The sequence below is a fragment of the Pongo pygmaeus genome, chromosome 5, assembly GCF_028885625.2.
Source record: "Pongo pygmaeus isolate AG05252 chromosome 5, NHGRI_mPonPyg2-v2.0_pri, whole genome shotgun sequence".
NCBI classification, from domain to species: Eukaryota; Metazoa; Chordata; class Mammalia; order Primates; family Hominidae; genus Pongo; species Pongo pygmaeus.
Genome location: NC_072378.2, coordinates 134,627,323 through 134,699,411, shown reverse-complemented (window position 1 = coordinate 134,699,411; position 72,089 = coordinate 134,627,323). Strand labels below are relative to the sequence as shown.

The following is a 72,089-nucleotide window of genomic DNA, read 5'->3' as shown; positions in this document are numbered from 1 at the left end:
AGCACTTCATATGGCTGGAGTAAAAGGAAGACAGAGCAGAGGGGAGATGCCACACACTCTTAAACAACCAGATCTCTTGAGAACTCTATCATAAGAACAGCATCAAAAGGAGAAATCTGCTCCCATTATTCAGTCACCTCCCACCAAGCCCCACTTTCGACACTGGGGATTACAATTTGACATGAGATTTGGGTGGGGACACAGATCCAAACCATATCAAACATTCCCCACTTGCAGCAGCCATTTGAACATAGACACCATATTTATAGACATCTCAACCTCCTCTGTTTGGAGGTTGACATGATCAACCTCACCAAGTTACTGGATATATTGCCAGGATGACACACACTATGGACCACGGTTCTGAGAGCTGTTGCCTGTCATTCAGTGTGATTATTGGCTAGGCGTAGATAAGGATTGTTATAAGTTGAATTGTACCCCCCTCATCAAAAATATGTGTTGAAGTCCTAACCCCTCATTCCTTAGAATATGGCCGTATTTGGAAATAGAGTCTTTGTAGATTTAAACAAGTTAAGATGAGGTCAATTGAGTGGATTCTAATCCAATATGACTGGTGTCCTTATAAAAAGGGGAAATTGGGATGCAAACACAGACCAGCAGATAAGCAGAATGCCATGGGAAGGAAAAGGCAGACATCAGGGGATGCATCGGCAACTACCAGAAGTCAGGAGAGGCTCGGAACAGATTCTCCCTCACAGCCTCTGAAGGAACCAACCCAGCTGACACCTAGATCTCAGATTTCTAGCCTCCAGAACTGTGAATCAATACATTTTTCTTGTTTAAACCACCCAATCTGTGATACTTTTTTGTTGTTGTTACAGTAGCCCTAGCAAACAAATATGGGGATGTTGGCAGGAACTCGAAGAAAATCACCTTTGAGGATATCACATATGAGGCTAAAAGCAGCAGTGAGGAAAATAATCAATTAGAGAAAATCTAACTTTACCAATTTCCTTCCAACTGATGAACCAGCATTCTGAAGATCACCTTTAGAATGAAAAATGTTAAAAATATATTTTAAAGCGAGTTTTAGAGACCATATGCAATAAGTGCGTTTTGTTTGTTTGTTTGTTTTACCTCTTTAGCATTTAAATGTGGCTTATTTCTGTTTTAGCTGAACAGGTGAATATGCAATGTTTTCTTATAAGGATAAAAGACTAAGTCCTGTGAAGTACAGATGTGTAATGGGTGAGTAGATCTGAGTAAGACATTCTGCATTCTTCCAGCTCAGCAATGCCACTATTTCTTTCCCATGGTATACGCATTAGCATTAGCCCGAAGCAAGGTGCTAGACATTTTTAAAATAGATAATTCTTCACCAAAAAGCTTCAGATGATAGTAGAATTGAATTTCCAGATTTTCCTACCTCTACACCTAGAAATCAGGTAAAACAGAACAATTCTAATGGCTGGTGCTTCAGAACTGGAGGCCTTGAGGTCTTTAGTTACTACCAATTATTACAGAGGAATCAGAGTCCCTTTAGAATGGCCCAGATAGTTCAGGTTCTTTCTTCATTTTTTTGGCTAAAACTGTATTTGCTGTTTAGTCTCCATCTCCCTCCTATGTCCCATGTGCCCCAGCTGTTAAATACTGGAACTTCATTCAAAGTCATCCAGCTCATGAAACAGCTCTAATTCCACAGGATGCCCTAAGATAACCAGATTTTGACTGTGGAGAGCCAGTAGTGGAGCCCGGAGCAGGCTACTACAGGCGCTAATGCTGTCCTAGCAGCCATCACAAAGAGGATGTGTCCTGGGAAAGTCAGAGCCTCTGGTCCCGAGAGCCAAGACTGCATTACACACAAAGAGAGAGACACTCCTGCGAACCCCTTCATCCCCAAATGTTACATAAACTGGGTCAGAATTTACTGAGCCTCTGTTGAGTTTTCTACAACAGTGAAGAAAATTTCAGTAATTGATAATTTCAATTATTATTTGCCTTTATGTCTTTTTTCTTTTCTTTCTTTCTTTCTTTTTTTTTTTTTTTTTTGAAGACAGGGTCTTGCTCTGTTGCCCAGGCTAGAGTGCAGTGGTCCAGTCACAGCTGACTGTAACCTCAGGCAATCCTCCCACCTCAGCCTCCTGAGCAGCTAGGGCTACAGGTGCATGCTAGCATGCCTGGCCAATATTTTAAATTTTATTTTTTTTAAAGACAGGATCTCACTATGTTGCCCAGGCTGGTCTTAAACTCCTGACCTAAGCAATTCTCCCTTCCAAAGTGCTGGAACTATAGGCATGAGCCACTGTGCCAAAACTGTGTCTATTTTGAGTGAATATAAAATTATATTTCATGGCTGGTCTCGGTGGTTCATGCCTGTAATCCCAGCACTTTGGGAAGCTGAGACAGGTGGATCACTTGGGGTCAGGAGTTTGAGACCAGCCTGGCCAACATGGAAACCCCATCTCTAGTAAAACAGAAAATTAGCTGGATGTAGTGGTGTGCACCTGTAATCCCAGCTACTCAGGAGGCTGAGGCACAAGAATTGCTTGAACCTGGGAGACAGAGGTTGCAGTGAGCTGAGTTCGCACCACTGTACTACAGCCTGGGCAACAGAGCGAGACCCCCTCTCAAAAAAAAATTATATTTTATTTATGTGTGTGTATGCACATACTTTATCTTTAAAAATAAAAATAAGCTCAACATTTTGCTTTTGATTGTCATGTGATTGTTACCAACAGATATTTACTAAGCCATGTACTCAGCACAAGGCTAGGTGTGGTGGAAGATACAAAAGAAAACTAAAGAACAATTTCTGCCCCAGAAGGGTATTCACACTAATTGAATAGACAAAACAAATTCTCTTGTCACACTCAAAGTCAAATTATTGCCAGAAGCTATGACAAGAACTGTATAGAAGTATTTAGCTACAGGTAGAATGGAAGCCAAAAGAAAGAAGTTGGCTTGACTTCAACTGACAGTACAAGTTCTACCAAGGACAAAAGAGAAAATTATAAAGATAGGCTGAGGGAATATTACATTGTGCAGAATACAGAAATGAAGACATGGAAATGGGACTGGGCACCATCTGTGCTGGGAGGATTAATCTATCAGATCTGAGAAGGCTCCAGATCTGGATGGAGGCAAGAGGGAACAGATGTCTCACAGATGTTTGTCTCTTTCTTTTATTCTTCACGTTCTTTGTTGCCTTCAACAAATATTGATTGAAGGCTTGTTAAGTGCCTGGCACTTTTCTAGGTACTGGGGATAGGAGACAACATCCTCTCTCTTACAACCTACGTTCTGGCCAGGTAGATAAGCAATGACAAATATATAATGTTAGACAGTGGTAAATGCTATGAAGAAGTTAATTAGGGTAAGGTGATGGAGATAGGGTCTGCTCTTTTATAAACAGGATAGTGAGAAATGGCCCCTCAAAAGAGGAGATGTTCAGTGAGAAGAAAACGAGGAAGCAAGGATTGTCAAGAATCTAAACGAAAAGTATGTTAGTCAGGGGAAATAATACAGAAAAAGAACATAATATAGAAGAGAACTTCTGTGATTAGGGAACAACAGCAAGTCCAGTGTGACTAGAGTTGAGTGAGCCGGACAGGGGAGGTAAGAGATGACGTCAGAGAAACTGACAGGGGCCTGATCATGCAGGAGTTTGGAATTCTTTCTGAGTATGATGTGAAACCATTAGAGGGTTTTATTTGTTTTACAAGTTTATTTTTATTGAGACAGAGTTTTGCTCTTGTTGCCCAGACTGGAGTGCAATGGCGCAATCTCGGCTCACTGCAACCTCCGCCTCCTGGGTTCAAACGATTCTCCTACCTCAGCCTACCAAGTAGCTGGGATTACAAGTACCCACCATCATGCCTGGCTAATTTTTGTATTTTTAGTAGAGACGGGGTTTCACCATGTTGATCAGGCTGGTCTCGAACTACTGACCTCAAGTGATCCACCTGCCTTGGCCTCCCAAAATGCTGGGATTACAGGCGTGAGCCACCGTGACTGGCCTGTTTTACAATTTTAAAAGATTGCTCTAGCTGCTTATCCAAATAATTTATTTCAAGTTACAAGATATCAGTTTGGAGGTTTTTTTCAATATTCTAGGTGAGAGATGATGGATTCTGACACTAGGGTAGTAGAGGTGTAGGTGGTTGACTGAAGTCAAGGTAATTTAAAAAGTCAACAGAAGTTGTTTATAAATTGGATGAGGAGAATGATGAGGAAAAGATAAGAGTCAAGGATAATAACTAAGTTTGCAGTTGAGCAACTAGGTGAATAGTGGTGGCATTTACTGACATGGGAAAGCCTGAAGGAGAAGCAGACCCAAGATAATGGAATTAGGGTTTATTTTGGAAAGAAAGGCTCTAGAAGCTTTCCTGTATTCATGGAAAACTCCACCCAAGATGCATCTAAAAGGACCAGCACTAGCAAACAGACAGGCTACCCCAAGAGACTGGAGCCACGTCCTAAAACTTTCAAGTCCTCTCATTAGCTCCTCCAAGCTTTTTATTTTTTGCTGCTTCTAAATTGCTAAAAGTGGATAATTATTTGCAAAAGTTAAAGTGCATCCCAAGAATAAGAATTACTACTCCATACACCAAACTCTTCAAACTACTAATCCATTGGACCATAAACTACATTACCTAAGCATGAGGCTTATACTGAGTAATCTATAAAGCAGTAGAGTCTATTCTTTACAGACTCTCATATGCATTTATCTTATTTAATCATCACAAGAATCCAGTGTGAATAGACAGATGGAGAAACTGAGGCCAGGGAGTTAAGTCACTTCTCAAATTCACATAGACCCACAGATAGATATCCTGTGGAGCTAATGAAAGTCAAACATCAGGGCTGTCTTCTTGCATGGGCTTCTTCTAAGATCTTGGAAAGAGAAGAGGCCCATCAATGTGTTCATATCGTCATAAAGTTTTTATAAAATCTGAAAGAGTGAGACATTCTATTCTCAATTTATGATTAAATCACAATTGGTAAATATTACTTTTCTTTCCACTCCGATTTCCCCCTCATCAGATTTCTCTTCATATTGATGGCATTGAGCATTTTAAGGAGCCAGCCAATAAAGTGTTAATTTGAAGGTAAGGTAGTTTTATAAGATCCATTTAAGTGGCCCAAAGTCACTTATATGTATAGTTACAAAATTGTAAGCCTTTCTTGTATAGGGCTGGCTTTGAAGAATGTGCTTCCCAACACTCTATACACTCTGACCCTTTCTGTGCCAACTCCTCTGGCTTCTACACAAGATTGTAGGGCTACAGGTAGTCCTATAGCATCTGGCACCAGAAGTGTAAGGATATGGGTAGTGGCAAAGAAACAAGGTTTTACTGACTTCTCATTCCATGCCATTTCCTGTAAAAAAAAAATTACCAAATCGTTATCTTTTGAAGAGGCATTAAGGAGTATGCAGCCAAAAATGTCGGGAAAGAGTATTATAGAAGTGTGTCACTGGGCGCAGTGGCTCATACCTATAATTCCAGCACTTTGGGAGGCTGAGGTGGGTGGCTCACTTGAGGTCAGGAGTTCAAAACCAGCCTGGCCAACATGGTGAAACTCTGTCTCTACTAAAAATACAAAAACTAGCAGGGTGTGGTGGCACATACCTGTAATCCCAGCTACTCGGGAAGCTGAGGCGATAGGATCACTTGAACCCGGGAGGCAGAGGTTGCAGTGAGCCGAGACAGCACTACTGCACTCCAGCCTGGGTGACAAGAGTGAAACTCCGTCTCAAAAATAAATAATAAATAATAATCATAAATATAAATATAAAAAACCAATTAAAAATAAAAAAAGAAGTATGTCAGGCAGTTGCCTAATAAAAGTGTTGCGTTGTTTTTACGGATTTTGTGATACACATGCCGTTTGCCAACTTTAAAAACATTGTATTTCTTTTCTCATTTTAAATAGATATTCCATTTCAAATCTAATTTTGTATTTCTAATTTACATTCTTTTTCTTAAACAAGACCTTCCCCAAGTGGTATAAGCCTTCACAATACTTGCAAAGAAACGAAGTGTTCTACCCCCTGCTTGGACAAACCTTGCAGCCTTTCAGATCTACCCAGTCTGTTTCTACCATGTTAGAACCAGAAATTACAGTGAAGAATCTGAGTGGTAATTTCCACTAAGAGTAGGCCTTTTCTTTTTCTTAATGATTTATCCATGTTGAACATTTTGATGCCATAAAAAGATTGAGAAATTCTCCCTTCCCTACCCACAAACCACCATCCCAGTAGTTTTCCCTTTCACAAACGCGTCTTCATTTCCTGATTCTGGCCTGGACTTGAAGCAAAGGTACCTGAGTCCAGCCAGAAACACTGTTATTACAATAGTTTTGGCCTAATAGGGGCAGGAAATACCAACAGCCTTATGTGAGCTCTTCCCCAATGGAGAGCCAACCTAAATGCATACACTTAGGGCCCTTGCATAATTCAGGCGATGCTCAGATAAGAGCTGGACATTTGGAAACACTTTTCCTCCTAAGCGTCTGAGGTCACTGGGTAGATAAGGAATTCTCATGATGAAATTATGAAATAAGAGACTGTAGTAACATTTTTTTAAATATGAGTCCCTGAAGAACAACAAAACAAATAGTATTTCTCCTAGGAATATTGTTCCAAATACTGACTTTGTGAAACATATAGAAAAAAATTAAGTTATTCAGCAAAAACGGAAAAGATTCAGGTCGCCTTACTTAAGAAAAAGCATCAGATTTATGGCCGGGTGCAGTGGCTCACGCCTGTAATCCCAGCACTTTGGGAGGCCGAGGCGGGCAGATCATGAGGTCAGGAGATCGAGACCATCCTGGCTAACACGGTGAAACCCCGTCTCTACTAAAAATACAAAAAATTACCCGGGTGTGGTGGCGGGTGGCTGTAGTCCCAGCTACTTGGGAGGCTGAGGCAAGAGAATGGCGTGAACCCGGGAGGCGGAGCTTGCAGTGAGCGGAGATCGCGCCACTGCACTCCAGCTTGGGAGACAGAGCAAGACTCCGTCTCAAAAAAAAAAAAAAAGAAAAAAGGAAAAGCATCAGATTTATTATCCAGTCCTTACATAATTATGTTTACTTCAGTCCCTGTCTCCCAAGTAAAACAAAATAGAGTTCCTTTTTCTGGTTATTATTATAAAGAAGAAATCAAAAAAGGGGGAGAGAGAGAGAGAAATTACCCACGCAAACTACCTGATCCCCCCTCAAAGACCATGAGCCAATTCATAAAGTACATACAACATCCCGCAATGCTATGCACCTTTCTTTCAGTTAACCATGTTAATGACAAACTGAAGTCCCCGGTATCTGTGTTATAAAGTCGGAAACTTAATCCTGCTTTTCAACATTACCTTAAATACCCAACGATGCAGGTGTTTATGATAAGCTCCCTCTTACTTCCACCTTAGGCAATTTTGAAATCTTGATTGTTGTTTGCACTATTTGACATAGTTGTTTTGTAGTTCTGTTTACTGTACTAGTAAATATCATTCTGGTGAAACAAACATTTCAGAATTTGAATTGGCCTTGTTGTGACCTGCCTAATGAATCACGCTGGGTTCCCAGCATTGACACATGGCTATTTCCCTCATTAATTGGGGAACCCTGTTTACACAAATTCAAGTACATGCCTGGGCTGGGCTGTTGGAACTGCTTCAGGGAAGAGCACTAAGGCAAGACTTGTAGGTAGTTTAGACTCCCTTCTAGAAGTCTAAATGGTAATGGCAAGAAGGAGTATGGTATGGGATTTTCAAAACCACTCCCTCCACAGGAAGCCAGCGCCTTTTCTCCTTGTATGATTAGTTCTGAGTATAGTTTCATGACTTCTACTGGCTTAACTCCCAAATATTTTGGAGTTGATGTATCTACCATTGGGGATGGTCACAGAGCAGACAGTGGGATTGGCCAGAGGGATGCCTGGTGACCGGAGGTGGCCCAGCTATTGTCCCTCTCCTGCAAAGTTCCTTGTGCAGAGTAAGAACCCAGTTCCATGTCTGTGAATAGATGATTGATTGAATAAATGAAGGAACACACTAAAGAATGAGCAGAAATAGAATAAGGACTTAAACTTTGTGGGCAATGAGGCCCTGCCAATTCCAGAGGCTCACTTAGACAAGAGCCTGCTAATCCTAATGGCATCTTGGTGTGTGATCAGGCCCCAACAAACAAGCCAGGTCAGAAGTAAAGAAGCGCATTTCTCTTCTTGATTATATTATGGTTAAATCAATACAACTATCATTGACCATCAGTTCTACTGAACATTATATGATTCATTTCATAATTTATGGCCCCTGGCTGCTGTTCCTCCACCTTCCCGCTACCTACCTTTCATCCTTTTGACGATTCATTCCAATCTCCTCCCAAGTTAAAAGGGTTAGGGAGGGCTTTTTAAACCAGTTTTTATCTTCATTAGAAACTCTTATGAAAATGAGACCAGGAAATGGAGGGGGTAGGGTATCAGGGGAAATTCAGCCAGATATCGGGCAAAATTCACCCCCGATATTTCACGTAGTTTCTTTTCTATTTTCCCTAAGCATCGGCCGGTTTGAGAAATAAAGGGACAGAGTACAAAAAAGAGAAATTTTAAAGCTGGGCATCTGGGGGAGATATCACATGTCAGTAGGTTCCGTGATGCCCCCTGAGCCGTAAAACCAGCAAGTTTTTATTAGTGATTTTCAAAGGGGAGGGAGTGTACGAATAGGGTGTGGGCCACAGAGATCAAGTGCTTCACAAGGTAATAGAATATCACAAGGCAAATGGAGGCAGGGCGAGATCACAAGACCACAGGACTGGGGCGAAATTAAAATTGCTAATGAAGTTTCAGGCGCCATTGTCATTGATAACATCTTATCAGGAGACAGGGTTTGAGAGCAACCAGTCTGACCAAAATTTATTAGGTGGGAATTTCCTCGTCCTAATAAGCTTGGGAGTGCTATGGGAGACTGGGGCTTATTTCATCCCTACAGTCTCGACCATAGAAGGCGGCCACACTCAAGGGGGGCCATTTTAAAGGCCCACCCTCAGGGGCGCATTCTCTTTCTCAGGGATGTTCCTTGCTGAGAAAAAGAATTCAGCGATATTTCTCCCATTTGCTTTCGAAAGAAGAGAAATACGGCTCTGTTCCGCCTGGCTCACCGGCAGTCAGAGTTTAAGGTTATCTCTCTTATTCCCTGAACATTGCTGTTATTCTGTTCTTTTTCCAAGGTGCCCAGATTTCATGTTGTTCAAACACACATGCTCTACAATTTGTGCAGTTAACGCAACTATCACAGGGTCCTGAGGTGACATACATCCTCCTCAGCTGACAGGACTAAGAGATTAAAGTAAAGACAGGCATAGGAAATCACAAGGGTTGATTGGGGAAGTGGTAAGTGTCCATGAAATCTTCACAATTTATGTTTAGAGATTGCAGTAAAGACAGGCATAAGAAATTATAAAAGTATTAATTTGGGGAACTAATAAATGTCCATGAAATCTTCACAATCCACGTTCTTCTGCCATGGCTTCTAGCCAGTCCCTCCGTCTGGGGTCCCTGACTTCCTGCAACAGTAGGGAAAGGCAGTGGTAAAGAAAAGAGGTTGTAAAGCAATTTTGATGTAGCCGTGAATTGTGGGTTGTCATAGGGCAACTTCTCTCTAGATGCCAAGTTAATTTAAAATAGAAGAAGTGGCCAGGTATGATGGCTCACGCCTGAACTCCCAGCAATTTGGGAGGCAGAAGAATACTTGAGCTCAGGTGTTCAAGACCAGCTTAGGTAACATGGCAAAACTTGTCTCTGCAAAAAATACAAAAATTAGCCAGCTGTAGTGTCATGCACCTGTAGTCCTAGCTACTCTGGGAGGCTGAGGTAGAAGGATTGCTTGAGCCCAGGAGGCAGAGATTCCATTGAGCCATGATTGCACCACTGTGCTCCTGCCTGGGTGATAGAGCAAGACCCTGTCTCAAAAAAAAAAAAAAGAAAGAAAAAGAAAATAGAAGAAGTAAGGAATATACAATTCATTTACCTTCTTTAATAAACCTAGAGTGTATCCATCAGTCAGGCTCAACTTGGTTATAATCTCAATCCTACTAAACCTGTTGGTGGGATGAGGTGAGGGGATGATGGGAGGAAAATGGAACTCACTTTATTACAATGAATAACAAAACCACACCAAAGAGGTGGGGAAGAAAAGAATTAACCTGAATTAAGAAATAGAATTTTGTCTGTATACTAAATGGTTAAAGACAAAAGAACTGTACATAAACATTATACTTGGCCGGGCATGGTGGCTTATGCCTGTAATCCCAGCACTCTGGGAAGCTCAGGTGGGCAGATCACTTGAGGTCAGGAGCCTGACCAACATGAGGAAACTCCATCTCTACTAAAAAATACAAAATTAGCTGGGTGTGGTGGTGGGTGCCTGTAATCCCAGCTACTTGGGAGGCTGAGGCAGGAGAATCACTTGAACCTGGGAGGCAGTGGTTACAGTGAGCTGAGATCGAGCCATTGCACTCCAGCCTGGATGACAAGAATGAAACTCCATCTCAAAAATTAAATAAATGAATAAATAAATATTATACTCAAGTAAATGTGTGTCTTTCATGGGTATGAGTTAGCAGTTCTGAAACTATTTTATGTGTATACTAGGATTGAACAAAAGTAAACCTATTGTAGATAAAGAAGACCAGGTTTCTCACTGTGAGACAAAGGAGTTACAAATTAGGAAAGAGGAGAGGAGGCTAGAATGAACCCTGTAGATCAGAAACAGGTATCAGGATCAGGATGAACTGGTGGACTTTAGTGTGTGTGAGTATGCACAGATGGACTACTGTAGCAGTGATGACCTACGGCCCAACTCCCTTACTCCACATCTTTTTTGGAGGACTCATCAAGAATCCTCAGACAGAGAAGAAAAACCTATTTTGTCAATGTTTTTAAAGGAAGTAGATACCAGGCTCACACTGAGAAATGCTATTCCAGGTGGGGCCGGCGAGGCACAGGGACTGGAACAGAACTGCACAAAGGAAGAGGGAAGCTGGAAAATACCAATCACAGATAGGAACGACTCTGTTCCCAAGATGTCTTCATCCAGCAATCATGATCTAGGCATTGCAAGCTGCATTTACTGCATTTCAACTCTCACAAACTGTCATAAATTTAGAGACTACAGCTTAATTTTAGGACATACTCTTGGTCTGTCAAACTTGTGTAAAGAGAAAAGGTCTCCTATTTAAAATTTGTGGGAGAAGAGCAAACCTCAACGTTTAGGTCACATTTAAGCCATTTTTGAATTAATGAATGATCAAGATGAAAAGCACAGCTATTCAGAAGCAGATCTCAAAGATTCCTCACACAGAAACTCACAAGCAAGCAAGTTACTTTCTCCAGGGAACTTTCCCATCTATTAGCCACTTGAACATCTTAAATGAGAGATTAGTCAAACAAAGAGCCTCAATACCACATGGAGTGACTCACTCCTGGTTCCACGGAGTCTCTGAGGGGCTGACAAGCAATCCACTCCTCTGTTCCAAAGAAGAACTTATTTATGTGTGAGTTCAAGAAGAGAAGATAACTTCACATCAAACTGAGACTTGAATTAGAGAATGGGCAGATACCCAAAGACCTATGTTGATGGAGAGTGTGATGGCAGCTACTCCCTGCAACTGGAGCACCATTATTTCTCTGACCTAGGATTTTCTCATTTCTGACTTACCACTGTGAGAAGTTCCTACTTTACAAAGTCTCCCTGTCCTGTAACTTCTCAATCTGACTTACAGCTCCAAAAGACCACAGGGGTTTAAATCAGACTTCAATGTGTTTCTTCCCTTTGCCTGATTGTGGTTAAGCTGTCTGAGAGGTTGACAACAGAAATATAATGGGAATTCAAAAGATATAACCACATCTAAATTGCAGGGTCAAAGACTTAGCCAGGAGCTAAAGTGATTGTGCACAGCCCTGTTTTAGATCTCAAAGCTACAGACCTAGGGAGAGCATCACTACTTACAAAGTTTACCCTACAGTACAGCTGGGAGTTCAGATTTTTGAAATGTATTGATGAATTAATTTCAATGAAATATATGGAAATTTATTGAGTATAGAATAATTGCTAAACTTAAAATCTAGGATTCATTCACCCAAAAATATTGACTGATTATAATGTATCAGACTCTGTCTAGTTGCTAGGGAAAGAGAGACAAATCAAAAGGTGAGCCTTGTTTCCAACAAGCTTATGAATTGGAAGAGGACATATAAATAAAATGAACCAATTATCTGATACAACACAACATGTGAGAAGGACGCAGAGCAGCTTAAAGGGAGAGCTTTTAACCCTGGGGATGTCAGGAGTGGTAAAGAGAGGGCCCTGCAGACACTGACATCTGAGCTGGTTCTCAGGGAGAAATAGCAGTCACCAGGCAGCCTTTGGGGGAGGGAGAGTGGAGGGAGGGGAAGCCACAAGGCTTTCTTGGAAGCAAAGAAAACAGCAGGTGCAAAAGAGGCATGAAATAGTATCTTGTCCTATAAACTTGCAGTCAGTGTTACTGACGAGTTGGATGGGAAAGCAACAACAGGCAGCAAAGAGATGCCTGGGATAATGGGAGTAGGTGCAGCTGGAGGGCTAGGAGCTGGCCAGGGCCCTCTGTGTCACACCAACTGTCATGCTCAACCTTGATTCAGCAGGCAGTGGGAGGCCAGGAAGAGGCTTTCAGAAGAGCTATGATCAGACTTGCGTTTTGGAGGGATGTCTCTGGGTGAAAAACAAAACAAAAGAAACTATGCTGATGGCGTGTAGCTTTTATAGTCTGGTTAGAAATGTCTCTCACCAGTATTTTTTTAGTCCTCTAAGTCATATTTAAGAGCATTAGCCTGTCTTCTGATCCTTCACGCCCTATGCCAATTGCTATATGATGTCTTTTATTCCCCCAAACACAACCAGCGGCACTGACATGGAGTGGAAGGGGGAGGTTTTAGGCTGCCACCAGCTCCAACCCCTTTTTACTTGCTTCTTCAGCTACCCCAAGTAATCATTTCTTCTAAATAAAGCTATTGTGCTTGCTCTTCAGGGGCAGCTTCAAGACAAAGTTCTGAGCCCCCTTTCTAGCCATGAGCAGCTCTAAGTCCCTTCGGCAGAGTATACAAATCTGGGAGCATCCACTGACTATCAGCAAACAACTCTTAGACTTACAGATAATTGTTAGGTTCTTCAAGAAAGCAGAGGTTTCATAATGTTCTTGTGTAAGGCCCTAAAGGAAACTTCTCATCAGAACCCCACTAGTCTACAATGATTGGGAGAGGCCTCTGCAGGTAGAGCCTATGAACAAAGCCTCCATTCTTCAACAATTAGGACCATTACTCCTGAAATTGGTAACAAATGGTTTGGCCATTGGCTACATCCTCAGCTGAATTCCACAAGAGTCATTTCAGGTATGAGCTGCCACATAATCATATTCTATCTGAAAAGCCAAAAGTATAAAACACAGTGTGGATGATTATCTGAAAAACTAGAATGAATTTCCTGTAGTGCTTTCAAAACATAAAACTAAGAGCTATTCATAAATGCCTTTCTTTGTTATATACCTTTATTTATTTATTTATTTATTTATTTATTTATTTATTTTTGAGACAGAGTCTCACTCTGTCACCCAGGCTGGAGTGCAGTGGCGAGGTCTCTGCTCACTGCAACCTCTGCCCCCTGGGTTCAGGTGATTCTCCTGCCTCAGCCTCCCAAGTAGCTAGGATTACAGACGTGAGCCCCTACACTTGGCTAATTTTTGTATTTTTAGTAGAGTTGGGGTTTTACCATGTTGGCCAGGCTGGTCTCGAACTCCTGACCTCAAGTGATCCACCCGCCTCAGCCCCCCAAAGTGCAAGGATTACAGGCATGAGCCACCATGCCCAGCCTGTTATATACCTTTAAAATAATTTTGGTTAGCTATAATATCACTTCTATTTATTTTTTGAGACTGTAAATACCTTATGTCTGTTTACCTTTTCTTTCCTTCTTTCTTATTTATTTTTTCACTTTTATTTTCTGCTTAGCTGTTACCAAATGGTAGCTTATTAATAAAAAGTTAAAATGACTTTCTTTTTTGAAAAAATTAGTAACAATTAGGCAAAGTAAACATGTCCCCTCCCTTTCTCTCATTTCACTCATAGGGTTGCAGACTTAGCAAATAAAAACACAGGCCCAGTTAAATTTTAATTTCAGACAAACGACAAATAATATTTTGGCATAAAATATATATCCCATGCAATGTTTAGGACATACTTACATTTTTTAAAATTTTTGTTATTTACCTGAAATTCAAATTTAACTGGATATTCTATATTTTATTTGGTAACTCATTGAAAAGGACCTTAGCCTTATTATTATTTTCATTTTTTATTCTTAATGACTCTATGTATAAAATGGAAAAGGACCTTTGTTTTATTTCACAATATTTTGGTTAGAATATCTGGCCGGAAAAAAAAATTTCTACTCAGCTTTATAGAATAAAGTATGGAAATTTTTTATTAAAAATAATGACAGTGGAATGTTTGGTGGCCATTGCAAAAGATGTTTTGTGGTAAGTATATCTTAAAATAGAAAAATGCACATTAAGTAAACAGAGGAGAATGCACATATATAATATGTGCTATTATTGTGTATAATAGTATATAGACTATATATGTAGTACTATTACTACTATATATACTATAATTGTATACTATATTATGCTATATAGTAATACTATTATTATTCCTAGTATAAAGATGAAAATATTAAAGCCCCAAGCAGATTTTTGTGCCTGCTAAATATTATATATTCATACATATAAACAGTATGTTACCAAAAAGCAACACAAAGAAAAAAGACTAGAAGAAAATATAAGCTGTAACACTTATTATTTTGTATAGGCATATAATGATTTTCAAAATCTTCTTCTTATGTTTTCTATATTTTCCATAAGGCATCCATTGCTTTTCAAATATAACAATGATACAATTTAAATGAAAAAATTGTCTAATTGGAAAACTCATTTCCCATATTTTAATGCCATTGGTGCCTGCCCACATCACACATTATGAAGATAGTTTCCTGGGGTTGCTGGAGTGCAGTGACTTGATTTCAGCCACTGCAACCTCTGTCTCCTGGGTTCAAGAGATTCTCCTGCCTCAGCCTCCCAAGTAGCTGGGATTACAGGTGATTGCCACCAGGCCGGGCTAATTTTTGTATTTTTAATAGAGACTGGGTTTCACCTTGTTGCCCAGGCTGGTCTCGAACTCCTGACCTCAAGTGATCCACTCGGCCTCCCAAAGTGCTGGGATTACAGGCGTGAGCCACTGCACCCAGCCTCATTCCGAGTTTTGACCCCGCCAGATCTTCACTGGGCAGATATAGGCCTCTATCTTTTACTTTTTTTTTTTGACAGGGTCTCACTCTGTTGCTTAGGCTAGAGTGCAGTGGGCATGATCGCAGCTCACTGCAGCTTCAATTTTCTGGACTCGAGTGATCCTCCCACCTCAGCCTCCCAAGTAGATAGGACCACAGGCATGTGCCACTATGCCCAGGTAACTTTTTGATCTTTAGTAGAGATAAGGTCTCACTATGTTGCCCAGGCTGGTCTCAAACTCCTAGGCCCAAGTGATCCTCCTGCCTCGGCCTCTCAAAGTGCTGGGATTACAGGAATGATCCACTTTTCCCGGTCTGGGCCTCTATCTTTTAAATTGAGGCTCTCTCTTTGTAATCAATCAGCTAATTCAATTCCACGCTCTTAGTGGTCACTACACATTCCAAAGTTCTCTCAAACAAGACCTGCTGCAGGAGATGAAATAGAAAACCTATCAGCCTAAAAAGAAAAACAACAACAACAACAATGGAGTTCTTGTGGCTTTTTGTAGACATTCCATTAGATAGAGCAATGCTGGCTTTAGGGCCAGCAAGGAAAAGTACAAGCAATTTATTCATGCCTCTAGCTCATCTCCTCAGCGTGTTCTGAAGAATCAGTCAGCCTTCAGAGACTCATAGACTCATCCACGGTGAGGTCATTATGTTGATGTTGGCGCACAGGGAGCCGATTTTGTCAGCATGTATCGGAGAAAGGGCCTCAGAAGGGCATGGGGCAGGCTCCAAGCTAACCATGAGCGGAGACGGTTTCAGTGGCTCTTATGTCATCACTAATAAGAGAGTTATTTTTACAGGAGACTGTCACTAGCAAAACGTAAGCTGCCTTTTACTTTAAAGGAAAGGTGCCAGCTTCTAAGCTCATTCTTTAATTACCTTGTACGTAACAGAAGAGGTTGTTAGTGTAGTGAACACGACAGAACGGGGATGTGGAAGCCAAGTGTTCTCTATTCCAGCTATGGAAAGTTCAATGGGAGGTGTGGTCTGAAGCCAACCAGAGGATGCAGGAGATTGGAGAAGAGCTCTCCTTCCATTCAGGCTCACGGCAAAGCACGTTGCCTTCTTTCTTTTGCAAAATAACCACCGGATACTTCTCAGAGAGATGCTACGGAGATGCTTCAGCCTTGAACACCAGTGAGTCACGGTTTGTACAACTCAAGGGTGCTGCCAGCCCGCCTCTGCTCTCCCTCACGGTTTTTGTTTTCTTGGTATGATAATTAGTTGTTGGCTCCATGAATGTGTCTCCCGAGGAAGAAAAATTGGGCACCTGTTATTTCTGGAATGAGTGTTCTATGCGTTCTATGGAGGTGAGCTATTCACTCAGAGTCCAAGAGGCGGCTGGCATATGGTCACCTAACGCAGAGCTCCACTGCGCTCACACTACGTGTTCACCAGACCAAGAGGAGGGAATGTGATTTTCACCTCCCACCTCCTGTCTTCTGTTGAGTTAAACAGAGCACAAGCTCTCTGGGTGGGTTGGGGGAGACGGGGGAAGGACTTTTAGAGTTAGCAAAACCTTAAAAAAAAATACCAACCCCTGGGCCTTACTCCAAGCCATGAGGCCAGCTGGGGCACTGGTGTTCTTTCTAAGTTCCCTAAGTACTTTCAATGAACAGCCAAGGTTGAGAAGCACTGAACTTGTCCATCAAGATCCTTCCAGATGAAACAGAGCCCGGAGAGGCTGACAAATTGCCCCAGGGCCCCATGGCTTGTTAGCTAGTGTGCGTTTATCTGTGTGTCTGTCTTCTCACAGACTATGAAATCCTTGAGCACCTGAACCATGATGTTGATATTTAAATTCACAGTGCCTCCAGCTATAAATGTTTGCTGAGGGCAAAAAGCTAGGAAGGAAAGGAGAACCAACATCTCTTTTTCTCTTGCTCCATAAAATCTCCCCGAGGACAATTATTGCTAACATAAACTTACTGTGAACTTTTTAACCCCAAAACTAGTCATTAAATATCAGATTCCCAAAACATATGACCCATTCATTTCTGGAAAAAGTGCATGAGTCAGAAAGCCCCCCAAATCCCAGGCCCAAAGACTTTACCCTAATTAATCCAGCTGTTTTAAGCTAAGCGCTTGACCTTGTTCACTACCTCATGCCTCACTAAGCTCTCATTTTGAGGAGTCTCATTTATTTCCCTAGTTAAACTTGACACTTTCAAATTAATAGGCTGCTCAAAATGGCATGTCTTCCTTCGGTATCAAGACTCTGGAGTGAAGGAAAGAATTATGGGAAGTGCATGCTGTGACTAAGGAGACATAGGCCTAGAACCTGAGGTATTGCCGGGGCCTCAGCACAGAGTTCTAGAATGTTATGTGACTTTTCTGGTTCTATCCACCACCAAGTAAGCATCTTTCACCTGCTAGTCAGATGGAATTCAAGTCAAATCCAGCCAATGTTGGGTGGTATAGGGGATCAGAATCAGGGCCATAGAACTGTGTGCAGCAGATAACTCAGTGCCCGGCCCATGTCCCCTCGCCCTGGCCGCTCAGTGCATGCGGACCACCATTCCAAATGCCCAGCTCCACATCTGCATTCCTTCACCTGAGAGCTGTCTCTGGACCCAGTGTGCCCACCCAGGCAGCAGACTGGAAGTGCCAGAGAATGAATATCCCCACCCGACCCCTACCATGGCCTTCAACCCAGAACTAAACAGGAACTGGGTCTCCTGTGCCCTTTACTTGCTGGCATTTCGTTAAGCTAATTCCCCAAATAATTGAATCCTTGTGTAATGATCTGCTCTGGGGAAACCCAAGGAAGACACAGTGGCCCGTCAATATATAGACATTTGATTTTTGATATTTTGTTTATTTTTGAGACAGAGTCTCACTCTGTTGCCCCAAGCTGGAATGCAGTGGTGCAATTACAGCTCACTGCAGCCTTAACCTCCCAGCCTCAGGTGATCCTCCCACCTCAGCCTCCTGAGCAGCTGGCACTACACCTGTGTGCCACTACACCCGGCTAATTTTTTTATTTTTTGTAGACACAGGACCACCCTAGGTTGCAAGAGCTGTTCTCAAACTCCTGGCCTCAAGCCATCCTCCTGCCTCAGCCTCCCAAAGTGTTGGGATTACAGACATTACAGAGATGAACCACAATGCCCAGCCTAATAGTTGATTTTAGAAAAGCCGGTTAACCTCTCTGACAGTGGCTGTCCTAGAGTATAAAATAAGGAAAGAATTTTGAAGTCCCACGTCGTCATAACAGCACGCAAAGGGCTGCATCACGTGGCTGCCAATGCCCTCCCTCACTGACTTGCCTTTCTCCCTGGCCTCGCCTCCAAGTGTGCCTCTCCCCTACCCTCCTCTCCAGCCACAGGAGTTCCTTTGAATTCTTGGAACATGCCCCATTCCCACTTGCCTTTAGGACTCACTCACGCTGTCCGTCTGCCTGGAACACGCTTCCTCCTTCTGCTTGCTTGGCTCAGTCTTACATATCCTCCAGCTCTCAGCTTAAATATCAGTTCCTGTAGGGAAGCCTTTTCTGACACCCAGTCTAGGATTGCACTTATTATATGCTCCCAAATATAGTGCTCCCCTCATGGTGCTTGGTATGCCTAGTGCAATTCCCGTTTACTTTCCTGAGTCCACCTGATTCCCCAAGAATTGTCACCACTGGTCTTTATATTCCTGGAAGGCATGAACCCAATTTACTGTCTTGCTCTCTGCTGCATCTCTGATACCCAGCCCAATGCCTTGCCATAATTGTTGAAACAAAATGCATGCTTATCTATTGAAAAAAAAATTTTTTTTCTGAGATGGAGTTTCGCTCTTGTTGCCCAGGCTGGAGTGCAATGGTGCCATCTCGGTTCACCACAACCTTCACTTCCCAGGTTCAAGGGATTCTCCTGCCTCAGCCTCCTGAGTAGCTGGGATTACAGGCATGTGCCACCACGCCCAGCTAATTTTGTATTTTTAGTAGAGACGGGATTTCACCATGTTGGTCAGGCTGGTCTTGAACTCCCAACCTCAGGTGATCCTCCTGCCTTGGCCTCCCAAAGTGCTGAGATTACAGGCGTGAGCCACCTCGCCCAGCCTATTGAAAATTTGAGTTGGAGAATAAGAGGATTTTGGAATAAAAATTAAAACAAAGCTTCCCATCATAGGCTCCGCCTTATGTAGCTTGTACATGTGGCAAAATACGGAGTTGTCTTCTATCAGTTCTTCTGCTTGAAGCCCAGGGAAAAGAGTGTATGTAAAAGATATGCTTCCCTGTGGCTGAGAGCAGCTTTATCTTTTTATCCTAGTCTGGGCTATCATTTTTATTCTTATTTTTATTTTTATTTTTATTATATTAGAGATGGAGTTTCACTACGTTAATGTTGTCCAGGTTGGCCTCGAACCCCTGGCTCAAGTAATCCTCCTGCCTCAGCCTCCTGAGTAGCTGGGACTACAGGGATGTGCCACCACACCCAGCTTATCATTTCTAACATGAAAATTTAAAAGTTAGACAGCACTGCATTAAAGTAATCTAACCCAGTAACACAAAAATGTGAAGTTGGGCTGGGCACAGTGGCTTATGCCTGCAATCCCAGCACTTTGGAAGGCTGAGGCGAACAGATAGCTTGAGCCTGGCAGTTCAAGACCAGCCTGAGCAACATGGCAAAACCCTGTCTCTACCAAAAAAAAAATACAAAAATTAGCCGGGTGTGGTGATGCACACCTGTGGTCCTAACTACTCCAGAGGCCAAAGTGGGAGTATCACTTGAGCACTGGAGACAGAGGCTGTAGTGAGCCAGATTGCACCACTGCACTCCAGCCTGGGTGACAGAATGAGAACTTGTCTCAAAAATTGAAAAAGAAACAAAAAAAGTGGAGTTGGAATTTGGAGAAGAAAGGTTAGTAGTTGGCCAAGCACAGTGGCTAATGCCTGTAATCCCAGCACTTTAGGAAGCTGAGGCAGGAGGATCACCTGAGGCCAAGAGTTTGAGACAAGCCTGGGCAACATAGCGAGACCCTATCTCTACAAAAAATTTTAAAAATTAGCCAGGTGTGGTGGTGTGCACCTGCAGTCCTAGCTGCTCAGGAGCCCAGCAGGTCAAGACTGCAGTGGGCCATAATTTCACCACGGCACTCCAGCCTGAGTGACAGTGCCCAAGACCCCATCCCTCAGAAAAGAAATAAAAATTTAAAATTAAAATTAAATGTAAAGGCTGGGTGCTGTGGCTCACGTCTATAATCCCAGCACTTTGGGAGGCCGAGGTGGGTGGATCATTTAAGGTCAGGAGTTCAAGACCAGCCTAGCCAACATGGTGAAACCCTGTCTCTACTAAAAACACAAAAAAATGAGCCAGGCATGGTGGCATGTGCCTGTAATCCCAGCTACTTGGGAGGCTGAGGCAGGAGAATCGCTTGAACCCAGAAGGTGGAGGTTGCAGTGAGCAGAGATCGCACCACTGCACTCCAGCCTGCATAACAGAGTGAGACCCTGTCTCAAAATAAATAAATAAACATTCTTAAAAGGGAAAAAATATGTTTTTAAACTTTTTAATGAACAGTTACTAGCACACATTGTATGTAAGCAATGTTTGCAAGCATAAGCTACCATTTGTCAGCTGTTAAGGTCAATGCAACCTTCCTAGGTGTTGGCCTTTCTGACATTCCCTCCTTTACACTTAAGGGCCGAATGGGCTTTATCTCAATAATCCCTAGATCCTCTGGGGATAGGGCTATGTTCATTTTTAAATTTTTTTATGTTTATTTTTATAATTTTTTAAATTTTGAGATGGGAATCTTGCTACATTGCTCAGGCTGGTCTCGAACTCCTGGCCTGAAGTGATCTGTCCTCCTTGGCCTGCTAAAGTTCTGGGATTACAGGCGTGAGCCACCATGCCCAGCCAATAGATGAGGCTATATTCAAGGTCACTCTCTCAGTCTTTTCCAACCACCAATAGACCCAAAGTCCACATTTCTTAGCATGGCATGGATGCCTTCTGGGGCCTAATTTTGCCTACCTTTTTCTCCCAGCTTGCCTTCCTCCATAGTCCGCCTCAGACTTTCCTTGTGTATTTATTTGCAGGCATAATGTCATTTCACGTCTCTGTGACGTTGTCCTTCCTATTCACCCAACCACAGAACTCTTCCCCACCCTTCCGTCAATTTTGCTTGCCAACTCCCATTCATCCTCTGAGACTCAACCCAAGCCCCAGGGCAGGCTTCTCTGAACTTCCAGATTTGGAAGCTCCTCTCTGGTTCCCACTGCCTCTGCTTTTTCATCAGCACAACATTCAAGTGTTGAAAACATTCATTTGCTATGACTCACCTACTCCATCCTGAACCACTCTCTAAGCTTTTAGAGGACAGGATCCATGTCTTCGTCTCACTAATGCCAAGCACAGTGCCTGTTACTATTCAATAAATGTTTGCTCAAATATACTTATTTTGGTGTAATCTAGCCCTTGCTTGACTACCAGCAGACACACTTTCAATAAGTAACTGATGATTAATTTACTAAGAGATAATAATAAAAAAGTTTTTGCCGAATGCTCTTTAAGTGCGTTCAATAAATTTGCACAGATTGGAAAAAGGAAATGTCTTGCCTTAAAAAATTTTCTCTATGATGTGCACTGGTCTTTCATTTTGAATGCCGTTTTCGCAGACAGCAAGCCTGATATGGAACAACTGGGCAAAGGGCACGCTTTCCAGGCATTGCACTACAAATCCTAACTTCTTTCTCACGTATGCGAATGTGTGGCAAGTATGTATGTGGATAATTCCTAAGAAGTCTGTATTCTATTTTAATCAAACTGAATAGGAGTAGTCCTTTGTTAAAATGAATGAAATCTGCAGTTAGGCACTGGAATTCATTTCCAAGGGAGGGGTTCTCCAAGAAGGCTTGCTCCAGCTCCACCCTGGCGCCTGCCCTAAGAGCGCCTGCCCAAGGCCAATGTGTCCACACCCCGGCCAGGAAAGGGTTGGGTCCCCTTCAAGGTTCAGCTGCAGCCCCTGGGGACAGGAGGCTACGACACCATTGGGCTAGTCCCAGGCTCTCTGCACAGCTTGAGGTTGGGTTTCTGGATCTCTGACGTTTTCAAACCTGGCACACTCTCCACATCCCCTGTAAACCGTAATACTACTATTTAGTGAGCTGTGATCCGACAATTGCTGCACATCTGCATAATACCTACCCTCCTTGCACAGGTGGAGTAACTGAAACAATTTTTGAAATGATTTCCCCAAAGGTGGTGCATAGCCATCCTGGGGTAACACCTGGAGGAGCTGATTCCAGACCTGCACAGGTGATGAGCGATGTATTAAAGCTGTGCTAATCATTATAGCTTTTAAGTTTTTCACATATATCACCTCGTTTTGTCCCCACCAAACCCCTATTAAGAAAAAGGCGTCCTCCTCTTACTGATGAGCAAATTGAGACAGAGAGACAAAGTGAAGGCTGGAGAGGGGCATGGCCAGTAACCATGTAGTGGGGTGGGGACAGAAACCCATGTCTTGTCTTGATTCAGAACTCTGTCTACCCCTTCTCTCTCTCTCTCACACACACACACACACACACACACACACACACACCCTCTCTCTCTCTCTCTCACTCTCTCTCGCTCTCTCACGCACTTGTGCAGACACACACATAGAAATGCTTCGCTCCTGGGGAAAAAGGGAAGGGACAGGTAGGAAGAGAATCTGTGAAGAACCAGAAGTGTGATTTACATAAGACAAGTTTTTCATAAATATGCCAGGCACCATAAGAAATAAATTATAAAATCAGGCCGGATGCAGCAGCTCATGCCTGTAATCCCAGCACTTTGAGAGGCCAAGGTGTGCAGATCAATTGAGGCCAGGAGTTTGAGACCAGCCTGGCCAACATGGTGAAACCCTGTCTCTGCTAAAAATACAAAAATCAGGCCGGGCTTGGTGGCTCATGCCTGTAATCCCAGCTACTCAGCAGGCTGAGGTAGAATTGCTTGAACCTGGGAGGCAGAGTTTGCAGTGAGCTGAAATGGTGCCACTGCACTCCAGCCTGTGGGACAGAGTGAGACTCTCTCAGAAAAGAAAAGAAAGAAATTATAAAATCACTCATTGATATTTGCACTACCAACTGAAGAGTCTGATAAGCCCCTAAATTGGCTCACCGTAAAGATGGCTGAGTTTTGCCTTCGTTTCTGTCCTAGTTTGCTCTAAAGTACAGACTACAAATATAAGACAAATGTGTTTGCAATTTTAAGCCAGGCACAATGGTTTGCACCTATAATCCCAGCTATGTGGGGGTCCAGGAGTTCCAGGCTATGTGAGCTATGATCCTGACACTGCACTCCAGCCTGGGTGACAGAGCAAGACCCTGTCTCTTAATAAATAAAATAAAATAAAATATGTTTGCAATTTTAGCTCCATGAATAAAAGCATTCAAACCGAATTCTCCACTACCATCAGAAATTTGGCCTTAAATGAAGACTTACTGTCTCTTGCTGTGAAGTATGATATAATGTCTTAGATATATGAAGATCTCAAATGTCCACTTAGTTGAAGGCCCAACCGTTATTGTACTGTAGTAATAAGAGTGAGGCTGAGGAAAGAGTTTGAAGATAGCTCTTGCGAAATGAGCTACTGGTCTCATGAGACCTTTGCAGGAAGTGAAGTGCATAAGGAATGACTAAACCCTGCATAGAAAATGTCACCTTCATCCATGAAACAACATGGTTGGTTCCTATCACTCACCCTAATGTGATAGCTGTTTGTCCTGGATTAACATCACATTGATTAATGGTGCCAGTTAAAAGTCAAGGCATGCTGAGTGTTGACCCCATGGAAGATTGCAAAGCTATGTATATTTAATAAGGGGCATTAGAAAGGGTGCAGGACACTGAAAAGAGTTTTCTTGACACTCTTGGTAATTAAGGATTTACATCAGCAGGAGGTCAGTTCATGACAATTTCAGTCTTAATTTGTCAATACGCAATCACAAATTGTAGTCACTGACTGCTTCACCACCAACTTCCCAGGTGCCAGTTGGCACATCCCTTTTCAGTATTAGAGAAACTGCCAATCAGGCTGGAATAACGTGGTACTCTATTTTCAAAGAAGAACATAATACATAGAAAAAAATTAGGCCAATATTTAGCTTAAGCATCTTCTGGCAGAAAATAATCTTAAACATAGAGGGGATGTATATTTACCTTAACCAAAGGCTCATCATGCGTCATTTGCTGTTACAAATCGATCAGCCTTTATGTGCCATAAAGTAGCTCAGGGTCTTTGTCCCTGCCATCACCCTGTGGGAGCTTTTCCCCGGTTATCCACATGGCTCATGCCATGGTCCTCCAGGCCTTCACTCAAAGTCGCTTTTCCAGAGGAGCCTTCTCTCCACCAACTCTAGCACTACCCATGCTGCTTTCTCATTTTCTTTTCTCCCTAACCTACTCTGCTTATTTTGTTTCTTATCTTGCTCTCCTCACTAAACCATAAGCCCCATGAGAGCAGGGATTTTTATCTTTGCTCCCCACTACTAAATTTCTGCTCATAGATGAATTCCTAATACATAGTAGTCATTCAGTAAGTATGTGTTGGACAAATGGAAGGATGGATGGATGGATGGATGGATGATCACTGAAGCCAGGAACACTCTCAATTGGCAGGAATCCAACACTACAGATCCAGCAGCAAATAAAGGACAAGCATATTTCTCAATTCCTCTTTCTCTGCTTGTTGGCAGCTATTAAACCATCCTCTGCACAAGCCAGTCCTACCATTTCAATCCTAAATCCCTGTGTTGGTCATATCACTACATGGTAATTTCTTCACTTATCTAGGACAGCCATATGGTGATGATCCTTTGGGGAAATCCTTAAAGAATAGCATTATCTGATTTGGTAAAAGAGATTAAAGTGGTGACCAAAGATGTGTCTACATGCAATCTTAAGCCTTTACATGTGGTTGAACATAGTATCTGCCCTGCTGGGCCAAACTCTGCAGATGGGCTAACAGTTCAATTATCAGTGGCACTTTTTATGTACTTAAGAACTATTCAAATTGGGACATTCTGGCCAGCTGTGGTGACTCATGCCTGTAATCCCAGCATTTTGGGAGGCTGAGGTGGGTGGATCACTTGAGGTCAGGAGTTCGAGACCAGCCTGGCTAACATGGCAAAACCCCATCTCTACTAAAAATACAAAAATTAGCTGGGTGTGCTGGTGCGTGCCTATAGTCCCAGCTACTCAGGAGGCTGAGGCATGAGAATCACTTGAACCTGGAAGGAAGAGGTTGCAGTGAGCCAAAATTGCACCACCACACTCCAGCCTGGGCTACAGAGCAAGACTTTGTCAAAAAAAAAAAAAAGGCCCATTCTAAATATATTTGATACTAGTTCTTTCTGTATGTACGTACCTAGGGACAGTGTGGCCACCAATGCCCTCACTCAAAGGGGAATTCCCAGTTGGTTGTATTGGGTCTTACTTTGAACAGAGGTTCCTGCAGGACACCACTCGTCCTCATAAGATGTTCATGACCCCCTCACTCTATTGGAGGTGAGGTAGACTATGAACTTGCAGGAGTTTAGCACCCAAACATGGTGAGCAATCACAGGCAATGAGTAGGTGGGGAAAGAATGAGCCATTATTCAAAGGTTGTCAGACAGTGGCTCCTGTAGGCCCTTATTAGACAAAAACCTTTGCCGAATCTGCTTCTGCTCAGCTCCCTGGCTCTGGAGGTGGAGCATCCCTCTTTTGCTCCCCATCCCTCTCCGGCTCTGCCCTCTACAGCCCCAGTGACCCACCAGCCCTCTCCTCTCCCTTCTCCAGACCCAGTTATTTTGTTTGTTTGTTTTTGTTTTTTTTTTTCTCTTTTGAGAAGGAGTTTCACTCTTGTTGCCCAAGCTAGAGTGCAATGGTGTGATCTCGGCTCACCGCAACTTCTGCCTCCTGGGTTCAAGCGATTCTCCTGCCTCAGCCTCCCAAAGTAGCTGGGATTAGAGGCATGTGCCACCACACCTGGCTAATTTTTGTATTTTTGTTAGAGATGGGGTTTCTCCGTGTTGGGCAGGCTGGTCTTGAATTCCTGACCTCAGGTGATCTGCCTGCCTCGGCCTCCCAAAGTGCTAGGATTATAAGCATGAGCCACCGTGCCTGGCCAGGCCCAAATTTATTTAAACTACGAGGTAAATTCTGCTCCATGAACCCTAAATGTTCCCTCTTAGGATGGTGTTTTCTTCTTCTTTTTTTTAAATTATTTTATTAAGGAGCAACCCAATTAGCTGATAGGACAGTGTTTTCTATGAGCCTTTGTTTCTGCTTCACTGTAGCTGCAGGAAGAGGAAATGGCACACCTAGAAAATGCACAAATTAATATTTCAAAATACAGTTCTTCCCCATGCTTAATAAAATCATCCACATCCTTTACTCTGAGACCCATTTCTTCCTTGAGTTCTGCTCACTCTGCTCCAATACATGCTGGTCATTTCCTCCACAGAATCACTTTGTCTACAACATTCATTTGTCTCCATGTACTTGATCACCCCTGGCCTTGCTATAGTTTTTGTTTATTCCTTTTTAATATATTTTTAATTAAGGTTTTGTTTAGTGTTTCTAACTATGTTATCAGCTCCTTCAGAACAAAGAACATCTCTAAAAATACTTTAGAAGCTACTGTGCCTTATACACAGTAAAAATATGCTGATTGACAGAGTCCCATTCTGGAAGAATCTGTGAGGTACACCTGACTAAGGGATGAGAAAAACTAATCAAAATGGAATACATGGTGGTTAATTTTATGTGTCACACGACTGGGCCACAGGGTGCCAGATATTTGATCGAATATTACTCTAAGTGTGTACATGAAGGTGTCTCTGATTGAATAAGGTATATTACCCTCTCCAGCATGGGTGGGCATCATCCAACCAGCTGAAAGCCTGAAAAGTACAAAAAAGGCTGAAGCGCTTGCAAGTAAGAGGGAATTTCCTCCTGCCTGCCTGTTTTCAGAACTGAACTGGGGCCGGGTGCAGTGGCTCACACCCATAATCCCAGCAATTTGGGAGGCCTAGGCAGGTGTATCACTTGAGCCCAGGAGTTCAAGACCAGCCTGACCAACATGGTGAAACCCTATCTCTATATAAAAAGAAAATTTTAAAAAGAACTGAACTGGAACAATCTTTTCCTGAGTCTTGAGCCTGCCGGCATTCAGACTGGAACTCCACCATTAGCTCTCCTAGGTCTGCAGTTTGCCAACTGTATATCTAGAGTCTTGTCAGCCTCCATAATTGGGTGAGCCAATTCCGTATAATAAATCTATATCTATGTCTATGTCCATATCTGTATCTACATTTTTCTCCTATTAGTTCTCTTCTCTGGGGAACCCTGACTTACACAAAAGTTTATATTTAGAAGAACCTTCCTATCCTGAGTATTATCTTTGTTGCTTTTTTTTTTTTTAACATTTATATATTATTCTCTTTTTTTTCTTTCGAGCACACCTTGATATTATTTGGTTTTATTTTGTAATCTTTTTATCATTTTTTAAATTTTTTCTGGGTACATAATAGGTGTATATATTTCTGGGGTACATTAGATGTTTTGATACAGGCATGCAATGTGAAGTAAACCTGAGAATTATCTTTGGAGGACCAGATACAAAATGTAAGGTAGGAATTACACAACCTAAAGAAACAAAGAGGCAAAGTTCGAGAAGAAAGCTGACGTTGATGATGATTTTGTTTTTTTGACGGGGTTTCATTCCTGTCACCCAGGCTGAAGTGCAGTGGCATGATCTCGGCTCATTGCAACCTCCGCCTCCTGGGTTCAAGTGATTCTCCGTCCTCAGCCTCCTGAGTAGCTGCAATTGCAGGCATGCACCACCACACTCAGCTAATTTTTGTATTCTTGGTAGAGATGGGGTTTCACTATAGTAGCCAGGCTGGTCTCCAACTCTTGGACTCCCACCTCGGCCTCCCAAAGTGCTGGGATTAGAGGTGTGAGCCACCGTGTCAAGCCTGATGATGATGATAATAAAGATTTGACAATTCACTATGTTCCAGATATTGTTCTAAATCCTTTACATGTTTGAGCTCATTTAATCCATACAATAAATAGTCTATATGATCTGCATTCATGTTGAGAACGTTCATGTCTAGCATAACTGAATGTACTTACTATGAATAATGTTGAGCAAAATAAAAATTGAAAGATAAACTTTTCGAGTGTAATTTTCCTATTAAAGGCCTTAATACTCACCTGGGGGAAACAGCATATTGCATGATTTTAAAGGCTTTTGCATTTTGTTGTAGTGCTCTAAAGCTCTCCATTACTGAAGAAAAGGATTTCCACTCAATTAAATCATGAAGCAGAAGATTATGCAGTTTGAGTCTCAAATGTAAAAGGTTTGAAGAGACTGCATATAGGTAAGAACTAATTGAAAAATAAGAAGGCCTGTGCTATAATATACGTTGATACAGTGGCAGTCAGGTTATTTCTTTTCCTTTGCTCCTTTGTTCCTTTGTGTGTTTGCCCTGAATGGTACAACTTATTTTCAATACAAATAAATCATGCATCCTCAAATTGGATGTGGCTAACTGGGTGTAGAGGGTTTTGGTCCCTGAGTAGCACACAGTCTAACATCTGCTGTTACACTTTGTTTACTTAGAATATAAATTAAATTCCTGAGCTGGTACACAAGCCAGTGTATAGACAGCAGGCTAAATTTGTTACGGTTGAAAAAAGTAAAACATGGTGTATCTTCAAAAAAGTTATTAAGATGTAAATTTGGGTAGAATAAAGCCTAGTGTATTGATTAGTAAATGTTGTTATTTAATCTGATTTTTTTCAGTAAATTTCAGTTGATGAAGTTTAAGGGCTCAATGGAATAAAAAGAAATTGAATGAAGTAGTATTAAATTCTCAGCATGCTTTGGTTGTTAATTTCCTTTTAGCTCAGGGAAAATATAATAACCTCTAGGTGGTTCATTTTATTCTATATTTGAAAAATAGAGGCCCTGCATGGTGGCTTATGCCTATAATCCCAACACTTTGAGAGGCTGAAGCAGGAGGATCACTTGAAGCCAGCAATTCAAGACCAGCCTGGGCAACAACATAGCAAGATCTCATCTCTATTAAAAATTAAAAAACAAAATTCTCTAACAATTCAAGCATTTTTAAAAAGTTAAAAATAAAAGAAACAAAAAAATTAGCTTTGTGTGGTGGCACACATTTATGGTCCCAGCTACTCCAGAGGCTGAGGAGAGAGGGAAGCAGGAACCCAGGAGTTTGAGGCTGCAGTGAGCTAGGATCGTGCCACTGCCCGTCAGCCTGGGCAATAGAACGAGACTCTTTTTTTTTTGAGATGGAGTTTCGCTCTTTTAGCCTGGGCTGGAGTGCAATGGTGTGATCTTGGCTCACTGCAACCTCTGCCTCTGGGGCTTAAGCGATTCTCGTGCCTCAGCCTCCCGAGTAACTAGGACTACAGGCTTGTGCCACCACACCCGGCTAATTTTTTGTATTTTTAGTACAGACGGGGTTTCACCACATTGTCCAGGCTGGTCTCGAACTCCTGACCTCAGGTGATCCACCCACCTCGGCCTCCCGAAGTGTTGAGATTACAGGCGTGAGCCACCATGCCTGGCCTACCCTGTCTTATAGTAATAGCATTATGGTGAATTATGGTGTTTCATTTTCCAAGTGAGGCTTTGGTGATTAGATCATTTGATAAAGCCATGGAGTTCATTAGGATGAGTGTGCCTCCAAAACCCATCTGAGCCCCCTTGCCTTCACTGAGTATGTACCCCAACATACTCACACTGATCGTCACAAGGTGGGCTGATAAAAGAGCATAAACAGAGCGGCGTGTGGTTGATGCTCATAAAACAGTTGTTGAATGAACTTTGTTCATTTTATTTTTTGAGACAGGCTCTCACTTTGTTGCCCAGGCTGAGTGCAGTGGCGTGATCATAGCTTACTGCAGCCTTGATCTCCTGGACTCAAGCAATCCTGCTTCCTCAGCCTTCCAAGTAGCTAGGACTATAGGCACACACTACCCGACTAATTTTGTTTCTTTGTTTTGTAGAGACAGGATGTTGTCATGTTGCCCAGGCTGGTCTCCAACTCCTAGCCTTAAGTAATGGCCCTGCCTTGGCCTCCCAGAGTGCTGGAATTACAGGGGTAAACCACCACATCCATGAATGTTGGTTAAAATTACAATCTCAAATGTCACATTTTTAGTTGGGTGTGGTGGCACACACCCTTAGTCCCAGCTCCTCGGGAGGCCGAGGCAGGAGAATCACTTGAACTCAGGAAGCGGAGGTTGCATTGAGCTGAAATCATGCCACTGTGCTCCAGCCTAGGCAACAGAGCAAGACCCTGTCTCAAAAAAAAAAAAAATTTAACATTACATTTGGCAGTAGTTAGTGATAACCGTCATTGCTTTTTAGCTAAATTTGGTTCTTTTACGTTATGGAATATATCTGAGTATAAAACAATAGGAATCTGAATGAAACTAAAAATAGTTATTTAACATGTGTAACTGATCTGAATGGTTCCATGGCACTTGAAGTGTGATAAATGCTGTTCAATTACCAGACACACACACACACACACACACACACACACACACACACACAGGCTTCCAGGCCTAGAGGGAACCCACATCCAGGCTTCACTACATAGCAGAGCTGCCCATTTTGCACCACCTGGGACCTAGACTTGAGAAAACCACAGCCTGTTTGAAATTGGCTCCCAAGAGCCTAACAATTTCTTTCTTTCTGCTGTCTTTTTGGTGGGGAACTTAAAGAAAAAGCTGTTAGATATCCCTGGAGGCAATGGAGAGCCTAGAAGAGGACTCAAAAGGCTCCATCTAGCCCACAGATGGCTTTTTTATAGCTTTTAAAGTTTTAAAAATTGGGACATTTTACGCAAATATATGGTTTTGCAACTTCTCTTGAAACGTCAGAGAATCTGGCATCCCTGGACCAATATTCCATTAGGCAATACTTGGTTGGAGCTGTTTTGCAGCCACCCTTTTCAAAGGTCCCTATTTACCTCGGTTTCTTACAGCGCCTAACTGTCTCATTCGTTTCCTTTACTCATCCGGCCCTTAACAAGCGTTTTGTTTTGTTTGTTTTGTTTTGTTTTGTTTTGTTTTTGAAATGGAGTCTCACTCTGTCTCCCAGGCTGGAGTCCAGTTGCGTGATCTCGGCTCACTGCAACCTCCGCCTCCCAGGTTCAAGTGATTCCACTGCCTCGGCCTCCTGAGTAGCTGGGATTACAGGCACCTGACACCACACCCGGCTAATTTTTGTATTTTTAGTAGAGATGGGGTTTTACCATGCTGGTCAGCCTGGACAAGTTTTAAATTGCTGACCCAGCCTAGACATTAGCAGTGAGAATGGGAGTTCCATAACAGTGAGAAAAACCTCAAAAGTGTCAATTAATTTATCAGTGTGATTGTAGCATCCGTTCCTACAATGTCTAGTATATTTGCACTCACAACTGCCCTCTCTTTCAATTTCCCATAGCAAGAAGCAAATAATTGCATATAATTTATTATGGGCTTGGCATTGTTTCAAAATTCATATATTAACTCATTTCAGTCTCCAGAACAACCCTATAAAGTAGGTACTTTTAAAATCTCCATTTTCAGATGAGGAAACTCAGGGTCAAAAGTTAAGTAACTTGACCAAGATCACATTGCTAGTAAGTAGCAGGGCCAGGAATTGATTCTGTGTAGTCTGACTCTAGAGTCTTGGCTTTTAGCCACAACAGTATGCTTCCGTGTTACATATGCATTCAAGGTTAAAAATTCAATTATTGGCCAGGCATGGTAACCCATGCCTGTAATCCCAGTACTTTCGGAGGCCGAAGTGGGAGGATCACTTGAACCCTGGAGTTTGAAACCAGTCTGGGCAACATAGTGAGACCCTGGCTCTACAAAAAAAAAAAAAAAATTAATTTAATTCTTCAAAATATCTCTCCATGTCTATGAAAAGTACTCTGGATACCCAAAGCCGAACTGGTTTTTCCTCCTCAGGGCTCCTAGACACTCTGTGCTTACTGCCACCACAACACTCATCACATAGCCCTGAAATTGCCAGCCAGACTTGCCGTCTAACTCTTAAGCAAGGAGAATATCTTATTCACCAGCATGTGGTATGTAGCACACATCCAGTGTTTACTGAATGACGAAGTAAAGTGTGTGCTATTTCGCTTTTGCATTGCTACCCTCTTGGACCAAATGGTCATCATGTCAAAATTGGACCAATTAACAGGATATTGAATGGTCTCATTGCCTCTGGACTTCCATCTTTCCAAAGCAAATTCTCCACAAATGCAGATAATAATAGCTTGTTCTCAGAGATGTTGTAAAAATGTAATGAAAAAATGCTTATAGAGTGCCTAACCCAGGTGAGTGCCTGGCACTTAAAAGTAATTAGCAATATAGTGCTTACTCTTGTAGGTAATACTGGAATATTTCATTCAATATCTTTTTTATGGAGTCACCCCCAGACCCAACTTAAACTCCTGCCTGCAGCCCTGTACATGTGACTCCTTTCTCATCTTCAACCTGTGTTCCTCCATCTGGCATAAATGAGACAGTGCCAAAAGCCACAGAATAAGTAGGTTTTGGCTCCCCAGGAGGAGAAGTTATACTTAAGGACTTGGGATGCACTGTGAAGGGGGAACATTATTCTACGTTAATGCTTATGAGCATACATCATGGAGTCTACTGCAAAATTTCCAAGAATTTTTCAAAAGATAAAACATAAGACTTAAAGCATTCTTACTTGCGGATGACTGCTCCAGGTTAATACCCTCAGACTCCTCTGGAAACTAGGTCAACTGCCCTATGAAAGTACTGTCTGGCACCCAACAGATGCTCAAAACCCTTACTGCCTGCCAAGCTCTGTGTCACTGGTTTCAATGAGAACTTCCTCTACGCATGTTTTCAAGTAAGAATAAGAACAATAATAATAGCAATAGCCAACCCTTACTGATCTTCTCCAGTGTACCATGCTCCCTGCTAGGCAACTTTTATATATGTTATGTCTTAATTTTCTAACAACTCAGAGACATAGGTACAACTATTATCTCCTCTTTATAGATGGAAAACAGGCTTAGAAGGCTCAAATTACATCCCAATTCACATAGTGTAGCTGTCTTCTGGTGAAGAGAGATTCAGACCCCAGACATCATCACTTTTTGCCATTAGGCCACATTGCCTCTAGTCCTATAACCCACTGTTTCATTATTATTCTTTTTATTAAAAAAAATTTTGTCTCTGCCATGAGGAAAGGATATTTCACTATTATTTTCCTGTTTATTTAAATATACATATTGAATCCTTGAGATAAAGAAGTGAAACCGTCATGTCCTTAATTTAGACTATTTCTCCTTCCTCACCCACACATTGATGGTATACATCTAGTAGACTAAGTAAATACGGCTTAGCATATATACCATTAAAAACAGAAGAAGGGGGGGAGGAGCCAAGATGTCCGAATAGGAACAGCTCCGGTCTACAGCTCCCAGCGCGAGCGACGCAGAAGACGGGTGATTTCTGCATTTCCATCTGAGGTACCGTGTTCATCTCACTAGGGAGTGCCAGACACTGGGCACAGGTCAGTGGGTGAGCGCACCGTGCGCCAGCCGAAGCAGGGGCGAGGCATTGCCTCACTCGGGAAGCGCAAGGGGTCAGGGAGTTCCCCTTCCAGGGGTGACAGACGGCACCTGGAAAATCGGGCCACTACCACCCGAATACTGTGCTTTTCCGACGGGCTTAGGAAATGGTGCCCCAGAAGAGTATAGCCCGCACCTGGCTCAGAGGGTCCTACGCCCACGGAGTCTCGCTGATTGCTAGCACAGCAGTCTGAGATCAAACAGCAAGTCGGCAGCGAGGCTGGGGGAGGGGCGCCCACCATTGCCCAGGCTCGCTTAGGTAAACAAAGCAGCCTGGAAGCTTGAACTGGGTGGAGCCCACCACAGCTCAAGGAGGCCTGCCTGCCTCTGTAGGCTCCACCTCTGGGGGCAGGACACAGACAAACAAAAAGACAGCAGTAACCTCTGCAGACTTAAATGTCCCTGTCTGACAGCTGTGAGGAGAGCAGTGGTTCTCCCAGCACGCAGCTGGAGATCTGAGAACGGGCTGACTGCCTCCTCAAGTGGGTCCCTGACCCCTGACCCCCGAGCAGCCTAACTGGGAGGCACCCCCCAGCAGGGGCAGACTGACACCTCACACGGCCGGCCAGGTACTCCAACAGACCTGCAGCTGAGGGTTCTGTCTGTTAGAAGGAAAACTAACAGAAAGGACATCCACACCAAAAACCCATCTGTACATCACCATCATCAAAGACCAAAAGTAGATAAAACCACAAAGATGGGGAAAAAACAGAGCAGAAAAACTGGAAACTCTAAAAAGCAGAGTACCTCTCCTCCTCCAAAGGAACGCAGTTCCTCACCAGCAACGGAACAAAGCTGGACGGAGAATGACTTTGACGAGCTGAGAGAAGAAGGCTTCAGACGATCAAATTACTCCGAGCTACGGGAGGATATTCAAACCAAAGGCAAAGAAGTTGAAAACTTTGAAAAAAATTTAGAAGAATGTATAACTAGAATAACCAATACAGAGAAGTACTTAAAGGAGCTGATGGAGCTGAAAACCAAGGCTCGAGAACTACGTGAAGAATGCAGAAGCCTCAGGAGCCGATGCGATCAAATGGAAGAAAGGGTATCAGCCCTGGAAGATGAAATGAATGAAATGAAGCGAGAAGGGAAGTTTAGAGAAAAAAGAATAAAAAGAAACGAGCAAAGCCTCCAAGAAATGTGGGACTATGTGAAATGACCAAATCTACGTCTGATTGGTGTACCTGAAAGTGACGGGGAGAATGGAAACAAGTTGGAAAACACTCTGCAGGATATTATCCAGGAGAACTTCCCCAATCTAGCAAGGCAGGCCAACATTCAGATTCAGGAAATACAGAGAACGCCACAAAGATACTCCGCGAGAAGAGCAACTCCAAGACACATAATTGTCAGATTCACCAAAGTTGAAATGAAGGAAAAAATGTTAAGGGCAGCCAGAGAGAAAGGTCGGGTTACCATCAAAGGGAAGCCCATCAGACTAACAGCGGATCTCTCAGCAGAAACCCTACAAGCCAGAAGAGAGTGGGGGCCAATATTCAACATTCTTAAAGAAAAGAATTTTCAACCCAGAATTTCATATCTTGCCAAACTAAGCTTCATAACTGAAGGAGAAATAAAATACTTTACAGACAAGCAAATGCTGACAGATTTTGTCACCACCAGACCTGCCCTAAAAGAGCTCCTGAAGGAAGCGCTAAACATGGAAAGGCACAACCGGTACCAGCCACTGCAAAATCATACCGAAATGTAAAGAACATCGAGACTAGGAAGAGACTGCATCAACTAACGAGCAAAATATCCAGCTAACATCATAATGACAGGATCAAATTCACACATAACAATATTAACTTTAAATGTAAATGGACTAAATGCTCCAATTAAAAGACACAGACTGGCAAACTGGATAAAGACTCAAGACCCATCAGTGTGCTGTATTCAGGAAACCCATCTCACGTGCAGAGACACACATAGGCTCAAAATAAAAGGATGGAGGAAGATCTACCAAGCAAATGGAAAACAAAAAAAGGCAGGGGTTGCAATCCTAGTCTCTGATAAAACAGACTTTAAACCAACAAAGATCAAAAGAGACAAAGAAGGCCATTACATAATGGTAAAGGGATTAATTCAACAAGAAGAGCTAACTATCCTAAATATATATGCACCCAATACAGGAGCACCCAGATTCATAAAGCAAGTCCTGAGTGACCTACAAAGAGACTTAGACTCCCACACATTAATAATGGGAGACTTTAACACCCCACTATCAACATTAGACAGATCAACGAGACAGAAAGTCAACAAGGATACCCAGGAATTGAACTCAGCTCTGCACCAAGCGGACCTAATAGACATCTACAGAACTCTCCACCCCAAATCAACAGAATATACATTTTTTTCAGCACCACACCACACCTATTCCAAAATTGACCATATACTTGGAAGTAAAGCTCTACTCAATAAATGTAAAAGAACAGAAATTGTAACAAACTGTCTCTCAGATCACAGTGCAATCAAGCTAGAACTCAGGATTAAGAATCTCACTCAAAACCGCTCAACTACGTGGAAACTGAACAACCTGCTCCTGAATGACTACTGGGTACATAACGAAATGAAGGCAGAAATAAAGATGTTCTTTGAAACCAACAAGAACCAAGACACAACATACCAGAATCTCTGGGATGCATTCAAAGCAGTGTGTAGAGGGAAATTTATAGCACTAAATGCCCACAAGAGAAAGCAGGAAAGATCCAAAATTGACACCCTAACATCACAATTAAAAGAACTAGAAAAGCAAGAGCAAACACATTCAAAAGCTAGCAGAAGGCAAGAAATAACTAAAATCAGAGCAGAACTGAAGGAAATAGAGACACAAAAAACCCTTCAAAAAATAAATGAATCCAGGAGCTGGTTTTTTGAAAGGATCAACAAAATTGATAGACCACTAGCAAGATTAATAAAGAAAAAAAGAGAGAAGAATCAAATAGATGCAATAAAAAATGATAAAGGGGATATCACCACCGATCCCACAGAAATACAAACTACCATCAGAGAATATTACAAACACCTCTGTGCAAATAAACTAGAAAATCTAGAAGAAATGGATAAATTCCTCAACACATACACCCTCCCAAGACTAAACCAGGAAGAAGTTGAATCTCTGAATAGACCAATAACAGGAGCTGAAATTGTGGCAATAATCAATAGCTTACCAACCAAAAAAAGTCCAGGTCCAGATGGATTCACAGCCGAATTCTACCAGAGGTACAAGGAGGAGCTGGTACCATTCCTTCTGAAACTATTCCAATCAATAGAAAAAGAGGGAATCCTCCCTAACTCATTTTATGAGGCCAGCATCATCCTGATACCAAAGCCTGGCAGAGACACAACAAAAAAAGAGAATTTTAGACCAATATCCTTGATGAACATTGATGTAAAAATCCTCAATAAAATACTGGCAAACAGAATCCAGCAGCACATCAAAAAGCTTATCCACCATGATCAAGTGGGCTTCATCCCTGGGATGCAAGGCTGGTTCAATATACGCAAATCAATAAATGTAATCCAGCATATAAACAGAACGAAAGACAAAAACCACATGATTATCTCAATAGATGCAGAAAAGGCCTTTGACAAAATTCAACAACAACCCTTCATGCTAAAAACTCTCAATAAATTAGGAATTGATGGGACGTATCTCAAAATAATAAGAGCTATTTATGACAAACCCACAGCCAATATCATACTGAATGGGCAAAAACTGGAAGCATTCCCTTTGAAAACTGGCACAAGACAGGGATGCCCTCTCTCACCACTTCTATTCAACATAGTGTTGGAAGTTCTGGCCAGGGCAATTAGGCAGGAGAAGGAAATCAAGGGTATTCAATTAGGAAAAGAGGAAGTCAAATTGTCCCTGTTTGCAGATGACATGATAGTATATCTAGAAAACCCCATTGTCTCAGCCCAAAATCTCCTTAATCTGATAAGCAACTTCGGCAAAGTCTCAGGATACAAAATCGATGTGCAAAAATCACAAGCATTCTTATACATCAATAACAGACAAACAGAGAGCCAAATCATGAGTGAACTCCCATTCACAATTGCTTCAAAGAGAATAAAATACCTAGGAATCCAACTTACAAGGGATGTGAAAGACCTCTTCAAGGAGAACTACAAACCACTGCTCAAGGAAATAAAAGAGGATACAAACCAATGGAAGAACATTCCATGCTCATGGGTAGGAAGAATCAATATCATGAAAATGGCCATCCTTCCCAAGGTAATCTACAGATTCAATGCCATCCCCATCAAGCTACCAATGACTTTCTTCACAGAATTGGAAAAAACTACTTTAAAGTTCATATGGAACCAAAAAAGAGCCCGCATCGCCAAGTCAATCCTAAGCCAAAAGAACAAAGCTGGAGGCATCACACTACCTGACTTCAAACTATACTACAAGGCTACAGTAACCAAAACAGCATGGTACTGGTACCAAAACAGAGATATAGATCAATGGAACAGAACAGAGCCGTCAGAAATAATGCCACATATCTGCAAGTATCTGATCTTTGACAAACCTGAGAAAAACAAGAAATGGGGAAAGGATTCCTTATTTAATAAATGGTGCTGGGAAAACTGGCTAGCCGTATGTAGAAAGCTGAAACTGGATCCCTTCCTTACACCTTATACAAAAATCAATTCAAGATGGATTAAAGACTTAAATGTTAGACCTAAAACCATAAAAACCCTAGAAGAAAACCTAGGCATTACCATTCAGGACATAGGCATGGGCAAGGACTTCATGTCTAAAACACCAAAAGCAATGGCAACAAAAGCCAAAATTGACAAATGGGATCTAATTAAACTCAAGAGCTTCTGCACAGCGAAAGAAACTACCATCAGAGTGAACAGGCAACCTACATAATGGGAGAAAATTTTCGCAACCTACTCATCTGACAAAGGGCTAATATCCAGAATCTACAATGAACTCCAACAAATTTACAAGAAAAAAACAAACAACCCCATCAAAAAGTGGGCGAAGGACATGAACAGACACTTCTCAAAAGAAGACATTTATGCAGCCAAAAAACACATGAAAAAATGCTCACCATCACTGGCTATCAGAGAAATGCAAATCAAAACCACAATGAGATACCATCTCACACCAGTTAGAATGGCAATCATTAAAAAGTCAGGAAACAACAGGTGCTGGAGAGGATGTGGAGAAATAGGAACACTTTTACACTGTTGGTGGGACTGTAAACTAGTTCAACCCTTGTGGAAGTCAGTGTGGCGATTCCTCAGGGATCTAGAACTAGAAATTCCATTCGACCCAGCCATCCCATTACTGGGTATATACCCAAAGGACTATAAATCATGCTGCTATAAAGACACATGCACACGTATGTTTATTGCGGCATTATTCACAATAGCAAAGACTTGGAACCAACCCAAATGTCCAACAATGATAGACTGGATTAAGAAAATGTGGCACATATACACCATGGAATACTATGCAGCCATAAAAAATGATGAGTTCACGTCCTTTGTAGGGACATGGATGAAATTGGAAATCATCATTCTCAGTAAACTATCGCAAGAACAAAAAACCAAACACCGCATATTCTCACTCATAGGTGGAAATTGAACAATGAGAACACATGGACACAGGAAGGGGAACATCACACTCTGGGGACTGTTGTGGGGTGGGCAGAGGGGGGAGGGATAGCATTGGGAGATATACCTAATGCTAGATGACGAGTTGGTGGGTGCAGCACACCAGCATGGCACATGTATACATATGTAACTTACCTGCACATTGCGCACATGTACCATAAAACCTAAAGTATAATAATAATAATAATAATAATAATAATAAAAGAAAAAAAAAGAAAAAAAAAAAAAAAAAAACAGAAGAAGGTTTTAGTTCAGATCCTTCCTTTTTCCTGAAGACTAGATAGTTTGTGCGCTATCTAGAATGCCTTGCAAGAAAACATAAATTTATTTAATTAATTAATTTATTTATTTACTTTTTTAGACAGGGGTTTGCTCTGTTGTCTAGGCTGAAATGCAGTGGCACCATCTCAGCTTACTGCAACCTCTGCCTCTGGGGTTCAAGTGATTCTCCTGCTTCAGCCTCACAAGTAGCTGGGTGCTTGTGAGGCGTGCACAACCACACCTGGCTAATTTTTTGTATTTTTAGTAAAGACAGGGTTTTGCCAGGTTAGCCATGCTGGTCTCGAACTTCTGACCTCGTAATCTGCCTGGCTTGGCCTCCCAAAATGCTGAGATTACAGGCGTGAGTCACCGCGCCTAGCCCAAAACATAAATTTATATTACATTTTAAAAGCCTTTCAATAGTCCATTTCATTATAAAAATGATACACACTGGGTAAAAATAAGAGTATTCCAGCATAAATACACTTTAAGCCCTTTCAGAAAGGCTGAAATATTGGCACTCTGTTCCACTAAAACTGACGAGGAATATTAAGCAGCACTCTCTAGCAAAACCCTCTACTAAATATTAAAAAAGTATTATAAAGTGATAGGTTAGATAAGCAACAAGTATGTTTAAATATAGATAAATAAATAAAAGAATTTTATAAGAACATTTGATCTTCACCCACCCCATTCAATAGCTTCTGTCCAATTGTGAAGTCTGTACCTCAGTGACAGGAGAGTGTGAAAAGTGAAGCGAAATCAAACAGGAAACACAGTCACTTCAATGGGCTTAACTATTTACAATATCTGACTTTTCACAATTCAAACAATTCTGGGTTTCCTACAACTTTCCAAAGTAACCAGCTTCTATTCAGAATGTGCTATTATATATATATATATATATATATATATATATCTCTTTTTTTTTTTTTTGAGGTGGAGTCTTGATTTGTCTCCCAGGCTGGAGTGCAGTGGTGCAATCTCGGCTCACTGCAACCTCCATCTCCCTGGTTCAAGTGATTCTCCTGCCTCGGCCTCCTGAGTAGCTGGGATTACAGGTGCGTGCCACCATGCCCAGCTAATTTTTGTATTTTTAGTAGAGACAGGGTTTCACCATGTTGGCCAGGATGGTCTTGAACTCCTGACCTCGTGATCCACCTGCCTCAGCCTCCCAAAGTGCTGGGATTACAGGCGTGAGCCACCACGCCCAGCCAGAATATGCTGAATATGGAATTATTTTTCTGGTTCCATATGGAAAAATTTAAATTTTTTATTCAATTTTTTGTAGATCTCTTTACTTTAGGAACTGATGGAAAGTTTCATGAAAATCTTATGGTACAACTTCAAATTTTTCTAATCATTAGCAGATCCTTTTTAGATAAGTTTATCTCTTGATTAAGAAGGTTACTTTATAGGGAGAGGCTACTTGACTGATATTGCAATCAGTAATGGAAAAGAAAAAGTAAAAGAACAGTCATGAAAAAGAGTAGCTACAATATTTTATGCAGATTTTGTATATAGACTACTATAAAAATAAGCACTGAAAAATTAGTCAGAACCTAAAGAAGTGTGATAGACACTTAGTCCTGAACTCAGTGCCTAAGGAATAATTGAATTCCCAACAAATACTGGTTGTTCTATGGATTCATGAGTACATTTTACCATATTTTCTATTTTATTTTGTGTAGATTTCATGTATATCTGTGATTGGCTGAATTCAGAATGGAAACGTCGTTCACTATGATGTAACCTTGAGCAAGTCAGTCTCTCTCTGTGGGCCTCAATTCCATCATCTATAGAATGAAGGATTTGGGTGAGAATATCTTCAAGTTCCTTCCAGCTCTGCTACATTCTACAATTCTAGATACTGGCTGTGGTCAAATACTGCTCTTTGTAAATTTCCTAGCACAAGTCATGGTGCCTAAAATTTATGAAATACACAATCAAGGATAAATGAATAGAAGCTTTCAAAGGAGGAAGTAAAATACCCGGTGAAAACGAGACGGTTTAGGTGCCTAGCTAAGCTATAGGATGTTAAATGTTTTTCAGCTTTACTGTAAGACATGCTTGTTGTGATAAATGCATTATAGAAACTTAGAAAAAGAATGAGGCTGGACATGGTGGCTCACGTCTGTAACCCCAGTACTTTGGGAGGCTGAGGTGGGAGGATCACCTGCACCCAAGACTTTGAGACCAGCCTGGGCAACATAGGGAGATTCTGTCTCTACAAAAATTTGTTTTTTTTTAATCAGCCCGACATAGCGTCTGTAGTCCCAGCTACTCCGGAGATTGAGGTGGGAGGATCTTTTGAGCCCAGGAGGTTGAGGCTGGAGTGAGCCATAATTGCACCACTGCACTCCAGCCTGGGAAACAGAGTGAGGCACTGTCTAAAAACAGGAAGGAAGAAAAAAGACAGAGATAGAGATAGAGAAAGAGAGAGAGACAGAAAGAGAGAGAGAGAAAGAAAGAAAAGAAAGAAAGAAAGAAGAAAAGAAATAGACTTTCCCATCTACCTCCTCCTGAAGTAATCAGTTTTATATTTGGTGATATATAACCTTCCATTTCTTTCTCTATGCTCATATAAAATAAAATGTTGTGGGTTTTTTTTCTGAGGGGGGTGTTTTTTGTTTGTTTGGTTTGGTTTGGTTTTTGTTTTGTTTTTTTGAGACAGGGTCTGGCTGTGTTGCCCAGGCTAGAGTGCAGTGGTGCAGTTACAGCTCACTGCAACCTTGGTCTCCCAGGCTCAAGTGAGCCTCCCACCTCAGCCTCCTGAGTAGCTGGCACCACAAGCGCACTCTACGATGACTAGCTAATTTTTGCATTTGGTGTAAAGATGGGGTTTCACCATGTGGCCCAGGCTACTCTGAAACCCCTGGGCTCAAGTGATCCACCCACCTCGGCCTCCCAAAGTGCTAGGATTATAGGCGTGAGCCACTGTGCCCGGCCATAAAAGGTTTTTTCTTTAGAAAACATTAGGATATGTTTTTAAGTTGACAACATATTATGAAAATGTTTAAATTCATACTTTTTAATAGCTGCAAGATATTCTTTAGTATAGTTATACAATGTGTTAAAGCATGACCCTATTTTCCCAAATTCTTGCTGTTCCAACCAATCCCATAGTAAGTATTCCTATACTATATTGTTCCTAGTATTTCTATAGAGTCATGCGTACTGGTGTTTATATTTTCAATTTATTCTTGAAAGTAAAATTACCAGGTCAGTGGATAGGCACATTGTAATTTTATATAATATTGCTTGGTTATTTTCAAAAATATTTCTACTACCTCCAACTATATGCAGAAATACTGCAGAGTTTTGCATGTTTTGAATGCATAACTATTTAATATTTTCCAGTCCAATAAGTGAAAAATGGTATCTCCCCATTTTAAATTGCATTTTCCTAACCACCAGAAATTTTAGTATCTCTGTATACATTTATTTGCATGTTTTTGTTATTCTGCATTATGCCTTTACTGATTTGCTTTTTATATCCTAAGCATATTTTCTATTAAGCTAGCTGTCTTTTTCTTATACATTTATAGGAGTTTTTTTGTATAGTAGTTATATCAACCCTATGTCCCATGGGTTGACAGAGATTTTGAAAACTTTTCCCAATTATTACTTACTGAAAAAGCAATATAACAATATTCACTTTTGACGTGGAAATTAAGAGTGCCTTAGTACCAGAAATAGTTCCACATGATAAAATGACTGCTATGGACTGAATTATGTCCCCCAAAATTCGCATGTTAAAGCCCTAACCCCGAAATGTGGTGGTACTTAGAAATGAGGCCTTTGAGCATTAGGCTTAGATAAGGTCCTGAAGGTGGGGTCTTTAAGCTAGGATTAGTGCCCTTATAAGAAGAAACACACTCTCTCTCTCCCTGCCATGTGAGGACATAGTGAGAAGACAGCCATATACAAGCCAGGAAGAAAGCCCTTACCAGAAGCCAACCATGCTGACACCTTGAAATTGGACTTCAGCCTCCAAAAACTGTTAAGAAAATAAATTTCTGCTCTTTAAACCATCCAGGCTATAGTATTTTGTTATAGTAGCACAAGCTTACTAAGACAACAATAAGATACAAAACTCAATGATTATATTGCCTACAAGAGAGCAGCACGTCCCAGCTTCTTCGCCAATTATTTATTTCAATTTGAATGCTTTCAATCTAAACTATTAGCCATTTACTAACCCAGTATGTCTTTTGGTGTCCTTGTACTCTCATGTGTTGAGCATGAACCATGTTCCCAGGAATGAGGAATGGGGCGTGGGGGAGATATAGATGAGTGGATAGGTAGACAGACAGATAGACAGATAGATAGATAGATAGATAGATAGATAGATAGATAGACAGACAGACAGACAGACAGATAGGATAAGATAGATATAATCTGTGTAATTAACTACCTTAAACTTTTTTTTTTTCTTTTTGAGACGGAATCTCTCTCTGTCACCCAGGCTGGAGTGCAGTGGCCCAATCTCGGCTCACTGCAACCTCCACCTCCCACGTTCAAGAGATTCTCCTGCCTCAGTCTCCCAAGTAGCTGTGATTACTGGTGCCTGCCATCACACCCTGCTAATTTTTGTATTTTTAGTAGAGATAGGGTTTCACCATGTTGTCCAGCTGGTCTTGAACTCCTAACCTCAGGTAATCCACACGCCTCGGCCTCCCAAAGTGCTGGGATTACAGGCGTGAGCTGCCGCGCCCAGCCTCAAACTTGGTAACATAAAACAACACCATGTTATTAGGCTCACAGAATCTATTTCTACTTCACAAAGTCTGGAACTCTAGGTGAAAAATCTCAAACAGTTGGGATGACTCAAATATTTCGAGGCTAGAATCATTGGAAGGTTTTCTACTCACATATCTGGTGCCTGGGCTGGCATGACTCAAAAGTTGGATTCAGCAGAGACCGCCAACCCATCAATCAAATGCCTACTCCTGACCTCTTCATGTGACTTGGTCTTCCTCACATCATGGTGGTCTCTGGATAGCCAAACTTCTTACATAGTAACTCAGGACTCTAAGTGAGAATGTTTTAGTGAATAAGGCACAAACAACATGGCATTTTGTAACCTAGCCTCAGAAGTCACACAGCATCACTTCCACTGTACTGGATTAGTTGAAGTGGGTAAGTCCACACAGATTCAAGGGGCGAAGACAAAAACTTCTGTCAATGGGAGCAGAATTAAAGAATTTACAGCCACGTTTTAAAACTGTCACATATAAATATGTGAATAGACATAGATATACGTTCACATATGTGTGTATATTAAATCCCTTTGAAATTCCCTTTAATTCTCACAACAAACTAATTATTAAGAAGTATTTTGTGATTTTGTTTATTTTAGCTTGCTCAGGATCACATAGCTAGTAAGCAGGAGAGGTAGGATTCAAATCCATTTATACTAAACAATATTGACTTGAGGAGAGAGACCCCATTAGTTCTAATGCTCTTTATTGCCACTCTAATAATTTTGAGTTCATACTATATTTAGGGTATCTAATTTCCCTTGAAAACAAAGTGGGCCAGATGAGATGAAATTGTGCTCAATTTAAATAAGCTTATTTTACAAAACAGATAAACTTCAGGTAGACTTTGAGAGAGTTTCAAATAGAGGCCAATCATGTTCAGGAACCAATTCACCTTAAGGCGCAGCATTTTCTAGAATAACAGCATGTGACACTCCTGGGTGGGTTCTTTGTCTCTTTGCTGGGGTGGCTGCTGCTACTGGACATATCTGCCCAGCTCACACTACCTTCTCTGCAAGCCTCAGCTGATTTGAATTATCAGAGAAATTGATTCAGCTCTTTGTTTCATGGTGTACATGGAGAGATAACCAAAGATCATGCCTGTAGAGTGGAGAAAACAGGACTCCGGCTACTAATTTCTCTCTAGCTTCTTTCAATCAATACCAATCACAATAGCCTATTCCATCATGTACACAGCCTGGTGAGACGGTTGACAGGAGCAACCCGCCCACGTCATGGTTCATTTGTGCTGTACATAGAGAAGTAATTGATGAACATCTTTTGGACAAGTCAAGTTAAAAATATAACCTTCTGCCCTGTCAGTTAAGAGATCACTTGAACCTAATCTCAAAGGTTGAATGTTGAAAGAAAAAAGAGAGGAGTAACTAATAACACCCCCAAAAATGCATCTTACAAAAAGGCTATAAAATCCACTCCATCTGTAGTTTCTACTTCATTTCTCAAGGTCATTCACAAGGCAGTCCAATTCATAGATGATAACGACCTTAGCAGGATGTTCTGCTGACCTACTGTATTCAAACTGCATGTGTCCCTATATGTGTGTGTTTCTGCATGAGAACGCATGTCCGTATGTTTTCTAGGTCTCTAGCAGTGAGATTTACACAATGACAAAGTCTTGCTGATTTACACAATGACAAAGTCTTGCTGCAACACTGAAAATTCCCTGACTGACGAGACAAGAAATCACTATAATAAGGAAGGTCAGATCAAAAGGGAGTTTAAAGGAATAGATTTTCTTTAAAATCAACAATCTTTGCAGGTTCTAATTCCTTTGTATGATTTAAACAAGGGAATAGAAATAACTGTGCAGATGTGAAATCTGGGAAAGCTGTAAAATTCATTGTTGATGTTGAATGAATTATCACTAATATTCAAATGAGCAATTGCTAACAAATTGATTTGTCCCCTTGGGCTACATGTTGTCACATTGCCATAAGAAAGAGGGGATTTCTTTATAGCTTTGTGTCAGAAAAGGTTATGTCATAAACATCTTTGACACCATTTTACCATATAGAGCCAAGGAGGGAAAAAAGAGAGAGAGTGTGTGTGGGTGCCTGCGTGGGTGAGCGGGCCCAGGTAAAAAGTGAGTAACAGAGATATAGGGAGGTGGCATGCATTTTTAATCAGCTGCTACAGTTTCTCTTGAACTGAGTAACCAAATTTTCTAATTACACCAAAAATGTTTCAGGTAAGAGAGATAAATAAAATCCAGTTTTAGATGATCTGGCTAAAACCATATTTCTGGAAAAAATGGAATGCCTTACATATGGATTAAATGGTATCATTAGATGAAATTTGCCAAGACAAATGCAGTTCGTTTCATTGGTTTTTTCTTTTTCTTGTAAGTGTAATGACCAGAACATACCTCATATTCAATAAAGTGTCAAATCAATTAACACTGGAAATATTGCTTGACATTTTTGCCAATGAAAATAATAAAATAGTTGATAAATGCTGACTCTGTAAGAAAACTGTATATCTGTAAATTGCCCTGTTTTTGCTAACATAGTGAAAATGGAAACAAACCACAAGTATGGAACACTTTAAGTCTTATTTAGTCTCTTATAGACAAAAAGGAGCATAATCCTTTGCTTCTTGCATCTTTTTGCAAAATTCCATGAATCAATTCTGGTATTGGTTTTTTTTTTTTTTTTTTTTTTTTTTTAACAGATGGAGTCTCCAGGGTGGAGTTCGGTTCAGTGGCATGATCATAGCTCACTGCTTCCTTGAACTCCTGGGGCTCAATTGATCCTCCTGCTTCAGCTACCTAAGTAGCTGGGAAGGCAGGTACGCATCATTATGTCTTGCTAATTTTTAAAAATTTTGTAGAGATAGGGTCTCACTATGTTGCCCAGGCTGGTCTTGAAACTCCTGATCTCAAGCAATCTTCCCACCTCAGCCTCCCAAAGTGCTGGGATTATAGGCATGAGCTACCATGTCTGGCCTTTTGATTATTTTTGTTTTTATATAATTATTTCTGTCAAAGAAAACTATATAATGAACTGTTTTAGGGTTTTCATAATGTAACATTTCCTCTGATATATGCATACATTAAGTGAAAAGAGATCTAATTTGGTACAACCAAACAATTTCAAATTCTTTTAAAAAGGGACTTTTGGCCAGGCTTGGTGGCTTACACCTATAATCCCGGAACTTTAGGAGGCCAAGGCGGGCAGACCGCTTGAGCTCAGGAATTTGAGACCAGCCTGGGCAACATGGTAAAACCCCATCTCTACAAAAACTACAAAAATTAGCTGGGCATGGTGACAAGCACCTGTAGTCCCAGCTACTCAGGAGGCAGAAGTGGAAGGATCGCTTGAGCCCAGGAGGTTGAGGCTGCAGTGAGTCGTGATCACACCACTGCACTCCAGCCTGGGTGACAGAGAGAGACCCTTTCTCAAAAAAGCAAACAAAATAAAATAAAAAAGGATCTTTTGCATGTACAAAAACAAACCCATAATCCCCAGCAGGGTTTCCTAATTCTTCATTAAATACATCACTACCACTGTGACTGGAGTTTTAAGCATATGATCAAGTCACTCAGGCCAAAAAGGAATGTAAAACATTTCTCATGAGGTGATGTATTTTTATCCCTTTCTCCTTAGGGACGTTTGTCACCAAACAGATACTTTATTGTTTGTTATCTTTTGTGTATTCTGGGGTGCTATCGAAAAAAATTACATTCCATTCAACAACTAAATGTATCACACAAAAACACTTTAATCTATGGGAAGATAGACTTTCGAAAAAGTATTACAGTGGCATATGTCTCTTGCTTTAGTGAAACAAAAAAAATGTAGAGTTATTTATTACTTTGCAAAGCCCTTTCAAATATAATTTGGTACTGACAATTCCTTTAGGAGGTAGGTGAAGACACATTTTATTAGTATTTTACAGATGAAGAAACTGAGGCTTAGTGCGTTGAGAGAACTTGTTGAAGCTTGCACAATTAGGGAATTGAAGTGAGGTAGAAGATGTTCCAAATCAATACAGCAGTCTTTCCACCCCAGGTACGTATTGGTAGTTAGTCCTACCTAGCTACTTTATTTTACTCTTTGTGTGACAGCCTAAACAATATTGTTGGGAGGAAAAGTAGGTATACCACAAAAAAAATCAAATAGAGGTTCAAGGGATTCTTTTTATTTGTTTGTTTATTTATTTATTTATTTTGAGACAGTCTTGCTCTGTTGCCCAGTCTAAAGTGCAGTGGAACAACCATGGCTCACTGCAGCCTCTACTTCCCAGGGTCAAGCAATCCTTCCACCTAAGCATCCTGAACAGCTGGACCACAGGCATGCATCACCACACCACCTATTTTTTTTTTCTTTTTGTAGAAATGGGGCCTTGCTATGTTGCCAGGCTGGTCTCAAACTCCTGGGCTCAAGTTATCCTCCTGCCTCGGCCTCCCAAAGTGTTAGCATTATAGGCATGAGCCACTGTGCCTGGCCCAATGGATTCTTTTTAACATTGGGATTTTCCATCAAAAAGAAGTGTCATCCCAGGGCTACAATGTCATTGAGGCTTAAAGAGGAAATGGTGAGGAGTGAGGTCGTTTGCTCTTACTGGAGCTCAGCATATTGGCTATCATGGGAGAGGGCTTAATGACTGAAGAATCTTAAAGGTATTTAATGATTCCTGCAAATGGTCTGGTGCCAGGGTCACTGATGTCAGCTCTACTTTCTTTTTTATTTAATTCATTTGAAAACCGTCTGTTGAGTGCTAGCATGGCCCAGGCACTCCACTGTGTGCTGGTGCTACAAAAATAAATAAGCATGTTTTATGGGAACAAGAAGTAAGTTAATTAATTAAATTAAGTTTGATTTATAAACAGGATGTTGCACGAGTCCAGAGTTTGGTTTTTTTTTTTTTTTTTTATAAGCAGGAGCCTGTGCTCCTTTATAAGTATCAACAATGGACCTGTCAAAGGAAACATTTAGTAAATAGTAGTCACTCTGGGCTTACCTGAGGGCAGCTTTATTTATGAAAATAGAAGTCAGAGTGAGATGAAAGATGCCTTCTTTCCTTGAGTAACCAACACAGTGCAGTTAATGCATTTCTCTATTATTGCACCAACCAAAACATAGTCTGAAATAATAGGCTGTCAGATATAGTCAGAATCCCTGCCCTATACTTCTCTTCCTTCATCTGGCTGACCTACTCATTCTTTAAGGCCATGCACTAACATCATCCCTTTAGGTAAATTTCCTGGACCTTTCTTACCCATCCAGCCCCACCCTTCCCCCCTCCAAATTAAGCCAGGGTTGATGCATACACACACCACACACACACACACACACACACACACACACACAGAGTAGTACCCTCTTATCCATGGGGGATACATTCCAAGACCCCCCCATGGATGCCTGAAACTTCAGATAGTACCAAACTCCATATACATTATGTTTTTTCCTGTACATACATACCTATAATAAAGTTTAATTTATAAATCAAGCACAGTAAGAGATTAACAACAATAATAGAATAATTTTAACAATGTACGATAATAAAAATGATGTGACTGTGGTCTCTCTCTGTGTCTCTAAAAGTATCGTATTGTATTGTACTCACTGATTTTCAGAACATGGTTGACCTTAGGTAACTGAAACTGTGGAAAGTAAAACCTCAGATAGGGGAGGACTACTGTATATATTATTCTTACCACACTGTATATTTCTCTACTAGGCTGTGAGTTCCTTGGTGACAAAAACCAGTGATACTTACATGCACTGGACCTTCCATAGGATCTAGCATAGACCAAGTGACAGTGGCAGCATCTTCAAGAGGTGGCATGGAGTGAGGGGAAGAGACAGCATTTAGCTTGTCTTCACCTCCTCCCTCATGATTTGTATTAACCATCTGCCTGCACCCCAAATGAACATACATTCTACACAAAACCAGGGTATTAGTCCGTTCTCACACTGTTAATAAAGACATACTGAGACAGGTAATTTATACAGAAAAGAGGTTTAATTGACTCACAGTTCAGCATGGCTGGGGAGGCCTCAGGAAACTTACAATCAGAGCAGAAGGGGAAGCAAACATGTTCTTCTTCACATGGCATCAGGAAGGGGAAGTGCTGAGCAAAAGGGAGAAAAGCCCCTTATAAAACTATCAGATCTCGTGAGAAATCACTCACTGTGGGAACTACAATTTAAGATGAGATTTGGGTAGGGACACAGCCAAACGATATCAACCAGTATGCATGCTAGGCCAATGTGGGATTAAGCAAAGCCCCAGCACCTCCTTCCTAACAAAGTGCTTAAAGGTCCCCTCCTGTATATTACTCAAATTCAATAAATGTCTGTTAAAACACTTTTGGGGGAGTGGCAATGGGAGGAACAAGAAAGAACTTGAATGACCATCACTTTTTCAAATGAGGTCCATTGAGGTATAATTTATGTGCAGCAAAAGTTTCCCTTTTCCTATATAAAGTTTGATGAGTTCTGACAAATGCATAGTTATGTAACCACCACCATCATCATGACAGAGAACACTTCCATCGTCTCAAAATAATTCCCTTTGAACTACCATAATTTTAAATGAACTCTTTAGAAGAACCACAAAAACTTATCAATGTTGTAGATTACATAACATATACTTGCATCTTGGACAACTTAACATATCTCTCCAAAATGAATAGTTTGTTTTCTCTTGGTTATCATGCCATCATTTAGTTGTATTGCATTTTCTTTTTGGAAACCTCAAGGCATTTAGCAAACAGGATTTCATGTTTATTCCCAAAAACTCTGGCCCAACTGCAGAGATTTATAGCCCAATTCAATGAAACCCATGCATTTCTTTCCCAATTTAACCTGATGTTTCTCTTCTTACCAGAGACTGCCATGTAAATACTTTAACAATGTTAGGTGTGTTATATATAATTAGGTCATAATCAGTTTCAAATTAGCATTGTGCCTTTCACTTATTTATCAATTATATTCCCTTGTGATGACTGTGAAAAGGCTCCACATCCTGAGGACACTTGTCAGAGTTAGATTTATTAATGGAATGAAATAGCAAATAATGAATGACTAAATAAATGAATGAGTGAATGAATGGATGAGTGGCTGCCTCCATTTTATGGATGAGGCAGTGTCCGAAAGGCACGGTGAGGTCAGGTGATGGCAGAAAGCCACACATCGATGTTGGTGGCTTTCTGCCAGGTCAGATGCCAAGTTTATTTTCTTTGCTTTCTTGCTTTACTATAATCTTTAAAATCATTCCCATAAAATATCAACATCAAAGAATAAAAAGGGAAAAATAAGCCGTGTACAATTAAACGGGTTTTTTAGAAGGAGCTCAGTGTGCAAAGGATAACATGAGTAAGGATTTTTTGGGAAATTTTTCACCTAATAGGAAGAATGCTTTACTCTTTTATTTATTAAACCTTCCTCATCACTAAATGGATTCAGTAATACTTTTTGGTAATAACTCGTGTGTGTGTGTACGTGTGTAATAAAATACTTTGTATGTGTTCATTGTGTTCTTTTTTAATGAGGTTTTTTAGTGAAAAAGACACAATTACCGTCACCATTGCCCACTATATAATGACAAGTAGGGGAGGGGAGGCTAGAAGAGCTTCTACATAGTGAGAGATCTTCCATTGTTATACCTACGCTTGCACTTTATTTCATTTTCTTCCACGTTTGGACAGGTCGAGATTAAATGTGATTACATTTCCGTCGAGAAGCTTTTATTCAGAAACAGGATTCAAAAGAATGTCAATGAGCATAAAATAAAAACGGTGTGCAATTTATATGAAACTCTGATTTAAATGGTCCTAACAGAAAAAAAAAAAAAGAAAGAAAGAAAATAAGCTATTTAAAGTAGCCCTCCCAAGGGGAGTCCACTGCTCTTCAGTGCGCCCTGAGCCGGCTGTGCCTTCTCTCCATCCGCTGCTCAGATATTCATGAATCGTCGCTTCTTCCAGCCTCGCCTTCTCTCTCCCTCTGCCTTTCTGGCGCGGTTCTCCCTCCCTCCCTCTGGCTTCTGCTCTTTCTTACTCCTTCTCTCAGCTGCTTAACTACAGCTCCCACTGGAACTTGCACAATCAAAAACAACTCTCCTCTCTCAAGCCGCCTCCAGGAGCGCATCACCTGGAGAAGAGCGACTCGCTCCCCGCGCCGGAAGCCGAAGAGCCGCCAGGTAGCTGGGGGCGGGGAGGCGTACCCTTCTCCCGCTCGGTAAGAGCCACAGCATCTCCCCGGAGATCGGCCGTATCCCACCGTCCGGCCCCCAGGGTCCTGCAGCGGTGATGCATATGTTTCGGAGCAATGATGGAAGGAGAAAAGCCGCTGTCGGTGGCAACTGAAAGTGGGGAGAGGTTGCTGCAGTAGCTGGTGCTGCAGAATGCGCGAGTGAAGAACTGAGCCCCGCTAGATTCTCCATCCCGCTCAGTCTTCATTAACTGTCTCCAGGAGGTAAACCGGGGAAACAGATATGCACTAACCAGGCGGGTGCCAACCTGGATCTATAACTGTGAATTCCCCACGGTGGAAAATGGTAAACAAAGACATGAATGGATTCCCAGTCAAGAAATGCTCAGCCTTCCAATTTTTTAAGAAGCGGGTAAGGACAGGTTTTGCTTATTTCTTTTGTTTTCTGTGCTTCTCTTAAATGCTTTTGAATGTTTGCCTGAAGTAAGCCTGAGGTTTTGTTGCTAAACCCTTAATGTAAGCCGTGCTTCTGACAGCAGTGGTAAAGCTGAGAACTATACCTGACTTGATTCGAATTTATTGGAGGAGGGGTAGGGGGCTAATGAAGAGTTGCATTGGGAGGAGGGGGTTGGGCTGAGATGCCTTAAACGGGTTTGAGCTGGGAATGGGGATTTTTCTCTCTCGACCCACAACAAAGATTACAAGGCAGTCGCAAAGAGAATTGGCTTGAGTACAATTATGGTAGTAATTTAGTCAGGGGCTAATTTAGCAGCTTCCTCTCTCTTATCTTTGAAGGGTTCAACTTTTCTACACCTTTCATCCACTCAGTCTCAAGTGATGCATTATCATCTTCATTCGTCAGAAGCAGCAGCTTCTGGCTTCCCAAATCCATTCAGCCAATAATTTGCTGTGTCTCTATCTGTGGTATAAATAGCAAAGGACTAGAATGACCTTTTACAGAAATGATGGAATCCAGCATTTAAAATTGTCTATTTTAAGTTGCCTCAATTTTTGCTTTTGCTTGGAATAACTGCCTTTTTTTTTGGGAGAGAGCAGTGGGAGGTCTGTATTTTAGTGATAATTCAGGGTTATGTCGCCGTATGCATTTATTTCTTAAACTCCTTATTCCTCAACTCAAAGTATGAATAATGTTGCATTGGTTGTAGGTGAGAAAAAAGGATTTTTTGCATGTATATTTCACAATAAACTCAGTTCACTGGGATGGCCACACTGGTGGTCTGTGTAAATCTGCAAATTTATACACAAGTGGGAGGTAAGAAATGAATGATTGTTAAAGGAATGACAACTGACACTCTTAAGGACAGTGTTTCCTAAGCAACATAAGAGAAGGAACATCCTCCAGTCCCCAGTTGCCCCATTCTATTTAATACCCTAGGGCAATTCCACCAAAATGGTTCTCTCCATTCATTCCTCCTTCCCTTTATTCAGGTCCTTTCTGTGCCACTCCTGAAACACAGCCCTTCAGTTAACTCATCCGCAGAACACAGTGAATTTCAGGGTGGGCTGGACTATCTCCCTGCACCAAATGGGCAAGCTGGGAAGGCAAGGCTAGAAATGCAGGCAACATGTCAGGCCCAGCTAGAGGGCCAGGGAAGTCTCCCAAGCACCCTTGACTGAGTTCTCATCAGTAAAGCAAAATCTTTCTCAAAGTCTGTGGGCCAAAGCATATGCATTCAAACCAAAACAAAACCAACCTGTCCTGGCCCCTGCTCTTGCAGTGGGAGTACCATGTGAAATCTCACTAGTGAGCTGCAAGCTGAATGAAAGTAAGTCAGTGCAACTTCACAGAGCTCCACAAGGCTTCTTAGCTTTTCCCTGTAGCCAAAATATTTCTTTCCAAGGGAAGGGCCCTTTATGAAAATTAATTTTCTTTCTTTCTTTTTATTTTTTTTAGAGACGGGGTCTTGCTATATTGCCCAGGGTGGTCTTGACCTTTTGGGCTCAAGTGGTCCTCCTGCCTCAGCCTCCAAATTGCTGGGATTACAGATGTCCACCACCAGGCCCAGCCCTAATTTCCAGTAATAAACAAATGTTTTGCTAATTTTAAAAATGCCATAGCCCATTATCCAGTACTTAAACTCTATTGCCTTTTAATTACCATATTTATTTCATGGTATTGGGGATATTCTAAAACTCCTCAGTCAGATGTTCTTAAGCAATGTAGATTTAAGTTACATAAATTTTAAATTGTCTTTTATTTTCTTTGTTATCAAAATGTACTAATAGAATACTAATTTGCCATTTGGTTTTGTTTTGCTTAAAAGCAAATTTACCAATAGACTTCAGTTGGTGACTCTGCAGACCTTGAATTTTGCAAAGAACCACCCAGGGTACTGATGTCTTATCTGAGTACATGCAGAAAGAAGTTTCTACCAAGATAACTGGCAGGCAGCTTCATGTACCTTCTAACCTGGGTCTATCAGTTGCTGGAGACAGGATCAGACAATCTCTCCTGCCCCTGCGCTCTCCTTACTCCTCAAGGACAGTTAACTAAGTAGAAGGTGACCTTGTATCAAGTCATTGAATACCCCAGGGATAAATTATTTGATTCTTGTCTACTTTGGTTTATGCCACAAATTCTGTATTCTAAATGTTTATTTCAGCTTGTACATGACTTTGCTTTTGGTTTGCTTTTTTTGTTTGTTTGTTTTTAATTAAACAATATGTAAATAAATCTATAAAACATTAAAACAAGAATAAGGTATATCCCACCTCCTCTCCAATCTTTCTCCCTTTCCCAGATGTAGTAACTATTACCATACTGATGTTTATACTTTCCAAACTTTTACTTCACATACACATTCATATACTATAATGCCTTTGTTTGCAGTTAAGAATAATTCATTTTCTTATATTCTATTGTTGAAGTTCCACACATTTCTGCATATTTTATTTTTAACCTAGCTAGACAGTCTTACAAAGTGAACCTTTGTCCATAGCCCACATTAAACTATGAATAGATTTTGGGGGGGAAAAAAAAAACCCATAGGGTCTATTAGGGCTAATTAAAAAGAATGAATTTTGATTGCAAGAGGCTTAAACAGTGCTTCCTATGCTTCTGAGACATTCCAGAGGGAGCATAAGAAACTAAAGGAGAATATAGGTTATCTGCCCTTGTAGCTGTCTGTCAGTCACTATTTATTAGAGCTGACTATGTTCTAGGTAGGAATGCTTTACATGTATTAGCTCATTTAATCTTCACAGTAACCCTATAAGGTAAGAAACATTATTAAATGTGCAAAGTGTGACTTACAGAGATTAAACCACTCGCCCAAGGTCACATAACTAAAAAGTAGCAGAGCTAAAATTTAAACCTTGTTCAACTCAAAGCTTGTATACGTAATCCAGACTTTTTGATTTCAGACCACTCTCCCCTTCTTTTCCTTTAGTTTCCACAACAGACTCTTCTATCCCCCTACCCCCTCCCCCGACCAAGTGAAATCTTTATGCCACTACCAAAAACCTATAAAGGCGGCCAAGCCTCTTCCAGCTCCTTTCTAGTCCTTAGTACTGACAGTAATGAGAGGCAGCCCTGGGGAACCCAGATTCTAGGAACATAATCTGAAGAAAGACAGTCCGGATGCTAGTTCTACAAAATCCTTTGGATTTATGCTTTTCATTCTCATATTTTAAAAGCTCAATTAAAGCAGCTTAATTTCATTTAGCAGAGAATTGCTGGACTAAACTAGATAAGAGTTCTACTTTCATTCTTTAAGTGTTCATGATAAATTAGCATTAGATGTGTATGGATTATATTTTACTCTTAAGAGTCTCCAAAAATTCATTTAAGATGAATGGAAAAATGTCCTTATCAGTTTTATTCTCCCATTCAAGAGTTTTAAAAGTTATCAGTCCAGCTAAAGGTAATCCATTTTCATGGATTTAAAGATTTGTTCTGTTTGTGGCTCAGATTCTTACACAATGATTTAGAAAATACAAACAAATGACATTGTCTCCAACTGATAATCCTTTTTGGAAAAACACAAGGTATGTGAAAAAGACTTCCATAGCCATGATTACATTACCTTTTGTAAAATTTGAAAGGCTATCTAACGCTGCAGAATTTTGGATGTGGAATGAACCTCAGAAATTTTCCCTCTGACTTCCCTCTTTCAAAGATGAGGAAACTGAGTACCTGTGGTAAATCACCTGTCAAATTAGAATGAGGTTAAGCCAGGACTCATGTTTTGGGTTTTCACTTCCAGATCTCGTGTGCTTTTTTCTTCATTAAGTTCTCAACATCAAACTAGTCAAGTCTTTCATGCCTCATTCATTCATTTTTCAACAAATAGAGTAGGAACAAAATAACCATGTTTTATCTTCATGAAACTAACTGCATTGTGACTACCAACTTTGACAAGACCCTTCCATTTTGACTCTGTATTTTTGTTGTTGTTATTTTTGCTTGTTTGTTTGGTTGGTTGGTTGGTTGTTTGCAGAGACAAGGTCTCACTATGTTGCCCTGGCTGGTCTCGAGTTCCTGGGCTCAAGGGAGCTTCCCAAAGTGTTGGGATTTCAGGCGTGAGCCACCAACTGTGCCCAGCCTTGACTCCATATTTTATGATTATATGCATTTGAACAATTCCTTGCGTTATTCTTTAATAACAGTAGCTTTTCTAATAACTATGACTTAAATGGCATTAATATTGCTGGGCATGGTTCTAAGAACTTTAAGTACATTACACATTTAAATCATCATACACAGGCTGGGCGTGTTGGCTCATGCCTGTAATGCCAGAACTTTGGGAGGATTAGGCAGGCAGATCACTTAAAGTCAGGAGTTCGAGATCAACCTGGCCAACGTGGTGAAACCCTGTCTCTACTAAAAATACAAAAATGAGCCAGGTGTGATGGCAGGTGCCTATAATCCCAGCTACTCAGGAGGCTGAGGCAGGAGAATCGCTTGAACCAGGGAGGCGGAGGTTGCAGTGAGCCGAGATCTCGCCACTGCACTCCAGCTGGGATGACAGAGTGAGACTCCATCTCAAGGGGGAAAAAAAAAAAAAATTGTCATATATAAAAATACCTGAGATAGGTACTTTTATTATTGTGATTTCATAGATGAAGAAACTGAGGTATACAGAAGTTGAAGAACTTGCCCCAAGTCACATAGCTAGTTAGTGACAGGATCAGGGTTTGGATCCCAGCACCAGGCTCCAGAGTCTGTGTCCTTAATCTCTACACATCCTGAATGCCTGTCAACATTAAATAATCCAGGGTGAAGTTCAGAGAAGTGAAATGATATGACTTCTCTGGCCTCCTCCTTTCTCTAATAACTGCGGGAACAAAGGAAAGGTTTTTAGCCTGGTTACAATGTTTACTCTAGCAGAGCTGAGAAATTAAATTAAGCTCCTCTGAAGTGCTTATTCTTCACAACTGTTCCATAAACAGCATCCCTTTACATTTGGTTTCCTTTTACTGTTCTATTTTGCCTGCTTAAAGTATCCAAATTGGAATAACAAAGGCCCTTTTCTTATGGGAAACTTTCGATGTCTTCTCAGAGGGATAACATTATTGAGCAGCACCGTTCAAAGCACTTTACTCAAGTAACTCTCACAATCCTTCATTATGCCCATTTTATAGCCAAGGAAACTGAGGGTCAGAGGTTAACTAATTTGTTAAAGATCATAGACCTAGGAAGAGGTATAGCCAGAATTCAAATTCAGGTAGTTCGTTTACCAGCAGCAGTCTTTCCATTTGCGTCACTGGAGTGCACTGCGATGATGCCAATACTGTTGCAGGATTGGCTCTACCGAATTGGAAACTACTTGTGAAGACAACCCAAAGAGGTGTTTTGTTGTTGTTGTTGTTGATGTTGTTGTGGAGATAGATTCTCCAAGTGACTACTGAGAGCGGTAGGAATGCTTTCTAACAAATCTGAAGTCTGCTTCAGATTTTTTCAAGATATATTTGATCATACTTCCCGGAACATGGCGGAGACTCCAGTGGCTCCTACTGTGCTTTCTTCGGAATGGCTAAAATCTAAGCTGTTTGAGTTCCTCTTGAGCCTGCGCCCACAACACAGCACACAGTCCCAGTGACACTGCACCGTTACATTAGTACTGCTTATTCTTCTGTAGCTCCCACAGGGCAGGAAGGTTTTTTGTTTTGTTGTTTTCTCAGACAGAGTCTCACTCTGTCACCCAGGCTGGAGTGCAGTGGCACCATCTCATCTCACTGCAACCTCTGGCTCCTAGGTTCAAGCAATTCTCCTGCCTCAGCCTCCTGAGTAGCAGGGATTACAGGTGTGCACCACCATGCCCAGCTAATTTTTTTGTATTTTTTTTTTTTAGTAGAGACGGGGTTTCACCGTGTTGGCCAGGCTGGTCTCGAACTCCTGACCTCAGGTGATCCACAAGCCTTGGCCTCCCAAAGTGCTGGGATTACAAGCATGAGCCACCACAACTGGCTAGAAGGTCTTTAAGGACAGAAAACCGGTTACTTGTTCACTGTATCCCCTACTTGTCAAAACATATTTGTTGAATAAAAGAATGCATAAAATAAAAGAACAAATCCTTCTATTACTTGCCCCTAAGTCATTGCCCTCTTCTCCTTCCTCCTCCTTCTTCCTTTAAACAGGCTTTGGTGGCTCAGAAATCTAATGCATTTTATTTCTCTCTATGTTTAGATATGGATTAGATGTAAATTAAGACTGAAATGTAACCTAAATCTGGCTCAAAGACAAGCTGTCACTTCCTCTTCAGAGCTGGTGGGTACTTAGGGAAGCTTGACCTCAGCTTATTTGCTGATCCAATGCCCATAACACACTTTCTCTTCTATGATACTTTTCTTGTCAGGCCAAACAAGACAGACGTAGCAGTGATTCACTAATCTCCTTTTATTTTGCATTAATATGAATTACTAACTTCAATAATATATATTAGGCTGGGCACAGTGGCTCACACTTTTAATCCCAGCACTTTGGGAGGCCAAGGCAGGCAGATCACCTGAGGTCAGGAGTTTGAGGCCAGCCTGGCCAACATGGTGAAATCCCGTCTCTACTAAAAATACAAAAATCAGCTGGGAGTGGTGGTGGGCACCTGTAATCCCAGCTTCTCAGGAGGCCTAGGCAGGAGAGTCACTTGAACCTGGGAGGCGGAGGTGGCAGTGAGCCAAGATCACGCCATTGCACTCCAGGCTGGATGACACAGTGAGACAGCATCTCAAAAAAAAAAAAAAAAAAAAAAAAAAACTATATAGTATCTGCATTATGTATCCTCCCAACTAGAATCCTAAAAATGTCTTTCAATTATTATTTATCCTCACTTTTCAGCATGGTCTTAGGAGCCAGAGTGTGAGTAAGACGGATGCCTTTGGCACTTTGACCACTAAATCTTAGAGAGTTTGGATGAGGGAGTTCAGCAGACTGGGTTTGGCAGTGCTGGGGAATTAGTCTCAGTACCGCAGAATGTGGATGATGAGCCATTTTCGTTAAATAGATATTTTGCCTCCCCAGCAGCTCTCAAGAAAATCCTGAGATAGGCTCTTAGCTACAGTGCTTGGGAGGGATTTTGAATGGAAAGTGTAGCTGAGTTCCTTGAAATTCTGCACCATTTTTTAAAGGGCTGGTGCTGAAATGCGGGTGCCATATGTAACACTCGAGTAAGAGATATTCTGAGCTCACCCATATTTTATGATCTGTAAGTGCTTAACAAGGTAAAGCAAAACCAAAATGAGGGGGCGGGAGTGAGGAACGTGGGGGGCGGAGCCATCAAAATGCATGTTGGAGATTTCCGAATATAAAAGCATAAAGGCAGGAACAGTAACGGGAATTGGATCAATAGAAAAGTTTATTAGTAATTTAGGTCAAGCTAAAGATAGTTTGCTAGAGCAAATATTGTAGAAGCATATTTTTAAAGTGTGATTTTTTTTTACATACTAGTTAATTTTTTTTAGAAATAAGTCCAAAAATAAAGGTAAATATCAACATTCCTAACGTTGGCAGAAAAGACTCCTGACTTATGAGTGGGATGCTATTTCCTGCCTGCTAAGGAAAGCTAGGATTCCTAGCTTGTCAGCTTGTTTGAGCATGAAATCATTGGCTCCTCACCAACCTGGGGATGAAGATTTTTATCCACTCTATGGGGCTCAAGAAAGTTCAGCTCGCAGGGTAAACAGAGTCTTCGAAGAGCTTTAACTGAAGGGATATGCAGTGTCTCTACAGAGATCCACATCCTCTGTAATGGGAAAGCAGGTGGTTGTGGACCTCACTCTCAGTGAATCCTCCTGGCCCAGAAATGAGGACAGCAGCAGTGACCTACCCTGGTCCTTGGTCTAAGAGCAGGCTTACCCAGCAAGTGGCCAGGTTTCTCTGGCAAACTGCACAGTGATGCTGGCAAATTTATAAAAGACCACGTGTGGAAAGTGGAGGAGAAGGAGGTGAAGGAGGTGGAGGAGGAGGAGGACAGGAAAAGCAGACAGTAAGGCAAGTTCGGTGCTGCGTTGGCATCCTCCTGCAGCTGCCATGGCATGTGGAGAAAGGATTATTATTATAGTTTATTTACTCTCACATCTATTTTCTTTGCAGCATTCTGAAATGACATTGTAAGTATTTACAACAAAGGGAAATGAAAATCAAAGATGAACTGGAGCAGTAGAGGAATCTTCTATTTGGTAGTTCGAGGTGCCAAAATATGACTCTAATTGCTTTCTAGAGCCTGCTGTGACATTTTTCTGAGCAGAATTCACTTAGCTACTTCTGTAACATTAGGGTAACCTTGGCCTCTTTTTCCCTCCTAGGTCAGGGCATTCACCCAAAATGCCATTTGCTTCAGGAAATGACTGGTCATGTGGTTCTTCCACTTTCTCTCTCTCTGTCTCTCTGTCTCTCTCTCTCTCTCTCTGTTGTCTCTGGAGGATAAGCTCACAGCAAGGCAAAAGAGAAAAGCATGAAGTGAAATATTCCTAGGCTTGCCAGGCATGGTAGCAAACACCTGTAATCCTAGCACTTTGGAAAGCTGAGGCAGGTGGATCACCTGAGGTCAGGAGTTTGAGACCAGCCTGGCCAACATGGTGAAATCTTGTCTCTACTAAAAATACAAAAACTAGGAGGGTGTGGTGGCGTGCACCTGTAATCCCAGCTACTCAGGAGGCTGAGGCAGGAGGATCACTCGAACCCGGGGAGCGTAGGTTGCAGTGAGCCGAGAGGGCACCACTTCACTCCAGGCTGGGTGACAGAGAGAGACTCTGTCTCAAAAAAAAGAAAAGAAACATTCCTAGGATTGTGCCCATAGAAAACAAAAGATTCTTGTTCTAACCCAGTGGTTTAAGGAACATCTTGCTAGCTCTGAGTTTGTTAGAGTGACATCAGCCAGTTTGAAAGACCTTGGTAGCTCAAAGATTTTAGTCTCTAGAAACAGCAAGGTGAAAAAAAGAAAAGTCCCCCAAATTGTTAAAACATATTTAGACTCAAGTCCCTGTAGGACCCACATTAAAATATGCCAGAGAGGGGAAAGAAATGAAAGTTAATAGTTTGAGAATTAAAAATAAATCAGAATATGTATTTATAATGTTTATTACTCAGAAATGTGATCTTTCCCATAGAATGATCTTTCTGAAAGCAGCTGAATTTTCTTTGAACTCTGAATCTTTCTGGGCCAGTATTTATTTAGGTTGTACTGTAAAAAAACAATTACAGGAAAAAAAAAACGATGAGTACATAGCTTCCGGCGTGGTTTAAAAGATTGGGGTAAGGCTGTGGAGGGGTAGTATAAAAATAAAGACATTAAAAAAGAATCCTCTTCACAGCCTCATATAGCTTCTCTGAAACTTTGAATATACACGTGCTGGGTGCAGGACCTTGTCTGTCTTGCTCACAGCTCTGTCTGTGTGCCTGGTGCATAGTAGACGCTCAATAATATATGCTTGATGAATCAATAAAAACAATTTAATCAAGGGGCTTGGGGGAAGAGCTACCATGTGTAATTATGATATCATTACTTGGTGGAATAGAGAGAGTATTGATGAAGAGAATTTAAAGAAAATCTTGGAGTGATTTTAACTGCTTCCTGGTATCCATGGGTTCCACACCTGTGGATTCAACCAACTGCAGGTCAAATATTTGGGGAAAAAAAAGGATGGTTTCATCTGCACTGAACACGTACAGGCCTTTCTTCTTGTCATTATTCCCTAAGCAATACAGTGTAACAACTATTTACATAGCATTTATATCGTATTTGCTATTACAAGCAATCTAGAGATCATTTTAAATGTTAGGGAGGGTATGCATTGGCTATATGCAAATGCTATGCCATTTTATATCAGGGGCTTGAGCATCTATGGATTTTGGGATCTGCAGGGGTCCTGGAATCAATCCCCCGCAGAGACTGAGGGACAGTTGTAGTAACAATCTGTAAATGAATTTCTACAACGAACGTCAATATAATTGCTTTCTCCTTCAACCACTTGCCTTCAAAGATTAAATGTTACGTAGAAACAACCAGGACTTGGCACTCATTGTATACAGGGCCTTAGTTATCAGCTTTGGCAAAACAGTCATATCTAATTTATTTGTCTATTAGTCAGCTTTTACGTAAAAGGGCCCACACCTTCTCTACGTTGTCACTAATAAGTTGGTGAAGCCATTGCTAATTATTATTCATCTGGTGCAAAGCAAACACATTAAATCAGGCAATTGAGATTAACCCTTCAGAACTGATCTCTATCAGATGGAATTTCAGAATGTATAATTTTTTTTCATCTAGTACCTTGGCAGTTATGTCTTGCATTATACATTTCATTCTTTTACAAAAATCAGAGCAATGCAAATTTCTAATGTGTCTTCATTTCTGAAGTTAACATCCTTTGAAATAACAGATTCAGAATTTATTTCAGAATTAGTGTTGAAATTCCCCCCCCCTTTTATTTCTTTGTATTCTCATCATCAACAGCCAACATGAATTGAGCAAGTAGGAAAGAGAAAATAAGAAATCATAAGCTTCCAGGTCGAGCTCAGTGGCTAACATCTGTAATCCCAGCACCTTGGGAGGCCGAGGTGAGCGGATTCGAGACCAGCTGGGGAACATGGCAAAACGCCATCTCTACAAAAAATTAAAAAATTAGCCAGGTGTGGTGGTGAGTGCCTGTAGTCCCAGCTACTTGGGAGGCTGAGGTGCCAGGATCACTTGAACCCAGAAGGTGGAGGTTGCAGTGAGCCGTGATGCCACCACTGTACTCCAGCCTGGGAGATAGAGTGAGACCCTGTCTCAAAAGGAAAAACGAAATCACAAGCTTCCTTCACTCCCCCACTCTCTTCCCCAGAAACTTCGATTGTGTCCCTCCATGACATGCTCATTATAGCTCCCTGTGTGTTTTTTCTTTTTTTCTTTTCTTTTTTATTTTTTTTTTTGAGACGGAGTCTCACTCTGTTGCCCAGGCTGGAGTGCAGTGTTGCAATCTCGGCTCACTGCAACCTCCGCCTCCCGGGTTCAAGCGATTCTTCTGCCTCAGCCTCCTGAGTAGCTGGCATTACAGGCATGCACCACCATGCCCAGCAAATTTGTGTATTTTTAGTAGAGACAGAGTTTCACTATGTTGGCCAGGCAGGTCTCGAACTCTTGACCTCAGGTGATCCACCCACCTCGGCCTCCCAAAGTGCTGAGATTACAGGCATTTTGAGACACCACGCCCGGCCTTATGCTATTTTTTATGGCACCCGTCAGTTTGCAACTGCATATGGGTAAAGCTTTTTAATGAATGCCTTCAGCATTAATTAATGTCCTCCTGGACTATGAGCTCCATGAGGACAAGGACCTTCCTTCTCTTTTACATACAATTAAACCCTCAGGACCTGGCCCCTGGGGGGTTATCAATAAGTATGTGTTGAAACAGAAAGCCAAAAGATCGTGAAATGCCTAAGGTCTATGGAGGAGAAAGAGGGGAGTTAATCTGAAAACCCATATAGAAATCAAAAGTTCTTTGCATTTTATTCTGTTTGGTTTATGTTAAAGTTCCATTATGTGCTAGACAGGATGACTCATCCCTGTAATTCCAGCACTTTGGGAGGCTGAGGTGGGAGGATCACTTGAGTCCAGAAGGTGGAGGCTGCAGTGAGCCATGGTTACACCACTGCACTCTAGCCTGGGCAACAGAACAAAACCCCATCTCTGAAAAAACAGTAAAATACATTGAATAAATTTTTTTAAATTCCGTCATCTGAGACACATCTGTATTGTAAATAACATTTTTTATTTTTTATTTTTTTGAGACAGGGTCTCGCTCTGTCACCCAGACTGGGGTGCAGTGGTGCAATCATGGCTCACTGCAATCTCTGCTTCCTGGGTTCAAGTGATTCTCTTGCCTCAGCCACCCAAGTAGCTGGGACTATAAACACACACCACCACGCTGGGCTAATTTTTGTATTTTTAGTAGAAACCGGGTTTTCTTTTCTTTTTTTTTTTTTTTGAGATGAAGTCTCACTCTGTTGCCTAGGCTGGCTGGTGTGCAGTGGGCGCGATTTTGGTTCACTGCAACCTCCGCCTCTGGGGTTCAAGTGATTCTTGTGCCTCAGCCTCCAGAGTAGGTGGGCCTACAAGCCCCAGCCACCATGCCCAGCTAATTTTTGTATTTTTAGTGGAGATGGGGGTTTCACCATGTTGACCAGGCTGGTCTCAAACTCCTGACCTCAGGTGAGCCACCCGTCTTGGCCTCCCAAAGTGTTTTGGGATTACAGGTGTGAGCAGCCGTGCCCGGTTAAATAACATCTCTTTTGAAGTCATTGTCTTCTCTATGATTCACTGTTCCCTGTAAAGGGATCCATGTAGTGAAGTGTTCTTATAATTTAGTAGTAGGTTAAAGATTTTTCTTTTCTGAAGGAAATCACATTTAGCATGATATAATCTCTTAGGTTTGCCTCAGTTGCCAGGAAACTCAAAGGTAAATTTAAATATAAATTTCAGTGAATAAATTGGACAAATTTTTAGAAATAACTTCTTAGTCACTGAATTTGGTTTTAATCTTGTGTTTTTATTTTCACCCTCCTCATGTGTTTTTCATTGTAAACTGCCTTTTTTTTTCTCTTTGTTCTTTCCTTTTCTTTCTCTTTCTCTCTCTCTCGCTATCTCTTTCTCTCTCTCTCTCTCTCTCTCTCTCTCTCTTTGAGACAGGATCTTGCTCTGTCCCCCAGACTGGAGAGTAGTGGTGCGATGATAGCTCACTTTAACCTTGAACTTCAAGACTCAAGTGATCCTCCCTATTGCCCAGGCTGGAATGCAGTGGTGCAATCTCCACTCACTGCAACCTTGGCCTCCCAGGTTCAAGCGATTCTCCTGCCTCAATCTGCCACCACACCCGGCTAACTTTTATATCTTTAGTAGAGACACGGTTTCACCTTGCTGGCCTTGCTGGTCTCAAACTCCTGACCTCGAGTGATCCTCCCGCCTCAGCCTCCCAAAGTGCTGGGATTACAGGCGTGAGCATCCGCACCCAGCCCATATTTCTTTCAAACTGTGTCCAACTCTACTAAATTTATGTTACTATTATTGCAAAGCAAACTACCCAGAATTTGATGAGCAAAATCCACTGTCATTTATTTGCTCACGATTCTGTGGATTAGGAATTCAGTTTCACCCATTTGGAGGGTTCTGCTCCCTGTGACGTCGGCTGAGTCTTTCCTTGGCTGCATTCAGCTGGTGGTTGAGCTGAGCCAGAAAGTCCAAGAAAGCTTCATGTTTGGTGTCTTAGTGCATCTCTATTGGCCTCTTTCTCTCTCCACATAGCTTGGGCATCCTCACAGTAACATGTTCTTAAGATAGATTTAGATGGCTGCTGGCTTCTAACAGGGAGTGCTTCAAGAGAGCCTGTGGAAGCCGACGACCTCATAAGGCCGAGCCCTGGATGTCATATAGTGTGACTTCTGCTGCATTTTATTAATCAAAAACAAAACAAAACAAAACAAAACGTCATAGGGCCAGCCCAGATTCAACGGGAAGGAAAATAAACTTCACCTCTCAATATGAAGAGTGGCAAAGAGAAACTGTGTCAAAGTTTCTTTCTTTTCTTTTCTTTTCTTTTTTTTTTTCTTAGAGACAGAATCTTGCTGTGTCGCTCAGGCTGGAGTCCAGTGGCTGGATCATAGCTCACCGCAGCCTCAACCTCCTTGGCTCAAGTCATGGTCCCACCTCAGCCTCTCGAGTAGCTAGGACAACAGGCACCCAGCACGACAACTGGCTAAAACTTTCTATTTCACTAAAATATAAAATAATTTTTCAAATTGTATCCAACTGTACTGAATTTATCTATGATCTTTTTTTAAAATCTGAACATTTACAGGAGAAGAATATTAAGGACTCCTAATACGAGATCAGACAAACAGTGTTGGCCTCTTAACTAAATTGTTTCCAAGCATGGTAACATTGGGCAAGGCATTTAATATCCTAAGCCTTAACTATCTTTTTTTTGTCTTTTTTCTTTTTGAGACAGAGTCTTGCTCTGTCGCCCAGGCTGGAGTGCAGTGGTGCAATCTTGGCTCACTGCAAGCTCCGCCTCCCAGGTTCACGCCATTCTCCTGCCTCAGCCTCCCGAGTAGCTGGGATTACAGGTGCCTGCCACCACTCCTGGCTAATTTTTTGTATTTTTAGTAGAGACGGGGTTTCACCATGTTAGCCAGGATAGACTCGATCTCCTGACCTCGTGATCTGCCCACCTCAGCCTCCCAAAGTGCTGGGATTATAGGCATGAGCCACTGCGCCTGGCCTCTAAGCCTTAACTTTCTAAGGCTTATCTGTAAAATGGATTTAATAATAACACCTCAGGCTGGTCACGGTGGCTCATGCCTGTAATCCTGGCACTTTGGGAGGCTGAAGTGGGTGGATCACTTGAGGTTAGGAGTTCGAGATCAGCCTGGTCAACATGGTGAAACCCTTTCTCTACTAAAAACATAAAAATTAGCCAGGCATGATGGCGCGCACCTGTAGTCTCAGCTAGTGGGGAGGCTGAGGCAGGAGAATAACTTGAACCCGGGAGGTGGAGGTTGCAGTGAGCCAAGATCACCCCACTACACTCCAGCCTGGGAGAGAGAGTGAGACTCTGTCTCAAAATAATAAAATAATAATAATAATAACAATAATACCTCAAAGAGCTGTTATGAGGATTAAATGACCTAACGCATGTAAAGTATTTAGCCCCAATGCCTGGTACGCACTAAGCACTCAAAATATGTTAGATATTATCAAGATAGACCTCAAAATTATGACCTACCTCTATAGCTTACTTTTCTGAACTTTTTGTTGTGGTATAAGTTGTGATTTTACTGATGAGTCAGCCTGAAGACAAGCTGCTATGAAAGCTCTGTGCTCTGGAATTTTATTGATTAAAGGTCATTTCTCAAAAGACCTGCACATCATCAACAGGTTGATTCTCTCATTTAGTTATTTAGTTGTTTCTATAGGCTTAGGAAGTAGTGAACATAATTAATTTATCTTCTATAGATGGTTGTCCCTGGAGCACTGCAATGGTCTAGCTTCAGTGTTAAAAAGGTATTTCATTTGCACAGGATCTCATTAAGTCAAATGACACCAAATTACTCTGCTTTTTTAGTTACATATGCACAAGGCACTGAGGGACAAAGGGGTATCGAAATACTTATGTCCAATGTATAATTAGTTATTGATGAGTTTTGACCTAATTTAATCAGTTTAATATGAAATTTTGTTTTCTAATCTGTCTTACATAAAGACTTAAAATCCATTTGAAATTCAAAATCATAATCCATGTAACTCATCAACGCTCTGAATGATCTTTAGAATCTCTCTATTATTCCCCATTCATTAAAATATTTCTCATTAAAGCCTCAAAAACTTGGAGAGCATTCCATCCTTCCTTTTTTAGTGGCAATAAACTCTCTTATTTTCTCAGTTATCTGCTGTGTGTTTTTTTTCTCTCTCTCTCTCTTTTTGACTTACTTTCTCTTTTTGAATTAAAAAAAGCATTTTATTTTGTGAAGAATTGAGTTATTTGGACCTTCTTGAGTACAGGTGATGCTAACATGCTTTAGTTTAAATTTCATTATCCAACTCCACCAAACTCAGGGCAAAAAAAAAAAAAAACAAAAGTCACAGGGATTGGAAAAGCTACCAGAGGCTCTAAAACCCTGTCAGAAGGAAATGCCTAAACTAGAATGAACAGGCATATCCAAACATTGAGTATTTCCACATTAGAAATCTTTTTTTTAAGTGGTTTACTAAGCCAGAGTTTAATAATTATGCTAATGAGCATACTTGTTATGAGTTTTACTGTATGTCAGCCAACCACTTTGCATAGTTTTCAAAGTCCTCCCTGTTCTGCACACATCAGCATACCTTGCCTCACTCCCTTCACTCCTTGGGATAACTCCCCACCTCTGATCCCTCAGGAAGCTTGTTTTGCTCACAATTTCACCCTTACTCCACACTTAGCTAAATTCTACATATGTTTCCAGAGCCAGCTTTAGTTCCATGTGATCTATGACACTTACCTAGCTACTATTTTTTTGTTTTGTTTGTTTTGTTTTGTTTGTTTTGTTTGAGATAAGGTCTAGCTCTGCTGCCCAGACTAGAAGACAGTGGCACAATCACAGCTCACTGCATCCTCGACCTCACTGGCTCAAGTGATCCTTGCACCTCAGCCTCCAGAGTAGCTGGAACTATAGGCATGAGCTGCCATGCTTGGCTTTTTTTTTTTTTTTTTTTGGTAATTTTTTTGTAAGGATGAGGTTTCCCTGTGTTATCCTGGCTGCCAGCTACTGTGAATTGCACAGATTTCTTTCTTTAAATGCAATTAAATTAAGAGCTGAGAGCCGGGCACTGTGGCTCACACCTGTAATCCCAGCACTTTGACAGACTGAGGCAGGTGGATCATGCGGTCAGGAGATTGAGACCCTTCTGGCCAGCATGGTGAAACCCTGTCTCTACTAAAAATACAAAAATTAGCTGGGCATGGTGGTGCATGCCTGTAATCCCAGCTACTCAGGAGGCTGAGGCAGGAGGATCACTTGAACCCAGGAGGTAGAGGTTGCAGTGAGCTGAGATAGCGCCACTGCACTCCAGCCTGGGCGACAGAGAGAGACTCCGTCTCAAAAAAAAAAAAAAAAAAAAAAAAATTAAGAGCTGAATGCTACCAAGAAGCAGCTTCTCCACTCCTTCTGGAATCTCCGCCTGGTTCAGCCTGCCTGCCTCCACTCCTGCCTCCACCATGTCCATCAGGGTGACCCAGAAGTCCTACAAGGTGTCCATCTCTGGCCCCCGGGACTTCAGCAGCCGCTCCTACACGAGTGGGCCCAGTGCCTGCATCAGCTCCTCAAGCTCCTCCTGAGTGGGCAGCAGCAGCTTCCGGGGTAGCCTGGGTGGAGGCTATGGTGGGGCCAGCGGCATGGGAGGCATCACCGCCGTCACAGTCAACCAGAGCCTGCTGAGCCCGCTTAATCTGGAGGTGGATCCCAACATCCAGGCCTGCGCACCCAAGAGAAGGGGCAGATCAAGACCCTCAACAACATGTTTGCCTCCTTCATAGACAAGGTATGGTTCCTGGAGCAGAAGAACAAGATGCTGGAGACCACATGGAGCCTCCTGCAGCAGCAGAAGACAGCTTGGAGCAACATGGACATGTTCGAGAGCTACTTCAACAACCTTAGGCGGCAGCTGGAGACTCGGGGCCAGGAGAAGCTGAAGCTGGAGGCAGAGCTTGGCAACATGCAGGGGCTGGTAAGGATGAGATCAATAAGCTTACAGAGATGGAGAATGAATCTGTCCTCATCAAGAAGGATGTGGATGAAGCTTACATGAACAAGGTAGAGCTGGAGTCTCACCTGGAAGGGCTGACTGACAAAATCAACTTCCTGAGGCAGCTGTATGAAGAGGAGATCGGGAGCTGCAGTCCCAGATCTCGGATACATCTGTGATGCTGTCCATGGACAACAGCCGCTCCCCGGACATGGACGGCATCATCGCTGAGGTCAAGGCACAGTACGAGGAGATCGCCAACCGCAGCCAGACTGAGGCTGAGAGCATGTACCAGATCAAGTATGAGGAGCTGCAGATACTGGCTGGGAAGCATGGGGATGACCTGCAGCATACAAAGACTGAGATCTAGGCCAGGCGTGGTGGCTCACGCCTGTAATCTCAGCACTTTGGGAGGCCGAGGTGGGCTGCTCATGAGGTCAGGAGTTCAAGACTAGCCTGACCAACATAGTGAAACCCTGTCTCTACTAAAAATACAAAAATTAGCCTGGGGTGGTGGCGCACGCCTGTAATTGTAGCTACTCAGGAGACTGAGGCAGGAGAATCGCTTGAACCCGGGAGGCGGAGCTTACAGTGAGCTGAGATCGTGCCACTGCACTCCAGCCTGGGCGACAGAGCGAGACTCTGTCTCAAAAAAAAAAGGCAGAGATCTCCAAGATGAACCGGAACATCAGCTGGCTCCAGGCTGAGATTGAGGGTCTCAAAGGCCAGAGGGCTTCCCTGGAGACTGCCATCGCCGATGCCGAGCAGCATGGGGAGCTGGCTGTTAAGGATGCCAACGCCAAGCTGTCTGAGCTGGAGGCCGCCCTGCAGTGGGCCTAGCAGGACATGGTGCGACAGCTGTGTGCGTACCAGGAGATGATGAACGTCAAGCTGGCCCTGGACATCGAGATCGCAACCTACAGGAAGCTGCTGGAGGGCTAGAAGAGCTGGCTGGAGTCTGGGATGCAGAACGTGAGTATCCATACGAAGACCACCAGTGGCTATGCAGGTGGTCTGAGCTCAGCCTATGGGGGCCTCACAAGTCCCAGCCTCAGCTACGGCCTGGACTCTAGCTCCTTCAGCCACATCAGCTCCACCAAGGCTGTGGTTGTGAAGAAGATCGGGACTCGCAATGGGAAGCTGTTGTCCAAGTCCTCTGATGTCCTGCCCGAGTGAACAGCTACGGCAGCCCCTACCAGCCTGCCCCTCTTGCGGCTGCCCCAGAGCCCAGGAGGGAGGCCCGTATGCAGGGTAGCACAGGGAACAGGAGACCCACCTGAGGCTCAGCCCTAGCCCTCAGCCCACCTGCGGGTGAGTTTACTCCTTGGGGACACCCCCTTGCCCATGCCTCCAGCTACAAAACAATTAAACTGCTTTTTTTGTTTTTTGGTCCAAAATAAAACCTCAGCTAGCTCTGCCAAAAAAAAAAAAAAGAAAAAGAAAAAGAGCTGAATGCTTCTTCAACTCTTAGTAAATACTGATTTCTACAATAATTATCCTTTACTGATTGATTATAATGAACAAGTAGCATTTCCAAAACACTTAATTGACAAAATGTGCCAGGCATGGTGGTTCACACCTGTAATCTCAGCACT

At 41.8% G+C, this 72,089-nt stretch overlaps 1 long non-coding RNA gene and 1 pseudogene across 1 annotated transcript; both read left to right on the top strand.

Moving 5' to 3' along the window:
- The first annotated feature begins 16,346 nt into the window (after nucleotides 1–16,346).
- On the top strand, nucleotides 16,347–41,705 carry LOC129037981 (uncharacterized). The gene is made up of 3 exons (XR_008503033.2): nucleotides 16,347–16,469; nucleotides 28,564–28,677; nucleotides 41,529–41,705. It is a non-coding gene; the product is annotated as an uncharacterized LOC129037981 (long non-coding RNA).
- Nucleotides 41,706–69,909: 28,204 nt separating this feature from the next.
- On the top strand, nucleotides 69,910–71,670 carry LOC129037980 (keratin, type II cytoskeletal 8-like; annotated as a pseudogene).
- Nucleotides 71,671–72,089: the final 419 nt, after the last annotated feature.